General features: G+C 43.8%; 2 protein-coding genes across 2 annotated transcripts in view; both read left to right on the forward strand.

The window, feature by feature from the left end:
- Window positions 1–4,990: 4,990 nt before the first annotated feature.
- On the forward strand, window positions 4,991–38,758 carry LOC124016626 (serine/threonine-protein phosphatase 2A catalytic subunit beta isoform). Its single transcript, XM_046332153.1, has 7 exons — window positions 4,991–5,381; window positions 31,442–31,651; window positions 32,270–32,443; window positions 34,292–34,381; window positions 34,868–35,029; window positions 36,248–36,366; window positions 37,962–38,758. The coding sequence occupies exons 1-7, from the start codon at window positions 5,280–5,282 to the stop codon at window positions 38,032–38,034; spliced, it is 930 nt and encodes a 309-aa protein (XP_046188109.1). The 5' UTR covers window positions 4,991–5,279; the 3' UTR covers window positions 38,035–38,758.
- Window positions 38,759–68,981: 30,223 nt separating this feature from the next.
- LOC124016651 (zinc finger and BTB domain-containing protein 43-like) overlaps window positions 68,982–72,089 on the forward strand; it is a 4,775-nt gene continuing 1,667 nt past the window's right edge. Inside the window, exons 1-2 of the mRNA XM_046332192.1 lie at window positions 68,982–69,063; window positions 70,584–72,089. The exon at window positions 70,584–72,089 is cut by the window's right edge and continues 1,667 nt beyond it. Of these exons, the coding sequence (XP_046188148.1) occupies window positions 70,603–72,018 (1,416 nt within the window). The 5' untranslated portion in view covers window positions 68,982–69,063; window positions 70,584–70,602 and the 3' untranslated portion in view covers window positions 72,019–72,089. The remainder of the gene's footprint in view (window positions 69,064–70,583) is intronic.

Raw genomic sequence — 72,089 nt, forward strand, 5'->3', positions numbered from 1 at the left:
CACCATTGTCCCTGTACCCAAGAAGGCAAAGAAAACTAAATGACTACCGCCCCGTAGCACTCACTTCTGTCATCATGAAGTGCTTTGAGAGACTAGTCAAGGATCATATCACCTCTACCTTACCTGTCACCCTAGACCCACTTCAGTTTGCATACCGCCCCAACAGGTCCACAGATGACACAATCGCCATCACACTGCACACTACCCTATCCCCTCTGGATAAAAATAATACCGATGTAAGAATGCTGTTCATTGACTACAGCTCAGCATTCAACACCATAGTACCCTCCAAGCTCATCATCAAGCTGGAGGTCCTGGGTCTCAACCCCGCCCTGTGCAACTGGGTCCTGGACTTTTTTGACGGGCTGCCCCCAGGTGGTGAAGGTAGGTAACAACATCTCCACTTCGCTGACCTTCAACACTGGGGCCCCACAAGGGTGTGTGCTCAGCCCTCTCCTGTACTCCCTGTTCACCCACGACTGCATTGCCATGCACACCTCCAACTCAATCATCAAGTTTGCAGATGACACAACAGCCTGATCACCAACAATGATGAGACAGCCTACAGGGAGGAGGTGAGGGCACTCGGAGTGAGGTGTCAGGAAAACAATCTTTCACTCAACTTCAACAAAACAAAGGAGATGATCGTGGACTTCAGGAAACAGCAGAGGGAGCACCCCCCTATCCACATCGAAGGGACAGCAGTGGAGAAGTTGGAACGTTTTAATTTCTTGAGCGTACACATCACAGACAAACTGAAATGGTCCACCCATACAGACAGTGTGGTGAAGGCACAAGAACGTCTCTTCAACCTCCACAACACCTCCAGCACCCAATGTCACAGATTGGCTTAAAAGATCATCAAGAAAAATAACCACCCGAGCAACTGCCTGTTCACACCACCGCTATCATCCAGAAGGCGAGGTCAGTACAGGTGCATCAAAGCTAGGACTGAGAGATAGAAGCTGTTTTTCAATCTCAAGGCCATCAGACTGCAAAATAGCAATCACTCACTCAGAGAGGGTGCTGCCTACATTGAGACCCAATCACTGGACACATTAATAAATGGATCACGAGTCACTATAAACAATGCCACTAAATCAAATCAAATGTATTTATAAAGCTCTTCTTACATCAGCTGATATATCAAAGTGCTGTACAGAAACCCAGCCTAAAACCCCAAACAGCAAGCAATGCAGGTGTAGAAGCATGGTGGCTAGGAATATCTCCCTAGAAAGGCGAAAACCTAGGAAGAAACCGAGAGAGGAACCAGGCTATGAGGGGTGGCCAGTCTTCTTCTGGCTGTGCCGGGTGGAGAATATAACAGAACATGGCCAAGATTTTCAAAGGTGACCAGCAGGGTCAAATAATAATAATCACAGTGGATGTCGAGGGTGTAACAGGTCAGCACCTCAGGAGTAAATGTCAGTTGGCTTTTCATAGCCGTTCATTCAGAGTATCTCTGGCCAGATAGTCCTGAGGCATGGTCCTCGGGCTCAGGTCCTCTGAGAGAGAGAAAGACAGAAGGAGAGTTAGAGAGCATACTTAAATGCACACAGGACACCAGATGAGACAGGAGAAATACTCCAGATATAACAGACTGGGCCTAGCCCTCCGACACATAAACTACTGCAGCATAAATACTGGAGGCTGAGACAGGAGTGGTCGGGAGACACTGTGGCCCCATCCGACGATACCCCCAGACAGGGCCAAATAGGCAGGATATAACCCCGGACAGGGCCAAACAGGCAGAATATAACCCCACCCACTATGCCAAAGCACAGCCCCCACACCACGAGAGGGATATCTTCAACCATCAACTTACCATCCTGAGACAAGACCGTGTATAGCCCACAAAGATCTCTGCCACGGCACCACCCAAGGGGGGCTCCAAAATAATGGCACTTTAATATTGTCTTACATTTCTCATAACATATACTGTATTGTTTTACCATCTACTGCACCTTGCCTATGCCGCTCAGCCATCGCTCATCCATATACTTACAGTTGAAGTCGGAAGTTTACATTCTATTAAGTTGGAATCATTAAACCTTGTTTTTCAACCACTCCACACATTTCTTGTTAACAAACTATAGTTTTGGCAAGTCGGTTAGGACATCTACTTTGTGCATGACACAAATAATTTTTACAACAACTGTTTACAGACAGATTATTTCACTTATAATTCACTGCATCACAATTCCAGTTGGTCAGAAGTTTACATACACTAAGTTGACTGAGCCTTTAAACAGCTTGGAAAATTCCAGAAAATGATGTCATGGCTTTAGAAGCTTCTGATAGACTAATTTACATCATTTGAGTTAATTGGAGGTGTAACTGTGGATGTATTTCAAGGCCTACCTTCAAACTCAGTGCCTCTTTGCTTGACATCATTGGAAAATCAAAAGAAATTAGCCAAGACCGCAGAAAAAAATGTAGACCTCCACAAGTCTGGTTGATTCTTGGGAGCAATTTCCAAATGCCTGAAGGTACCGCGTTCATCTGTACAAACAATAGTATGCAAGTATAAACACCATGGGACCGCTCAGGAAGGAGACACGTTCGTTCTGTCTCCTAGAGATGAACATACTTGGTGTGAAAAGTGCAAATCAATCCCAGAACAACAGCAAAGGACCTTGTGAAGATACTGGAGGAAACAGGTAGAAAAGTATCTATATCCACAGTAAAACAAGTCCTATATCGACATAACGTCAAAGGCCGCTCAGCAAGGAAGAAGCCACTGCTCCAAAACCGCCATAAAAAATCTAGACTATGGTTTGCAACCTCACATGGTGACAAAGATCGTACTTTTTGGCGAAATGTCCTTTGGTCTGATGAAACAAAAATATAACTGTTTGGCCATAATGTCCATTGTTATCTTTGGAGAAAAAAAGGGGGAGGTTTGCAAGCTGAAAAACACCATCCCAACTGTGAAGCACGGGTGTGGCAGCATCATATTGTGGGGGTGCTTTGCTGCAGGAGGGACTGGTGCATTTCTCAAAATAGATGGCTTCATGAGGTAGGAAAATTATGTGGATATATTGAAGTAACATCTCAAGACATCAGTCAGGAAGTTAAAGCTTGGCCTGCAATTGCTCGGCCTCCGACCGCAAGGCACTACAGAGGGTAATGCATACTGTCCAATACATCACTGGGACCAAGCTGCCTGCCATCCAGGACTTCTACACCAGGCGATGTCAGAGGAAGGCCCTAATAATGGTCAAAGACCCCAGCCATCCCAGTCATAAACTATTCTCTCTACTACCGCATGGCAAATGTTACGGGAGTGCCAAGTCTAGGACAAAAAGTATTCTCAAAAGTTTTTACCCCCAAGCCATAAGACTCCTGAACAGGTAATCAAATGGCTACCCGGACTATTTGCATTGTGTGCCCTCTCAACCCCTCTTTTACGCTGCTGCTACTCTCTGTTTATCATATATGCACATTTACTTTAACTATACATTCATGTGCATATGTACATACTACCTCAATTTGCCCCGACCAACCAGTGCGCCCACACATTGGCTAACCGGGCTATCTGCATTGTGTCCCACCAACCCCTCTTTACGCTTCTGCTACTCTCTGTTCATCATATATGCATAGTCACTTTAACCATATCTACATGTACATACTACCTCAATCAGCCTGACTAACCGGTGTCTGTATGTAGCCTCGCTACTTTTATAGCTTCGCTACTCTTTTTCACTGTCTTTTTACTGTTGTTTTTATTTCTTTACTTACCTTTCTTTGCACTATTGGTTAGAGCCTGTAAGTAAGCATTTCACTGTAAGGTCTACTACCTGTTGTATTCAGCATTTCACTGTAAGGTCTACTACACCTGTTGTATTCAGCATTTCACTGTAAGGTCTACTACACCTGTTGTATTCAGCATTTCACTGTAAGGTCTACTACCTGTTGTATTCAGCATTTCACTGTAAGGTCTACTACCTGTTGTATTCAGCATTTCACTGTAAGGTCTACTACCTGTTGTATTCAGCATTTCACTGTAAGGTCTACTACACCTGTTGTATTCAGCATTTCACTGTAAGGTCTACTACCTGTTGTATTCAGCATTTCACTGTAAGGTCTACTACACCTGTTGTATTCAGCATTTCACTGTAAGGTCTACTACCTGTTGTATTCAGCATTTCACTGTAAGGTCTACTACACCTGTTGTATTCAGAATTTCACTGTGAGGTCTACTACCTGTTGTATTCAGCATTTCACTGTAAGGTCTACTACCTGTTGTATTCAGCATTTCACTGTAAGGTCTACTACACCTGTTGTATTCAGCATTTCACTGTAAGGTTTACTACCTGTTGTATTCGGCGCATGTGGCAAATCAATTTGAATCAAGGCGCCCTCTCCGAAAAGGTTAATTGACCCACAGTCCCACGCGGTGACATTCTGGAATTTATATTTGTTTTGTGCGGGCACCCCATATCCCTGGCAAGATACCGCCCTGGGTGGCTGCCCATGTCGCCTATGTCTAAATCCGCCACTTCCAACAAGTGATATATGTTTCAGCAAGATTGGATTTTTTTTTGCCATTAGAAGGAAGCGTTATAGTATGTTTAGCAGTGATGTCCCATCCTTTCAGGCTGCTGGCCTGAAGTAGGACTAAATACATTTAAATTGTGGAGTAGGGTATTTATTATTATTATATCATTTCATTTTTTTGTGAGTGTAGTGTTATATGATAGGGTATTTGTTGATTATATATATATTTTTTTAGTGGTTAGAGCGTTGGACTAGTAACTGGAAGGTTGCAAGTTCAAACCCCTGAGCTGACAAGGTACAAATCTGTCGTTCTGCCCCTGAACAGGCAGTTAACCCACTGTTCCCAGGCCATCATTGAAAATAAGAATTTGTTCTTAACTGACTTGCCTAGTTAAATAAAGGTTTAAAAAAGTATAAGGGAGTTATACTCCAGTCTAGTAGATGGCGGTAATGCAACATTATTGGATGCCAACTGCCGTTAAACCTCATCAATGAAGAAAACGTGGATCAGAGTGGCCATTATACAGCGAGTTTTCTTTGTAGGGGGCGACAGGGAAATAACAGTGCCGTCCCACACGGTGTATACGTGGGACATACAAATACCAGGAAGATTAACTAGCTTTGTATTGAGGATATCGGTACCGACGGCTCGTTGATGATAGAGAGCTGCGCATCGTTAAGTTAGCTACAACGCCATCCATAGTTCCGGTTGACGTTATTTCATTACTTCACCATATCCACCAGTTAGCTAAAAACAGCACATCTGATCAGTTTTCAAAATGGACGATAAAGTCTTTACGATGGAATTAGACCAATGGATCGAGCAACTGAATGAATGCAAGCAACTATCGGAGAATCAAGTGAGAACGCTCTGCGAAAAGGTAAGGACATCCAACTGTTTCTTCACCGCTCGCTTCATAGCTCTCCCTGACCGAGGTTGCAGTCCAGACACTAAGACACACCCCTCAGCCTCAAATGAAGCGGACACTTCTGATGACGTTTCATGACGTCTGACGAGCGTACAGTTGCAGGGGGAGGAGTTATTTTTAAATGGACCGCCCTTGCCCGGAAATGTGTCACTAGTTCATCCCGCGATGGTTGTGTTTTCAGCCACCGGTGGTGCTTTATATGCGCTACAGTCAATTATGAGTGCATGTCTACTTATATTAGCTATATAATTATTAATATATGCCTACTGTATGATAGCTAGCAAATTAATTAGCTAACTGACGTTAGCCTGCCTATCTGGAACTTCAGAAAGAACATTTCCAAAAGATAATTAAAATAACATATTTGCTTTTTACGAGATGTTTGTGTAGTCATGTGCATTAGTAGCACAATTTCTAATTATTTTTCATTTGTTTTTACTTACAATTGTATGTAGACTCCTCTATTAATGTTGTTTTTATGTTTTGTCAGGCTTTTCTTAGCAGTTGTGCAATTGTCACAAATTGAATTATGGGGAATTTCAGGCCCAGGAGTGAACATAATTGTACACTCGCAAACTCAACTAAAAACGAGGGCTGCAGAGCTTACGTTGCAAACTTCCCTTGCTTGGCTAATCATTTGTACCGCCCTCCAAAATGGTGATGGGGATTCCCCCAAGGGAATAAGTCAAGGGTAAGTGGAGGAGGGTATGTCTTTTATGAGTTTGAACCGCAGCTCGAGTCTAATACCTACATGTTTCAAGCAAACCACAATAGTCCCTGTATTCAAGAAAGCGAAGGTAACCTGCCTAACCTCTTTCTAAAATTATCAGCTGAAAGTGTTGCAACCTCTGTTACAAGCCTGTTCAACCTCTTTTGTATCGTCTGAGATCCCCAAAGATTGGAATGCTGCCGCGGTCATCACCCTCTTCAAAGGGGGATACGCTCTAGACCAAAACTGCTACAGACCTATATCTATCCTTCCCTGCCTTTCTAAGGTCTTCAAAGGCCAAGTTAACAAACAGATCACTGACCAGTTCGAATCCCTCTGTGCCTTCTCCGCTATGCAATATGGTTTTCGAGCTGGTCATGGGTGCCACACTCAAGGGCTTAAACGACATCATAACCGCCATCAATAAGAGACAATACTGTGCAGCTGTATTCATCAACCTGGCCAAGGCTTTCGACTCTGTCAATCACCACATTCTTATCAGCAGACTCAACATTCTTGGTTTCTCAAATGACTGCCTCGCCTGGTTCACCAACTACTACAGTTCAGTGTGTCAAATCGGAGGGCCTGTTGTCCGGACCTCTGGAGGTCTGCTCGTGCTACAGGGTTCAATTCTTGGGCTGACTCTTTTCTCTGTATACATCAAATGATGTCGCTCTTGCTGCTGGTGATTCTCTGATCCACCTCTACGCAGACGACACCATTCTGTATACTTCTGGCCATTCTTTGGACACTGTGTTAACTAACTTCCAGATGAGCTTCAATGCCATACAACTCTCCTTCCGTGGCCTCCAACTGCTATTAAATGTAAATAAAACTAAATGAATGCTCTTTAACCGATCGCTGCCCGCACCTTCCCACCTGTCCAGCATCACTACTCTGGACGGTTCTGACTTAGAATAGGTTGACAACTACAAATAACTAGGTGTCTGGTTAGAGTGTAAACTCTCCTTCCAGACTCATATTAAGCATCTCCAATCCAAAATTAAATCTAGAATTGGCCTCCTATTTTGCAACAAAGCCTCCTTCACTCATGCTGCCAAACATTCCCTCGTAAAACTGACTATCCTGCTGATCCTTGACTTCGGCGATGCCATTTACAAAATAGCCTCCAACACTCTACTCAGCAAACTGGACGCAGTCTATCACAGTGTCATCCGTTTTGTCACAACTCCATATACTACCCTTCACTGCGACCTGTATGCTCTCGTTGGCTGGCCCTCGCTTTGTATTCGTCGCCAAAACCTGAAGCTGGAGACTCATATCTCCCTCACTAACTTTAAGCACCAGCTGTCAGAGCAGCTCACAGATCACTGCACCTGTACATAGCCCATCTGTAAATAGCCCATCCAACTGTCTCATCCCCATACTGTTATTTTTTTCTTCTTTTCTTCTTTTGCACCCCAGTATCTCTACTTGCACATTCATCACTCCAGTTTTTAAATTGTCATTATTTCGCCACTATGGCCTTTTTATTGTCTTACCTCCCTTATCTTACCTCATTTGCACACTCTGTACATAGACTTATTGACTATTTGTTTGTTTATCCCATGTGTAACTCTGTTTTGTGTTGCACTGCTTTTCTTTATCTTGGCCAGGTCGCAGTTTTATATGAGAACTTGTTCTCAACTAGCTTACCTGCTTCAATAAAGGTGAAATTAAATGTAAAAAAATAAATGACTACCGCCCCTAGCACTCACGTCGTTAGCTAAGAAATTGGCTCACATCAACACCCTCATCCCTCAAACCCTTGCCTAGACCCACTCCAATTGGCAATACCCCCCAGAATGCTGTTCAAATCAAACCAAACTTTGTCATATGTACCAAATACAACATGTGTAGACCTTACTGTGAAATGCTTACTTACAAGCTTTTAACCAACAGTGCAGTTCAAGGAAGAGTTACCAAATAAACTAAAGTAACAATAAAATAACAATAAGGCTATATACAGGTGTACCGGTACCGAGTCAATGTGCAGGGATTCATTGACTACAGCTCAGCGTTCGACGCCATAGTGCCCACAAAGCTCATCACTATGCCCTGGGACTAAATACCTCCCTCTGCAACTGGATCCTGGACTTCCTGACGGGCCGCCCCTAGGTGGTAAGAGTTGGCAACCACATCTGCCATGCTGATCCTCAACGCGGGGGTGTGTGCTTAGTTCCCTCCTGTACTCCCTGTTCACCCAAGACTGCGTGGCCAAGCACGACTCGAACACCATTAAGTTTGCTGACAACACAGGTAGGCCTGATCATCGACAATGATGAGACAGCCTATAGGGAGGAAGTCCGAGACCTGGCATGGGTCCCCAGATCCTAAAAAGTTCCACAGCGGCACCGCTGAGAGCATCCTCACCGGTTGCATCACCGCCTGGTATTGCAACTGCTCGGTATCCGACCTTAAAATGCCACAGAGGGCAGTGCGTACGGCCCAGTACATCGCTGGGGTCAAGCTTCCTGCCATCCAGGACCTATATACTAGGCGGAGTCAGAGGAAGGACCCAAATTATTTAAAAATGTTTACCCTGCTACTACTCGCTGTTTATTATATATGCATAGTCACCTTACCCCTACCTACTAACCTGTACCCCCGCACATTGAATCTGTACCCCTGTATATAGCCTCATTATTATTATTTTGTGTTGCATTAATTTTTTTGTTTATTTTGTAAATATTTTCTTAACCAACAATGCATTTCAAGAATGAGTTAAGGGCTCGAAAGGTCTGTAGACCTTACCTTTTCATGGTATTTGGCACATGTGACATACAATTTGATAACTATGGGTGTGTTCTTAAATTCAATCTGGAGTGCTGGAGTGCTGGAGTGCTGGAGTGCTGGAGTGCTGGAGTGCTGGAGTGCTGGAGTGCTGGAGTGCTGCAGTGCTGGAGTGCTGGAGTGCTGGAGTGCTGGAGTGCTGGAGTGCTGGAGTGCTGGAGTGCTGGAGTGCTGGAGTGCAGTGCTGGAGTGCTGGAGTGCTGGAGTGCTGGAGTGCTGGAGTGCTGGAGTGCTGGAGTGCTGGAGTGCTGGAGTGCTGGAGTGCTGCAGTGCTGGAGTGCTGGAGTGCTGGAGTGCTGGAGTGCTGGAGTGCTGGAGTGCTGGAGTGCTGGAGTGCTGGAGTGCTGGAGTGCTGGAGTGCTGGAGTGCTGGAGTGCTGGAGTGCTGGAGTGCTGGAGTGCTGGAGTGCTGGAGTGCTGGAGTGCTGGAGTGCTGGAGTGCTGGAGTGCTGGAGTGCTGGAGTGCTGGAGTGCTGGAGTGCTGGAGTGCTGGAGTGCTGGAGTGCTGGAGTGCTGGAGTGCTGGAGTGCTGGAGTGCTGGAGTGCTGGAGTGCTGGAGTGCTGGAGTGCTGGAGTGCTGCAGTGCTGGAGTGCTGGAGTGCTGGAGTGCTGGAGTGCTGGAGTGCTGGAGTGCTGGAGTGCTGCAGTGCTGGAGTGCTGGAGTGCTGCAGTGCTGGAGTGCTGGAGTGTGGAGTGGCAGTGTGCTGGAGTGCTGGAGTGCTGGAGTGCTGGAGTGCTGGAGTGCTGCAGTGCTGGAGTGCTGGAGTGCTGGAGTGCTGGAGTGCTGGAGTGCTGGAGTGCAGTGCTGGAGTGCTGGAGTGCTGCAGTGCTGGAGTGCTGGAGTGCTGGAGTGCTGGAGTGCTGGAGTGCTGCAGTGCTGGAGTGCTGGAGTGCTGCAGTGCTGGAGTGCTGGAGTGCTGCAGTGCTGGAGTGCTGGAGTGCTGCAGTGCTGGAGTGCTGGAGTGCTGCAGTGCTGGAGTGCTGGAGTGCTGCAGTGCTGGAGTGCTGGAGTGCTGCAGTGCTGGAGTGCTGGAGTGCTGCAGTGCTGGAGTGCTGGAGTGCTGCAGTGCTGGAGTGCTGCAGTGCTGGAGTGCTGGAGTGCTGGAGTGCTGGTGCTGGAGTGCTGGAGTGCTGCAGTGCTGGAGTGCTGGAGTGCTGGAGTGCTGGAGTGCTGGAGTGCTGCAGTGCTGGAGTGCTGGAGTGCTGGAGTGCTGGAGTGCTGCAGTGCTGGAGTGCTGGAGTGCTGGAGTGCTGCAGTGCTGGAGTGCTGGAGTGCTGGAGTGCTGGAGTGCTGCAGTGCTGGAGTGCTGGAGTGCTGGAGTGCTGGAGTGCTGGAGTGCTGGAGTGCTGGAGTGCTGGAGTGCTGGAGTGCTGGAGTGCTGGAGTGCTGCAGTGCTGGAGTGCTGGAGTGCTGGAGTGCTGGAGTGCTGCAGTGCTGGAGTGCTGGAGTGCTGGAGTGCTGGAGTGCTGGAGTGCTGGAGTGCTGGAGTGCTGGAGTGCTGCAGTGCTGGAGTGCTGGAGTGCTGGAGTGCTGCAGTGCTGGAGTGCTGGAGTGCTGGAGTGCTGAGTGCGCTCTGGTCATTTGTAAATTCATCAGTTATTCTGCGCTCTGGCACACTGAGATGAGAGCGCTCTGAAATCTAAGTATATTTTTACATTTATTTTTTATGGAACCTTTTATTTAACTAGGCAAGTCCGTTAAAAAAAATCTTATTCTTACCCCGGCCAAACCTGGATGACACTGGGCCAATTGTGCGCCGCCATATGGGACCAATCACGACCGAGATACAGCCTACAAGCCAGAGTGACTTTATGAACACACCCTATGTTTCCATTACTGGGCGTTACCGGTTAGTTTAGCTATCCAAAACGCCAACATAGTACCGCCCAGAGCAGGTTAGTTTAGCTATCCAAAACGCCAACAGGTTAGTTTAGCTATCCAAAACGCCAACATAGTACCGCCCAGAGCAGGTTAGTTTAGCTATCCAAAACGCCAACATAGTACCGCCCAGAGCAGGTTAGTTTAGCTATCCAAAACGCCAACATAGTACCGCCCAGAGCAGGCAGCCATCCAAAACGATACCGCCCAGAGCAGGTTAGTTTAGCTATCCAAAACGCCATAGTACCGCCCAGAGCAGGTTAGTTTAGCCATCCAAAACGCCAACATAGTACCGCCCAGAGCAGGTTAGTTTAATAATCTGGCTAAATTCTCAATTTGGGGGGAAAATGTATGTTATAAACGTCCGTGTCCAGTTAAAGGTGATTCTACAGAAAAATCTTCCATGTTGTGCAGGTCTTTGTTTTGGGGGAACTGTGCCACTGTCGTCCACTTCTACACGTGTCTGCGTCACATAAAACGACTAGTTCCTGCAAAGATGCTGTGATATGCTAGATGTGCGGCAGCTAAGATGGCAAGTTGCCCGAGGTGCCTCCTCACGCAATGCAAATAGGGTGACCACATTTAAAATAACCCAATGCGGATAACAGGATGATTTTGTGGGACATTCATGGAACAGTGTATCCAACATGAATACATTTTTTGGGCACAAGTTCTTGAAATTGTCCACGTTGACTGACCTTCATGTCTTAAAGTAATGATGGACTGTCATTTCTCTTTGCTTATTTGAGCTGTTCTTGTCATAATATGGACTTGGTCTTTTACCAAATAGGGCTGTTTTCTGTATACCACCATTAACTTGTCACAAAATAACTGATTTGCTCCAATGCATTAAGAAGGAAATAAATTCCACAAATGAACTTTTAACAAGGCACACCTGTTAATTGAAATGCATTCCAGGTGACTACCTCATGAAGCTGCTTGAGAGAATGCCTTGACAGCTTTGCACAGTATTGGCAAAGGGTGGCTACTTTGAAAAATATTAAATATATTTTGATTTGTTAAACACTTTTTGGGGGGGTTGCATGATTCCATATCAAATCAAATCAAATCAAATTTATTTATATAGCCCTTCGTACATCAGCTGATATCTCAAAGTGCTGTACAGAAGCCCAGCCTAAAACCCCAAACAGCAAACAATGCAGGTGTAAAAGCAGTGTGTGTTATATGTGTTATTTTCATAGGTTTGATATCTTCACTGTTCAACAATGTAGAAAATGTGTGTATATATATATATATCTCTTTTTTTATTTTATTTTTTACCTTGAATGAGTAGGTGTGTCAACTTTAGGCTGGTACTGTACATATTCAAAAATGTATCAAAACGTTGACCAGAGGACGATATTCAGAAATGATTTCATACAGCTCGGTCTACACCCCCTGGTGCCACATTCTTGGCTTCCCGCTTCCTGCCACTATATCCATCACAAAGCGAATGCACAAGTTGCATTTTGAAAGCCTTCAGGGACATGCGCCTGTGGTTTCTGTGAAGGAGCCTTTGCAGGGTCCCCCACACAATGTAAGCATGATAATAGCAATTTTGAGCATACCCCAAAACACTTACTTCCACTATTTCCTGGCTGTCCGTCCAACATTATAGTAGCTCCTGAACAGGTCGATGGTCAACCCCAACAATTTTCTTTCTTGTTGTAATCCAGGACCAGCTCTGGAACACAGAACTGAATGTTGTTCCTGTATTTTGATACTGGTTTTAGGGTGTCATTCTCTGAGCTATTAGAAAGTACACCTCATTTGTCCCTCCCGCAGCACACCATAACATTATCCACAGACCATTTTTGAATCTGACCTCTGTGGAGCTTGCCCTCCATAATGGGGGAATTCGTCCTATTGTGCCTTACTGTGCCACAATAGTATGTGTTAGTGCCAAGAAAATCTCTCACCAGGGGTTTGAGGGAAAATAAGATGTCATCATAGACCTGGTGATCTGACAAGCGAGAGCCCCACATGAGCTCAATGACACCTATAAGGCTAAGCCAACCTCTGTTGCTTCATCCCCCTGATCTGTGTACACACTGAAAGCAAGGCAGTAGCCAGTCAAGGAGTCAGACACCATATTTTTATCCCCCACTTTTTGGGGGCATTTACTGCTTTCACAGTAGCCTACCGTTGGTAGATGACGTAGTAGTTGAAGTAGTTTGGGTTAATTCTCTTGCAGTTTTCTGATAAAAAGCCTGACTTTGTCATTTCTGTCACATTGGCTGAATTTGGATTGAAGAAGTACATGTATTTACTAGGGATGCACCAATATGTCATTTTGGCCGATACCGATATTTAAATAATTGTGGCCTTTTAAGTATTATAGTACAGTTAAATAGTTGAAACACACACTGACCAAAAAGTTATTTTGTTGCCATGTCCCCATTTCCAGTAAAACCTATTTCTTTCACTTACTTGCTGTGTTGTTTTGTTCATTTGTTTCATTCTCAACCAGGATTTCATCATACATGTCAATCAGTGAAGTTTCAGCTCTGTCTGTCCATGGCCTCTATTCCTCTGCACTGTCACTGCTCTGTCTGTCCGTGGCCTCTCTTCCTCTGCACTGTCACTGCTCTGTCTGTCCGTGGCCTCTCTTCCTCTGCACTGTCACTGCTCTGTCTGTCCGTGGCCTCTCTTCCTCTGCACTGTCACTGCTCTGTCTGTCCGTGGCCTCTCTTCCTCTGCACTGTCACTGTGTCCATTTCCATCTTGTCCAGCTCTGTCTGTCCGTGGCCTCTCTTCCTCTGCACTGTCACTGCTCTGTCTGTCCGTGGCCTCTCTTCCTCTGCACTGTCACTGCTCTGTCTGTCCGTGGCCTCTCTTCCTCTGCACTGTCACTGTGTCCATTTCCATCTTGTCCAGCTGTATCTAATATTTCACATAAACCCTGTTTCTTGTCTGCATCGAAGTAGCAGTCCTTGTACCTAGCATCGAGCATGGTGGTGACACAGTGGAGGCTCAGAGAGAATGCCTGTTAAAGAAGTAGCGGTCCTTGTACCTAGCATCGAGCATGGTGGAGACACAGTAAAGAGGCTCAGAGAGAATGCCTGTTAAAGAAGTAGCGGTCCTTGTACCTAGCATCGAGCATGGTGGTGACACAGTGGAGGCTCAGAGAGAATGCCTGTTAAAGAAGTAGCGGTCCTTGTACCTAGCATCGAGCATGGTGGTGACACAGTGGAGGCTCAGAGAGAATGCCTGTTAAAGAAGTAGCGGTCCTTGTACCTAGCATCCAGCATGGTGGTGACACAGTGGAGGCTCAGAGAGAATGCCTGTTAAAGAAGTAGCGGTCCTTGTACCTAGCATCGAGCATGGTGGTGACACAGTGGAGGCTCAGAGAGAATGCCACCTAATCGCTTGTTCAGTACTTTTGTAAGTTTAACCCCACGGTCTGTGTGGGCAGTTTTGTTGAGCATGCGTTTCAATGCCATGACAGGGCATCAAGTCTGCTGCAGGCGCAGTTGATAAGCTTGTATCTCGAGTCAGTTGTTTGAATGGAGCTAGGCGTGTGTTCATGTTCTCAAATGCCATTGAACTGGCAGCAGCGGAATGAGAACCAGCACAGTCTTGTGCTTTCCTCAGTACTAAATCCTTGTCGACCCACTATACTGTCAGACTCGGCATGTTCATGGGGCTGACATCGCTCGTCCAAATGTCAGTTGTGAAGCTAATAGCAGTGACACCCATAACAAGTAGCTCATGGATGTGCTTTTCAATAATAATGTGTAACTCCGCCAGGGCAACATTTCTTTTCAAATGACTGCTTGACTTTAACTTGTTTAGTTGTTGGAAGTGTGCACTTACAGTTAGTCAGCCACCAATTGTGCAAGTTCTCCCACTTAAAAAGATGAGAGGCCTGCAATTTTCATCATAGGTACACTTCAACTATGACAGACAAAATGAGAAAACAAATCCAGAAAATCACATAGGATTTTTTGGGATTTTTTATTAATTAATTTGCAAATAATGGTGGAAAATAAGTATTTGGTCACCTACAAACAAGCAAGATATCTGGCTCTCACAGACCTGTAACGTCTTCTTTAAGAGGCTCCTCTGTCCTCCACTCGTTACCTGTATTAATGGCACTTGTTTGAACTTGTTATCAGTATAAAAGACACCTGTCCACAACCTCAAACAGTCACACTCCAAACTCCACTATGGCCAAGACCAAAGAGCTGTCAAAGGACACCAGAAACAAAATTGTAGACCTGCACTTGGATGGGAAGACTGAATCTGCAATAGGTAAGCAGCTTGGTTTGAAGAAAGCAACTGTGGGAGCAATTATTAGGAATTATTATTAGGAATAAATGGAAGACATACAAGACCACTGATAATCTCCCTCGATCTGGGGCTCCACGCAATATCTCACCCCGTGGGGTCAAAATGATCACAAGAACGGTGAGCAAAAATCCCAGAACCACATGGGGGGACCTAGTGAATGACCTGCAGAGAGCTGGGACAAAAGTAACAAAGCCTACCATCAGTAACATACTACGCCACCAGGGACTCAAATCCTGCAGTGCCAAACGTGTCCCCCTGCTTAAGCCAGTACATGTCCAGGCCCGTCTGAAGTTTGCTAGAGAGCATTTGGATGATACAGAAGAAGATTGGGAGAATGTCATATGGTCAGATGAAACCAAAATATAACTTTTTGGTAAAAATTCAACTCGTCGTGTTTGGAGGACAAAGAATGCTGAGTTGCATCCAAAGAACATCATACCTACTGTGAAGCATGGGGGTGGAAGCATCATGTTTTGGGGCTGTTTTTCTGCAAAGGGACCAGGACGACTGATCCGTGTAAAGGAAAGAATGAATGGGGCCATGTATCGTGAGATTTTGAGGGAAAACCTCCTTCCATCAGCAAGGGCATTGAAGATGAAACGTGGCTGGGTCTTTCAGCATGACAATGATCCCAAACACACCGCCCGGGCAACGAAGGAGTGGCTTCGTAAGAAGCATTTCAAGGTCCTGGAGTGGCCTAGCCAGTCTCCACATCTCAACCCCATAGAAAATCTTTGGAGGGAGTTGAAAGTCCGTGTTGCCCAGCAACACCCCCTAAACATCACTGCTCTAGAGGAGATCTGCATGGAGGAATGGGCTAAAAAACCAGCAACATTGTGTGAAAACCTTGTGAAGACATACAGAAAACGTTTGACCTCTGACATTGCCAACAAAGGGTATATAACAAAGTATTGAGATAAACTTTTGTTATTGACCAAATACTTATTTTCCACCATAATTTGCAAATAAATTAATTAAAAATCCTACAATATGATTTTCTGTATTTTTTTTTTCTCATTTTGCCTCATAGTTGAAGTGTACCTACGATGAGGCCTCTCTCATCGTTTTAAGTGGGAGAACTTGCACAATTGGTGGCTGACTAAATACTTTTTTGCCCCACTGTAGTATTTTTCAGCTTTTGAGCTTCTGTGTAGCGCTGTATTTTTTTTGTGGCATCGTTACGTCATCGACCTACGTTTATATAGGTATGCACGTCAGCTTTGACATCGGTTTTGCACATCGGAGTTAAACTAGACATCGGGCCTATTGGCATTTTTAGCTAATATTGTCCGATTTGGATGCGTCTGCATCCGCCTATGTCACACTTCTATATCTGCGTTTGAAAGGTGACAGAGTTAGAGCGTTGTTTGTCAGACCATGAGACATCTTGAAAATCGGTCTTCTCACAAAATCGTCTGGATCGTCGGAACGGTATGGACTACAAACACATCTATGGAAAGATGAGACTCAAGAAAACGATGGCGCTCTACAACAAGCGTCTTAGGACTTGTCTGAAGTCGGTACAGCTGATCTGCCTACTTCTGTCTGAAGCGTCCAAACAGTTTGGGCTACACACTAGTATGAACCCTCTGTGGAAAGGTGAGACTCTTACGTACATGTTTTTCCCACAGGCCTCACAAGACTGGTCTGAAGGTCCCCTGTACTGGAAGTATAAATGTAGACTGTTTAATGCCAAAAATAAGTGGTTAAATACATGTATTTAAAAAAAATACAAGGAAACAAATGTTTCCTGATCTTGTATCTCTCAAATATAGGACAGACACTTCAGAAGGACCTTCCTATGGAATTCTTTGGTGTGGGCTAATAGCAGTAAGGTCAAATAAAATTTACATGAAGCATCCCTACAAAAAATATTTTAAGGGGTCGTAAAATTCTAAATCAAATAGAAAAATTATCCTTAGTATAACCTTCTGTAAACAATTCCATGTAGCTTAGTAACCCCCTGCTTAGATGGGGCGTAGACTCTTATGGTTAAACACCATATCTGGTGGGAAAAAACAGACTCCTACTACTTTCAAAAACCACTTCAAAACCCCATGCCAATGTCACTTTAGGCCCAGGCTGGGTTGTGCAAGGAATGGTGAGACACAGGGCAGACACAACAGGCTGGGCTGTGCAAGGAATGGTGAGACACAGGGCAGACACAACAGGCTGGGCTGTGCAAGGAATGGTGAGACACAGGGCAGACACAACAGGCTGGGCTGTGCAAGGAATGGTGAGACACAGGGCAGACACAACAGGCTGGGCTGTGCAAGGAATGGTGAGACACAGGGCAGACACAACAGGCTGGGCTGTGCAAGGAATGGTGAGACACAGGGCAGACACAACAGGCTGGGCTGTGCAAGGAATGGTGAGACACAGGGCAGACACAACAGGCTGGGCTGTGCAAGGAATGGTGAGACACAGGGCAGACACAACAGGCTGGGCTGTGCAAGGAATGGTGAGACACAGGGCAGACACAACAGGCTGGGCTGTGCAAGGAATGGTGAGACACAGGGCAGACACAACAGGCTGGGCTGTGCAAGGAATGGTGAGACACAGGGCAGACACAACAGGCTGGGCTGTGCAAGGAATGGTGAGACACAGGGCAGACACAACAGGCTGGGCTGTGCAAGGAATGGTGAGACACAGGGCAGACACAACAGGCTGGGCTGTGCAAGGAATGGTGAGACACAGGGCAGACACAACAGGCTGGGCTGTGCAAGGAATGGTGAGACACAGGGCAGACACAACAGGCTGGGCTGTGCAAGGAATGGTGAGACACAGGGCAGACACAACAGGCTGGGCTGTGCAAGGAATGGTGAGACACAGGGCAGACACAACAGGCTGGGCTGTGCAAGGAATGGTGAGACACAGGGCAGACACAACAGGCTGGGCTGTGCAAGGAATGGTGAGACACAGGGCAGACACAACAGGCTGGGCTGTGCAAGGAATGGTGAGACACAGGGCAGACACAACAGGCTGGGCTGTGCAAGGAATGGTGAGACACAGGGCAGACACAACAGGCTGAGCTGTGCAAGGAATGGTGAGACACAGGGCAGACACAACAGGCTGGGCTGTGCAAGGAATGGTGAGACACAGGGCAGACACAACAGGCTGGGCTGTGCAAGGAATGGTGAGACACAGGGCAGACACAACAGGCTGGGCTGTGCAAGGAATGGTGAGACACAGGGCAGACACAACAGTTGGGTTGTGCAAGGAATGGTGAGACACAGGGCAGACACAACAGGCTGGGCTGTGCAAGTAATGGTGAGACACAGGGCAGACACAACAGGCTGGGCTGTTGCTCCCCATAGATGCTCCTCTACTCTCCTCTCCTTCCACTCCTCCCTCCCTCGTCCTCTCTGACGGATGGATGATCAGACAGGATAGAGCACACAAAGACGTTCATGGATGACCAGCAGGGTCTGATTATAACCGTAAAAGCTGTATAGTCAACACAGGGCTGTTACGGTGACCGTATTACTGTCACACCAGCGTTCACCAATCATGACCGCAGTCAAATTCCACGTGACCGTTTAGTTACGGTAACTAGGTTTCTCCAAGCTCTGATACCTGCTGATGCTCATGAGTAGCCTACCAAACTTGCTAACTACCTGGTACTCAGCACTCTATTGTCCCTCTAGTTACTCTGACACCAATGCAAATATTATCGAAAATCAGAGCCCATATGCTCATGTTGCGCAATATTTCTATAGGCTATGCAATTGTTTGAGAAAACTGAGTGATGACCTCTATATAAAAAGAGGTACCATCAGCTTTCTATAGGCTAGGCCTACTATATTTATTCTTCTGTAGCTCAGTTGGTAGAGCATGGCGCTTGTAACGCCAGGGTAGTGGGTTCAATCCCCGGGACCACCCATACGTAGAATGTATGCACACATGACTGTAAGTCGCTTTGGATAAAAGCGTCTGCTAAATGGCATATATTATTATATTATATATTATTTATCATTTCCTAATATTAAGCACATTGCTTTACAACAGGAGTAAAGCCTACCAGGTTGGTATGAAAATGAACCACAGGAAAACGCATCCTCCGTTTGCTGTTTAAATGCATACGACAAGTGTTTTTTTTCCACCCGGCCACTGTTTCTAGACAGGTGCATGATAATGGTCCATTCTAAATCAAAACACATTTCACACACATTATTTAGTATTAGTGATGCACCGATATCTGGTATTTTCCTTGCCAAAAAAAGGGTACCAATAACCAGGGCTGGGCGATATGGCCAAAATCTCATGTCCCGATATAGGTCATTTCATATCCCGATAACGATACATATCATGATATAGCACATTTTCTGTAAATTGATGAAATGACCATGTGTAAAGGCCTATTTCTTATTACATTGTTAATAATGCTCAACAAATAAAAGGTACTTCTTTTATTTAGAACCTTTGTGAAAATGTTCAATTAAGCATGTAATACAATATGAATGTATAAAAGGGAAATGTAGTTGTAAAGAATATAAATATAGGCCTAAAATATATTAAAATATATATTTAGCGACTTGCCTTTTTTGCATGTTTTTTTGGCATTAATACGTGTCACATCAATTTGCATTTGTTACCTTGGGTCGAGTGTTAGCACCAATTCACGAAACCCCTGTTTCTTGACCCTGTAAATTGGGGCCATGTCTTTGCAGATGTAAGTTGTAACGGCAGCTGTTATCTCTTCCATCTTCGTGATTCTTTGCCATATGGTGTGACGAGGGCAAAAGCCTCTTGCAACGTCTGAGACTGGGGTTTGTTTTGAGCACTCGACCGTAGACTCTCTCCGTACTGTTTCACATGATTCTTCCGTAGGTGGTAAAGGAGGTTAGTGGTGTTTGAGCCTGTTTTCTGGACCGGCCTGTTTCACATGATTCTTCCGTAGGTGGTAAAGGAGGTTAGTGGTGTTTGAGCCTGTTTTCTGGACCGGCCTGCAGTATATTTTGCAGAGGACGGTTTTCTGGTCCGTCAGACTTTTCATACCCAAACCACATCCATGTGACCGAAGTAGCACCTCTTAGGTACGAGCTCTGTGTCACATTCACTCTGCTCCATGTTTGTTTGTGTTGCAAATTTCCTTCCACACGATACGTGTGGAAGAACACAGAGCGTTGTCCAATTGACAAAAAATATTGCCGAACTGGATCAGACAGTGCACAGCAGGGCAGTGCATGGTTAACATTGAGTAAATTGCCAAGACTCCTATTTGATATAGGCCATTTCAATGAATATGTTATATTTACACAAAGAGAGAGAACAATGTAGACAGAGCTAAGAGTCTCACCAAAGCAAAGGAAAATATCCAGTCAGAAAACACTTCTCGCTCTCTCTCTCTCTCTCAGATGATCTGGGCCAATAGCAGAAGTCTATTTTTATAGTGGACACTCCAGTGTGTTATTGTTATACAAGCCAAAATGCTATATTTTCTCTCCATACGATACACAGCATAAACAGTTGAAGTTGGAAGTTTACATAGGTTGGTGTCATTAAAACTCGTTTTTCAACCACTCCACAGATTTCTTGTTAAAAACAATCTAAACATAGAATTGACTGAAATCGTACACCTATGCATTCTCCACATCTCAAATAGTGTGAGCTATACAGCAATTGAAATACCGAATGATTTCATAAATACAGCAATACAAATGTGCATGCAGCCTTGAAAAACATACAGTGCCTTGCAAAAGTATTATTGTATATTTCAAACTTTTTTAACAAATCAAACACTGAAAAATTGGGCCTTTACTTTCAGTGCAGCAAACTCTCTCCAGAAGTTCAGTGAGGATCTCTGAATGATCCAATGTTGACCTAAATGACTAATGATGATAAATACAATCCACCTGTGTGTAATCAAGTCTCCGTATAAATGCACCTGCACTGTGATAGTCTCAGAGGTCCGTTAAAAGCGCAGAGAGCATCATGAAGAACAAGGAACACACCAGGCAGGTCCGAGATACTGTTGTGAAGAAGTTTAAAGCCGGATTTGAATACAAAAAGATTTCCCAAGCTTTAAACATCCCAAGGAGCACTGTGCAAGCGATAATATTGAAATGGAAGGAGTATCAGACCACTGCAAATCTACCAAGACCTGGCCGTCCCTCTAAACTTTCAGCTCATACAAAGAGAAGACTGATCAGAGATGCAGCCAAGAGGCCCATGATCACTCTGGATGAACTGCAGAGATCTACAGCTGAGGTGGGAGACTCTGTCCATAGGACAACAATCAGTCGTATATTGCACAAATCTGGCCTTTATGGAAGAGTGGCAAGAAGAAAGCCATTTCTTAAAGATATCCATAAAAAGTGTTGTTTAAAGTTTGCCACAAGCCACCGGGGAGACACACCAAACATGTGGAAGAAGGTGCTCTGGTCAGATGAAACCAAAATTGAACTTTTTGGCAACAATGCAAAACGTTATGTTTGGCGTAAAAGCAACACAGCTCATCACTCTGAACACATCGTCCCCACTGTCAAACATGGTGGTGGCAGCATCATGGGTTGGGCCTGCCTTTCTTCAGCAGGGACAGGGAAGATGGTTAAAATTGATGGGAAGATGGATGGAGCCAAATACAGGACCATTCTGGAAGAACCTGATGGAGTCTGCAAAAGACCTGAGACTGGGATGGAGATTTGTCTTCCAACAAGACAATGATCGAAAACATAAAGCAAAATCTACAATGGAATGGTTCAAAAATAAACATATCCAGGTGTTAGAATGGCCAAGTCAAAGTCCAGACCTGAATCCAATCGAGAATCTGTGGAAAGAACTGGAAACTGCTGTTCACAAATGCTCTCCATCCAACCTCACTGAGCTCGAGCTGTTTTGCAAGGAGGAATGGGAAAAACTCTGTCTCTCGATGTGCAAAACTGATAGAGACATACCCCAAGCGACTTACAGCTGTAATCGCAGCAAAAGGTGGCGCTACAAAGTATTAACTTAAGGGGGCTGAATAATTTTGCACGCCCAATTTTTCAGTTTTTGATTTATTAAAAAAGTTTGAAATATCCAATAAATGTCGTTCCACTTCATGATTGTGTCCCACTTGTTGTTGATTCTTCACAAAAAAATACAGTTTTATATCTTTATGTTTGAAGCCTGAAATGTGGCAAAAGGTCCCAAAGTTCAAGGGGGCAGAATACTTTCGCAAGGCACTGTATTAGTCATACTGTGACGTTCTCCTTGGGTATAATCAGGAATCGTGGCCAATATCTAACGTTATCAATATACATTGCTGTCATGTGTTGAGATAATGAAGATCACCAAATGCAGTGGTTGAGATATTACCTTCAGATTACGTTGCCTTAATGTTTTAGGAAGGTCATGACATTATCAATCCATTTCGTTGGGGTTGGTCGTGGTTACGTAACGTGTTTGCTAGGTATTTGGCAAAGGAAACATTTCTGGTTGGTCTCGGAATGTAAAACCGTTAGGAAGGGACATTTTTAAAACGGGATTAAGTGAAGTAGCAGCAAATATGTTGAATGAGCAACTAATGAGCAAGTTTGTCAAAATCCTTTAGGCTTATACCTTTCTTGCCTGGCGACTCACCCTGAAATTAATTCTGCTGCTCAATCGATCGCTACATGCATTCATTGTGGAAAGAAACATCACTTGGCCGACGCGATGTGGATGGGTAGCCAGGCAAATATCTTTCAGCCTAATATGTATTTTTACTTAGTTTTGTATTTCTTTTTTTAGAAGCATGCTTTTTGTAATTAATTATCTTCACCAAGTTTACCTGGAATTTAGCCCGAAAGGATTTGACAAATGTGAAATGTCCAAACTACATCTCCATACCAGTCATTTGATTGTTTGACCTCAATCAGTTTCATGGAATTTAGATGCATATATTTAGTTTCATGCATTTAGATCTTGAAATACTGTGTTTGTGAACGAATTAGAGCAGGTGTTAAATATTAGCCTTGTATTTTTTGAGGACTATTCAGCTTCAGCTAACCACCCTAAAATCTTGTTAGAAATGAACAGAAACATTATAGGTCTACTATGATCTGATATTATATTATGTTATGTGAAATACAAATGAATCATTGTGATCTTGCAACTTTACTAAACAAGCACCATTGTGAGAAGTGATGAATTTTATATTTATTCTAATAATAAGTGTTGAGTGACTATTAGGCGTAGGTAACAGATCTTGATGCAATGATGTTTACCCTATCAGTCCTGAGACCCCAGCAAAAATCTGTTTTAATTTATCTGCATGTCCAGCCCTCACATTTAGCCTTACAATGAAGTGTTTTGCCATTTTTCTTTTCAGGACAGTAGAAGAATAGTAGAAACAATTTGACATAAACAGTTACATTCATGAGTTTTATTGACAAATGTCAACAACAAAAAGTCTGCCAAAGCAAAAACCGGATTAAATATAAATGTTTATCAAAGTACAGAAATCGTTTGCTCACTGGGAAATTAATATACTGGTCGGTGACAACTGCGTGGCGTTTGGGACAGCAACTATGTGAGCTTATTACTGTATTATAGACTAGAGGTCGACCGATATTATGATGTTTCAACGCCGAGGACCAAAAAAAGCCGATACCGATTAATCGCCCATTTTTAAAATATTTTTGTAATAATGACAATTACAATAATACTGAATGGACACTTATTTTAACATAATACATCAATAAAATCAATTTAGCCTCAAATAAATAATGAAACATGTTTTTAATTTGGTTTAAATAAAGCAGTTTTGAAGAAGAACGTAAAAGTGCAATATGTGCCATTGTAAGAAAGCTAATGTTTCAGTACCTTGCTCAGAACATGAGAACATATGAAAGCTGGTGGTTCCTTTTAACATGAGTCTTCAATATTCCCCGTTAAGTTTTAAGTTGTAGTTATTATAGGAATTATGACGTGTTAACTATTTCTCTCTATACCATTTGTATTTCATATACCTTTGAATATTGGATGTTCTTATAGGCACTATAGTATTGCCAGTGTAACAGTATAGCTTCCGTCCCTCTCCTCGCCCCTACCTGGGCTCGAACCAGGGACACATCGACAACCGCCACCCTCAAAGCATCGTTACCCATCGCTCGACAAAAGCCGCGGCCCTTGCAGAGCAAGGGGAATAACTACTTCAAGGTCTCTGAGCGAGTGACGTCACCGATGGAAAGCTAGTAGCGCGCACCCCGCTAACTAGCTAGCCATTTCACATCGGTTACACCAGCCTAATCTCGGGAGTTGATAGGCTTGAAGTCAAACAGCTCCATGCTTGAAGCACAGTGAAGAGCTGTTTGAATGAATGCTTATTAGCCTGCTGATGCCCACCACTGCTCAGTTAGACTGCTCTATCAAATAGGTCATTAGGTTTAGGTCATTAATATGGTCAAAACCGGAAACTATAATTTTGAAAACAAAACGTTTATTCTTTCAGTGAAATACGGAACCGTTCCGTATTTTATCTAACGGGTGGCATTCCTAAGTCTAAATATTGCTGGTACATTGCACAACCTTCAATGTTATGTCATAATTATGTACAATTCTGACAAATTAATTACGGTCTTTGTTAGGAAGAAATGGTCTTCACACAATTCACAACGAGCCAGGCGGCCCAAACTGCTGCATATACCCTGACTCTGTTTGCACGGAACACAAGAGAAGTGAAATATATAGCAAGGAAATATTAACTAAATATGCAGATTTACAAATATATACTTGTGTATTGATTTTTCTTTTTTAAAGGCAATTATGTTTATGGTTAGGTACACATTGGTACAACGCCAATGCTTTTTTTGCAAATGCGCTTGTTAAATCACACAGCAAAGTAGGCTGTGATTCAATGATAAATTAACGGGCACCACATCGATTATATGCAACGCAGGACAAGCTAGATAAACTGGTAATATCATCATGTGTAGTTAACTAGTGATTATGTTAAGATTGCTAGTTTTTTATAAGATAAGTTTAATGCTAGCTAGCTAGAGAACTTGAAATTGGCCCTGATTAATCTGTCACCATGTCCTAGGGTTTCCAATGATCTACTTCAATCCAGCCCCCAAATGTATATTTTTTTATGCATTAAATATTATATTTGAGTTACGATTTTGAGAGGGGGTATAGGAAATAGGTATGTTCCTTGATACAGTTGGTAAAGCTGACGACGTCTCCGAGTTGAGACAGACTGGCTGGGCGACTTAGCTTTCTGTGCGAACATATTGGGGCATCTGAACGATCTGAATGTGAAACTGCAGGGAAATGGTGTTTTTGTGCATGAACAGTATTCCAATGAGGAAGCATTCAAGGCCAAACTTATGTTGTTATCCAGACAAATGAACAGTCGGTCTCACTCATTTTCCAACATTGCCTGCACTGAACGCGCCCACATTGCAGTGTGGCACTGAGACATACAGTAGCACTTTAATCGACCTGCATGCTGAGGTCCCCCCCGCTTCACTAAGATAGACCTGAGCTGGATCTTTTATCATGCCCCCTGTCTTTCGACAGTGAGAAAGCACCACCAGCCACACACCACAATTGGAGCTCAACGACGTCCAACGTGACAGTGCTTTGAAGGAGAAGTACAAAACAGCAACAATAGACCAGTTCTATGGCTCACTGACTGAAACAAAGTTTCCAAACACAAAGGATGTTTGTTTTATTCGGGTCCCCATATGTGTGTGAACAAATGTTCTCAGTCATGAATTACAATCCCGTCATTGGTCAAATTTAACAAATGACCACTTGTCAGCTGTTCAAAGAATCTCTACATCAAAGATGACACCAGACTTTGATGCCCTTGCCAAGAGACGTGACCAGACCCATTGTTCACATTAAGACTTGAATAACCGTGACTGGTAGGCAAGAATTATGCCTTATCATGGTGATTGTTTTGCAGTGAGAATTCGGGCTCCAGTTCGGACTCTACAGACGTTTTTGTGTAAAAGTCCCTGTCTCACAAACTGCACTTGCTCAGCCCCCGTTAATCATGCAGTCTAATGGTTGGTATCTACGGATGCAGAAGAAATGGACAAATCCAAGTGTACAACAATTTAAAGTCTGTAGCTCAAACACACTATGTTTAAAGGGGAAGTCCAAAATGCGCCAGCCATACAGTGGGACTCATTGGGTTAAAGACGTTGAACAAGCTTGTGGTGCTGAAGGATAGCTCTGCACATTCCACCAGTTCAGGAACAAACAACAATATGACTACGTGATCTAGCTATTTATAGACTCTAGCCTAGTAGGCATTCCATTGTATTGTGTAGCTTCAAACTTGACCACATAGTGATTAGCTTGACCACATAGTGATTAGCTTGACCACATAGGGATTATCTTGACCACATAGTGATTAGCTTGACCACATAGTGATTAGCTTGACCACATAGTGATTAGCTTGACCACATAGGGATTAGCTTGACCACATAGTGATTAGCTTGACCACATAGGGATTAGCTTGACCACATAGGGATTAGCTTGACCACATAGGGATTAGCTTGACCACATAGTGATTAGCTTGACCACATAGGGATTAGCTTGACCACATAGGGATTAGCTTGACCACATAGGGATTAGCTTGACCACATAGGGATTAGCTTGACCACATAGTGATTAGCTTGACCACATAGTGATTAGCTTGACCACATAGGGATTAGCTTGACCACATAGGGATTAGCTTGACCACATAGGGATTAGCTTGACCACATAGGGATTAGCTTGACCACATAGGGATTATCTTGACCACATAGTGATTATCTTGACCACATAGTGATTAGCTTGACCACATAGTGATTAGCTTGACCACATAGTGATTAGCTTGACCACATAGGGATTAGCTTGACCACATAGTGATTAGCTTGACCACATAGGGATTAGCTTGACCACATAGGGATTAGCTTGACCACATAGTTACAAACCAGTGCATTCGGAAAGTATTCAGACTCCTTGACGTTTTCCACATTTTGTTACATTTACAGCCTTATTCTAAAATGTATTAAATTGTTTGTTTTCATCAATCTACACAAAATACCCCATAATGACAAGACAAAAACAACTTTTTAGATTTCTTTGCAAAAAAAAACATTAATTGACATTTACATGAGGATTCAGAATATTTACTCAGTACTTTGTTTAAGCACATTTGGCAGTGATTACAGCCTCAAGTCTTCTTTGGTATGATGCTACAAGCTTGGCACACCTGTATTTGGGGAGTTTCTCCCATTCTCTGCAGATCCTCTCAAGCTCTGTCAGGTTAGATGGGGAGCATCGCTGCACAGCTATTTTGAGGTCTCTCCAGTGTCTGGCTGGGCCACTCAAGGACATTCAGAGACTTGTCCCGAAGCCACTCCTGTATTGTCTTGGCTGTGTGCTTTAGGGTCATTGTCCTGTTGGAAGGTCAACCTTTTGCGCAGTCTGAGGTTCTGAGCACTCTGAAGCCGGTTTTCATCAAGGATCTCTCTGTACTTTGCTCCATTCATCTTTTCTTCGATCCTGACTCCTCCTCCCGCTGAAAAACATCCCCACAGCATGATTTTGCCACCACCATTCTTCACCGTAGGGATGGTGCCAGATTTCCTCCAGATGTGACTCTTGGCATTCAGGCCAAAGAGTTCAATCTTGGATTCATCAGACCAGAGAATGTTGTTTCTTATGGTCTGAGAGTCTTTAGGTGCCTTTTGGCAAACTCCAAGCGGGCTGTCATGTGCCTTCTACTGAAGATTGGCTTCCGTCTGGCCAATCATAAAGGCCTGATTGGCGGAGTGCTGTGGAGATGGTTGCCCTTCTGGAAGATTCTCCCTTCTCCACAGAGGAACTCAGGAGCTCTGTTAAAGTGACCATTGGGTTCTTGGTCAGCTCACTGACCAAGGCCCTTCTCCCCTGATTGCTCAGTTTGGCCGGGCGGCCAGCTCTAGGAACAGTCTTGGTGGTTCCAAACTTCTTATATTTAAGAATGATGGAGGCCACTGTGTTCTTGGGGACCTTCAATGCTGCAGAATGATGGAGGCCACTGTGTTCTTGGGGACCTTCAATGCTGCAGAATGATGGAGGCCACTGTGTTCTTGGGGACCTTCAATGCTGCAGAATGATGGAGGCCACTGGGGACCTTCAATTCAGAATGATGGGGACTGTGTTCTTGGGGACCTTCAATGCTGCAGAATGATGGAGGCCACTGTGTTCTTGGGGACCTTCAATGCTGCAGAATGATGGAGGCCACTGTGTTCTTGGGGACCTTCAATGCTGCAGAATGATGGAGGCCACTGTGTTCTTGGGGACCTTCAATGCTGCAGAATGATGGAGGCCACTGTGTTCTTGGGGACCTTCAATGCTACAAAAAAAAGATATGGAACAACACATCTGCCACACTGATCCTCAGCACGGGGGCCCTTCAGGGGTGTGTGCTCAGTCCCCTCCTGTGTACTCCCTGGTCACACATGACTGCACGGCCAGGCACGACTCCAACACCATCATTTAAGTTTGCCGATGACACAACGGTGGTAGGCCTGATCAACAATGACAAGACCGCATATAGGTAGGAGGTCAGAGACCTGGCCAACAACAACCTTTCCCTCAACGTAATCAAGAAAAGGAGAACTGAGCCCACCCCCATTCTCATTGACAGGGCTATAGTGGAGCAGGTTGAGAGGTTCAAGTTCCTTGGTGTCCACATTACCAAGAAACTAACATGGTCCAAGCACACCAAGACAGCCATGAGGAGGGCATGACAAAACCTATTCCCCTCAGGAGACTGAAAAGATTTGGCATGGGTCCTCAGATCCTCAAAACGTTCTACAGATGCACCATCGAGAGCATCCTGACTGTTTGCATCACTGCCTGGTATGCTCGGCCTTCGACCACAAGGCGCTACAGAGAGTAGTGCGTACTTCCCAGTACATCACTGGGGACAAGCTTCCTGCCATCCAGGACAACTATACCAGGCGGTGTCAGAGGAAGCCCCTAAAAATTGTCAAAGACCCCAGCCACCCCAGTCCTAGACTGTTCTCTCTACTACCGCACGTCAAGCGGTACCGGAGTTCCAAGTCTAGGTCGAAGAGGCTTCTATAAACAGCTTCTACCCCCAAGCCATAAGACTCCTGAACATCTAATCAAATGGCTTTTTGCATTACCCCTCCTCTTTTATGCTGCTGGTACTGTTATTGTCTATGCATAAGTCACTTTATTAACTCTAACCACGTGTATATTACCTTGACTTACTGGCGCCCCCGCACATTGACTCTACCCCTGTATATAGCCTCACTATTGTTATTTTACTGCTGCTCTTTAATTAGTTGTTACTTTTACTTATTTTATTTATTTTGTATTTTTCTTTACTGCATTGTTGTTTAAGGGCTTGTATATTCCGCTTTAGGCTTAATTTGAGCTTCAAGAGTTATATTATTCCATGTGAAAGCCTACACTATTTTTCTTACAAAGAATGCAAATGTTACAATGATACCTCCATGAGAAATTAAACACAATGTGAATTATAAGTTCTGACAGTTTCATTATTCTTGATAAAACGAAATACAAAAATTCTGATTAAAAATCAAGAACAGCTTCACCAGACACCATAACTAAAGTTGGTCGTGTGCAGTCCTGGGTGTCAACCAACAGGAGCATAAGGCAGAATCTGCGAAGGCCAGCCGCAGTAGGCAGAGGGAGGAAGAGTGTCGAACATCTTCTTCTGGTTAGGGGAAATTCATCTCTGGCTCCCTCTTAAGTAATTTGTGTGTTAATTTTTGGACAAACTCTCATTGATAATGGAGCAGCTTTCATTGCGTTGATCTAGGAAGCTACGGTATCCTTGCAGTCAAAGGAATGAATATAGGACTTGTGCTTTTTTTTCTTTTTTTAGGGGGGGGTCAGCTTAATATTGTGGAAAGATTGTTGATTCCATCAATGTAATTCTCTGCATCATTTCCAATCCCCCATTTTGTTTTTTTGGTAAGTATATATATTTCCATATACAGTGGGGAGAGCAAGTATTTCATAAACTGACGATTTTGCAGGTTTTCCTACTTACAAAGCATGCAGATGTCTGTAATTTCTTATCCTAGGTACACTTCAACTGTGAGAGACGGAATCTAAAACAAAAATTCAGAAAATCACATTGTATGATTTTTAAGTAATTGGTTTGCATTTTATTGCATGACATAAGTATTTGATACATCAGAAAAGCAGAACTTAATATTTGGTACAGAAACCTTTGTTTGCAATTACAGAGATCATATGTTTCCTGTAGTTCTTGACCAGGTTTGCACACACTGCAGCAGGGATTTTGGCCCACTCCTCCATACAGACCTTCTCCAGATCCTTCAGGTTTCAGGGCTGTCGCTGGGCAATACGGACTTTCAGCTCCCTCCAAAGATGTTCTATTGGGTTCAGGTCTGTAGACTGGCTAGGCCACTCCAGGACCTTAAGATGCTTCTTATGGAGCCACTCCTTAGTTGCCCTGGCTGTGTGTTTCAGGTCGTTGTCATGCTGGAAGACCCAGCCACGACCCATCTTCAATGCTCTTACTGAGGGAAGGAGGTTGTTGGCCAAGATCTTGCGATACATGGCCCCATCCATCCTCCCCTCAATACGGTGCAGTCGTCCTGTCCCCTTTGCAGAAAAGCATCCCCAAAGAATGATGTCTCCACCTCCATGCTTCACGGTTGGGATGGTATTCTTGGGGTTGTACTCATCCTTCTTATTCCTCCAAACACGGCGAGTGGAGTTTAGACCAAAAAGCTCTATTTTTGTCTCATCAGACCACATGACCGTCTCCCATTAATGTGCAGGTCTACAATTTTATCCCTGATGTCCTTACACCCTCTCTGGTCTTGGCCATTGTGGAGAGGTTTGAGTCTGTTTGATTGAGTGTGTGGACCGGTGTCTTTTATACAGGTAACGAGTTCAAACAGGTGCAGAGAATACAGGTAATGAGTGGAGAACAGGACGGCTTCTTAAAGAAAAACTAACAGGTTTGTGAGAGCCGGAATTCTTACTGGTCCATGTGGTCCATGTGATTTTCTGCAAAATCGGCAGTGTATCAAATACTTGTTCTCCCCACTGTATAATATATAAAAAGATATGCGAAGAAAATATGTAAATATATATATACGACAAGACGAGGACAAAGGACGTCTGACTGCTATGTCATCTTGGATGTCGTTAGTAATGTAAGAAATAATAATACATTAAATAAATGATACATTAATAAACAAAATACTGCAAAGTTTCCTAAGAGCAAGAAGCGAGGGAACCCTCTGTCGGGTTACTTGTCTTGCAGCCTTTCATTCACCCTCTTGAATAAATGTTTACATTTGTATACACCAGTCACTGATGTTTTCTGTAATCCACTTTTTGTTCCCCTCTTCAGGCTAAAGAGATCCTGACCAAGGAGTCCAACGTGCAGGAGGTGCGCTGTCCCGTCACGGTGTGCGGAGATGTGCACGGCCAGTTCCATGACCTCATGGAGCTTTTCAGAATCGGGGGAAAATCGCCCGACACCAACTACCTATTCATGGGGGACTACGTAGACCGAGGCTACTACTCGGTGGAAACAGTCTCGCTGCTTGTCGCACTAAAGGCAAGTGAACTCTGAACTTGATGAGTGGGCTAAAACCACAGTATTTCAGTTTCTGGTATAAAGTCGGTCTTGCCGTCAGGGGTTGGAGCTGGTTCAGTGAACAGGACCAAAAACCGGAAAATTACGTCATTTTTAGAGGAACCGAAACAACCAGAAGCGAAAGTGCGATTTTTATTTTTTTCCGCATGGGAACCACTTACAAATGCTATTTTACGTTCCAGGTATTTTTTTCAGTCCCACAAAAAAACGCAACAAAGCACCTATACAAAGCCCTCACTCTGTCACTCAAATAAGTTCCTATCTGCCAGTTAAAAATCTTTGCCAGTGCATGTTTTGTCACTGAAGCACCTTATACCACCCACCACTGCGACTTGTATGCTCTAGTCGGCTGGCCCTCGCTACATATTCTTCGCCAAACCCACTGGCTCCAGGTCATCTACAAGTCCATGCTAGGTAAAGCTCCGCCTTATCTCAGTTCACTGGTCACGATGGCAACACCCATCCGATGCAGTTTAGTTTTCACATGGTGGCTGCTGTCACATTCTTTGTAATGAAAAATGCCTAATCAAGTTTTTTAGGCCTAGAGCTTTTGGAGCTAAACTCTCTCTCGCTCCGCAGGTCCGTTACCCAAAGCGCATCACAATACTGCGGGGGAACCACGAGAGCAGACAGATCACCCAGGTGTATGGCTTCTATGACGAGTGCTTGAGGAAATACGGCAATGCCAATGTGTGGAAATACTTCACAGATCTCTTCGACTATCTCCCCCTGACGGCCCTTGTGGACGAACAGGTAACACAAGTGCATAAAGTGGTGTTATTTTATGTCATTGGCTGAATCCCAAATGGCACCCTTTTTCCTTTATAGTGCACTACTTTTGACCAGGGCCTGATTTTCACCAGGGTCCATAGAGCTGTGGTCAAAAGTAGTCAGAAGTTTACATACACTTGTAGCTTGTCATGAAAACTTGTTTTGGCAAGTCGGTTAGGACATCTACTTTGTGCATGACACCAGTAATTATTTCACTTATAATTCACGATCACAATTCCAGTGGGTCAGAAGTTTACATGCACTAAGTTGACTGAACCTTTAAACAGCTTGGAATATTCCAGAAAAGGATGTCATGGCTTTAGAAGCTTCTGATAGGCTAATTGACATCATTTGAGTCAATTGGAGGTGTACCTGTGGATGTATTTCAAGACTTGCGTTCAAACTCAGTGCCTCTTTGCTTGACATCATGGGAAAATCAAAAGAAATCAGCCAAGACCTCAGAAATAAAATAGACCTCCACAAGTCTGGTTCATCCTTGGGAGCAATTTCCAAATGCCTGAAGGTACCACGTTCATCTGTATAGATAATAGTAGGCAAGTATAAACACCATGGGACCACGCAGCCGTCATACCGCTCAGGAAGGAGATGTGTTCTGTCTCGTAGAGATGAATGTACTTTGGTGCGAAAAGTGCAAATCAATCCCAGAACAACAGCAAAAGACCTTGTGAAGATGCTGGAGGAAACGGGTACAAAAGTATCTATATCCACAGTTAAACGAGTCCTATATCGATATAACCTGAAATGCCACTCAGCAAGGAAGAAGCCACTACTCCAAAACCGCCATAAAAAAGCCAGACTATGATTTGCAACTGCACATGGGGACAAAGATCGTACTTTTTGGAGAAATGTCCTCTGGTCTGATGAAACAAAAATGGTTAGCCATAATGACCATTGTTATGTTTGGAGGAAAAAGGGGGACGCTTGCAAGCCGAAGAACACCATCCCAACCGTGAAGCACAGGGGTGGCAGCATCATGTTGTGTGGGTACTTTGCTGCAGGAGGTACTTGTGCACTTAGGAAAATAGATGGCATCATGAGGGTGGAAAATTATGTGAATATATTGAAGCAACAAGTCATCAGTCAGGAAATTAATGCTTGGTTGCAAATTGTTGTTCCAAATGGACAATGACCCCAAGCATACTTCCAAAGTTGTGGCAAACTGGCTTAAGGACAGCAAAGTCAAGGTATTGGAGTGGCCATCACAAAGCCCTGACCTCAATCCTATAGAAAATTTATGGGCAGAACTGACAAACCGTGTGCGAGCAAGGAGGCTTACAAACCTGACCCAGTTACACAAGCTCTGTCATGAGGAATGGGCCAAAATTCACCCAACTTATTGTGGGAAGCTTGTGGAAGGCTCCCTGAAATGTTTGACCCAAGTTAAACCATTTAAATGCAATGCTACCAAATACTAATTGAGTGTATGTAAACTTCTGACCCACTGGGAATGTGATGAAAGAAATAAACCTGAAATGAATCCTTCTCTCTACTATTATTCTGACATTTCACATTCTTAAAATAAAGTGGTGATCCTAACTGACTTACGACGGGGAATTTTTACTAGGATTAAATGTCAGGAATTGTGAAAAACTGAGTTTTAATGTATTTGGCTAAGGTGCATGTAAACTTCCGACTTCAACTGTACATAATAGGGTGCCGTTTGGGATATACATTGAATGTTATGCATAAGTTCAAAGGAAGCCTTCCTAATTATGTTTGTGATTTACATGTAGGCAACAACCCTCTTATCCAAAGTGACTTGTCTCACGTAAAGGTAAATCATGTCTATTCTTTCGTCCTATGCTGTAGATCTTCTGCCTGCACGGTGGCCTCTCCCCCTCCATAGACACACTGGATCACATCCGGGCACTGGATCGCCTGCAGGAGGTTCCACACGAGGTCAGTGTTGCCTGACAGAGGACCTAATTAGCCCTGTCAACCACGCAGACAGTGGGGGTAGCTGTCAGCACCGAGAGGGGCTGTCAGATGGTATGAGGTCGAATGCATGATGGTGTGGTGGTGTTGACCAACCGCAGTGTTCGAGCCAAGCCCCAGGTTGTGTTCAGTAGGCACCAAATGGAGTACAATAGGGAGACCTTAACTGGACTTGTCCACGGTGAAATAATCCTTTTTGTTTTCTGTCTGTTTTGCTACGTCGTGCCATAATGAACATGACCCTGGTCTCTTTCCGAGGCTATTCGGGTTCCAATGCATCACTGTCATTGATGGCTGCAGTCTTATGACAAATATTAGGATTATTTCTCTCCTTTGCAATCCTACTGCCTATTACATATTTAATATGATCTCTGTGTTCAAGCCGTCCTCAATAAGGTCAGAATCCCTATGCGGCAATTTATTGAGGGCTGCTTTTCGTGTGTGTTTCAGGGGCCCATGTGTGACCTGCTGTGGTCAGACCCAGATGACCGTGGGGGCTGGGGCATCTCCCCCCGAGGTGCTGGCTACACCTTTGGGCAGGACATCTCGGAAACCTTCAACCATGCCAACGGTCTTACCCTTGTGTCCCGTGCCCACCAACTTGTCATGGAAGTAACCACAGTTGTGCTTTTAGTTTAGGCAGTTAATGTTTATGCTCAGTGTCTTTATATACTTGGTTGGTGTAGTTTTAGTATCAAAGCATGTTGCAATTACATTTACATTTACATTTCATTTAAGTCATTTAGCAGACGCTCTTATCCAGAGCGACTTACAAATTGGTGCATTCACCTTATGACATCCAGTGGAACAGTCACTTTACAATAGTGCATCTAAATCTTAAGGGGGGTGAGAGGGATTACTTATCCTATCCTAGGTATTCCTTAAAGAGGTGGGGTTTCAGGTGTCTCCGGAAGGTGGTGATTGACTCCGCTGTCCTGGCGTCGTGAGGGAGTTTGTTCCACCATTGGGGGGCCAGAGCAGCGAACAGTTTTGACTGGGCTGAGCGGGAGCTGTACTTCCTCAGTGGTAGGGAGGCGAGCAGGCCAGAGGTGGATGAACGCAGTGCCCTTGTTTGGGTGTAGGGCCTGATCAGAGCCTGGAGGTACTGAGGTGCCGTTCCCCTCACAGCTCCGTAGGCAAGCAATTACAGTGATTCTGGGAGTAAAATGCTTCTGTAGCATGCATTCTGTAGATGCTTTAGAATTTGAATCCTCCCATGGTAGAGAGGACAATTTTTCTAAATGTTTCGAAGTCAAATATTGTAGTACTTCCGTTCTGTACATGGAACCTGAAGGTCTGTTAAGATTGCCCAGAGGGAATTGAATTTGAGATGTCAAAATGAACAGATATGGCGGTAAGAGAGGATGTAGCCTACACACACTTGAGTTAGCTTGCCCTCCATGTCTTTCTAGATGTTTTAGCTGGAAGCTACTGTGCAAATGTTAGCTGTTTAACATGGATAAATAATTCAGGAGTCTTGTGTACACCGTTTTCATTTATAGTATTATCCACTACCGGCTTTGAGGGAGGAGCTGGTGGCTTGTGTCCAAAATGGAACCCTATCCCGCACGTAGTGCACTATTTTTGAACAGGGCTCTCTTTTTAAAATTTACTGAGGGGAATAGATTGCTATTTGGGATGCATCCTTGGAATTCACCTGGCTCAGAATGTAGAGTTGGAAATTAAACCATGTACTGGTTGTAAGGGAAAGGTTTAAGTACCTAAAATACATACATGGCATATGCCCTCAGAAAGATCTAACTAATGATTAGAATAAGCAATTTAAGGTTCACTTAACTTTTTATGGTGATGCTGATTTTTGTTTTCCAGGGCTACAACTGGTGTCATGACCGAAACGTTGTCACCATCTTCAGTGCACCAAACTACTGCTATCGCTGTGGCAACCAAGCTGCCATCATGGAACTGGACGATACTCTTAAATACTCTTTGTAAGTCACATTGAGGTTATCTGAGGCTCTAAGGACAGGTGAACTCAGATTAGTGTTTAACCAGGTTTCCATCCAACCATTTCATACAGATGAATTACCTGATGCATTAGAGTCACTACCAGACTGATGGAAACAGGATATGCTGGTACAATTGTATAAATGTCGACAGACAATTTGTTGGTTCGACACGGGATCTTTTCAAATCAAATTTTATTGGTCACATTCACATGGTTAGCAGATGTTATTGTGAGTGTAGTGAAATGCTTGTGCTTCTAGTAACAACAGTGCCGCAATATCTAACAATTCCACAACAAATACCTAATGCACACAAATCTAGTAAAGGAATGAAATAATATATACATTAATGGATGAGCAACGTCAGGGCGGCATTTTTGTGTCTGTAAAATGTATAAAGTGAGAAATGGCGGTGGAAATGCATTTTATGGTATAATAACCATCATATTGAAGTCAACTTGATATGTTGTGTGGTCCTCCCACTATGACTTTGGAAAGCATGCAGTTTATTAGGCCACAGATTAAATAAATGATGATGAACTTCACCGAGTGGTGAAAGTGAATGGTGGGGAGCTTGATACACCGTACTTATTCTAGTGATGTTTATTTATCAATGCATGGCTGCCATTTGACAAATACATATCGTCTAGTCTACCTGCACTGTATCTGCCAGCTGTTGGCTATAGTGCACGTGTCAAGATCAGAGTGGACACATTTGTTGTATAATGCAACAGTATTTGTGACACTGCATTATTTTTACTTGCAGTACGTCTACACGCATAGTCCTGTATCCACAATAAGTCTGTTTGATTTGTGCTAATTTTCCAAAAATTCTATGCATTTTTCCATGAATGCTGTGTTCTTTTGCTATCAATGCACATAACAATCAATGCACAAACATAACTATCAATGCTGCTGAATTCATAGTTGTTTTTTTCTCATCCGCGTAGCATTTATTTTGGTGATTTTTAGTTCTCAGTGATTATATTATAAATAAAAAATATATACAGTGCCTTCAGAAATGATTCACACCCCTTGACTTTTTCCAGATATTGTTGTTGCAGCCTGAATGTAGAATGGATTCATTTGAGATTTTTTGTCACTGGTATTGTCACACAATACCCCGTAATGTCAAATTGGAATTAGGTGTTTTGAAATTTGTACAAATGTAATTACAAATGAAAGGCTGAAATGTCTTGAGGCAAGTATTCAACCCCTTTTGTTATGGCAAGCCTAAATAAGTTCCAGAGTAAAACAAATGTTGCTTAAGTTGCATGGACTCACTGTGTGCAATAATAGTGTGTAACATGATTTTTGAATGACTACCTCATCTCTGTACCCCACACATACAATTATCTGTAAGGTCCCTTTGTCGAGCATTGAATTTCAAACACAGATTCAACCACAAAGACCAGGAAGGTTTTCCAATGCCTCGCAAAGAAGGGCACCTATTGGTAGATGGGTAAAAATGTCGGCATTATTGTAATCAATTGTAATTGTTCTGAAATGTTCAAATGTCCCAGTTCTGTAATGGTCTTCATTGGAGTCATCCTAATGTTGTATTTCCTGTCCTCCTCCAGCCTTCAGTTTGACCCTGCACCTCGACGCGGGGAGCCCCACGTCACCCGCCGTACCCCCGACTACTTCTTATAAAGGGGAAGAAGACTGCAAGACCGCTTACAGCAAGCAACAAACCCCCAAAACCTGTGTGCATCTGACCTGTTAAAACATGAAAGCACTGACATGGACCAAAATGTGCCATATAAGCATTGAGTACATAATACAAATTGCCCCGTGTCTCAGTAATGCAACACAGTGTTCCGTTTGAGCCTTTACTGTAGTTGCCTGCTGTATAATATTGATGTTATTTTGTTCATGGGCTCTACACACAGAGAGAAAGCATCCCTATATACAGTATTTCCCATTATTGCGTCTGAGCGCACAGGCACTGCCATTGAGGCAATCTCTATTTTGAAGTGGTCCATTTTCTTCACGATTGGCTGATCTCTGATTACCCGGTTGGCCATGATATTTTGGGGGGGGTGCTATAAAATGGCCTTTTGGCCACTAGAGGCATCTCTCTGCAACTGTACATTACTCTGCACAAAACATGTAATAACTTGCTTACTTTCCCAACCCAAATATCACTGGACAATGATACTTTTTCCATTGGCAATGCCTGGAATGTGAATAATGGTATTTTATACAAATGCACAAGCTTACATCCCCAGCCCACTCTTCTTCACCAAACTTCTTCCTCCTCTTCCCCTTGGGCTAATCTACCTGTTTATTTTCCTCTGTATATTTGTCATGAAATGATTGCCTCTTTGGATGCATTTGAACTAATAAAGTACTTTTAATTGTAAATGACACCAAACCACTGACTCCTAGGGATATTTTCAATCAAAATGGTCCACTCATACAGTAAATCTGGGTAGCAAAATGTTTTAATAAAACTTGGGAACCTCTGTTTGAGCATTGGGAAGAGTACACTAGGCAGAGGTGGAAAAAGTACTCAATTGTTATACTTGAGTAAAAGTAAAGATACCTTAATAGAAAAGGACTCAAGTAACCCAGTAAAATACTACTAAATGAGCTTAAGTACAGTGGTGGAAAAAGTACTCAATTTTCATACTTAAGTTAAAAGTAGAAAGTAAATGCTATACATACAATTCCTTATTTAGCAAACCAAATGGCACAATTGACTTTTTAATTACTTTTTTTGACAGCCGAGGGCACACCAACACTCAAACAAAGCATTTATGTTTAGTGAGTCCACCAGATCAGAGGCAGTACGGATGACCATGGATGTTCTCTTGATAAGTGTGAATTGGACCTTTTTCCTGTACTGCTAAGCATTCAAATTGTAACTAGTACTTTTGGGTGTCAGTGAAAATGTATGGAGTAAAAAGTACATTTTATTTTGGAATGTAGTGAGGTTAAAGTTGGCAAAAATATTAAAAGTAAAGTAGCCCCAGAAAATGACTAATACTTTCAAATATTTTTACTTAAGTACTTTACACCATTGACACTAGGGTTGTAGACTGTCCTGACATTGAGCTGTAACATCCAGGCAATATGGATTTATTTAACAGGTTTATATACTGAACAAAAATATAAACTCAACATGTAAAGTGTTGGTCCCATGTTTCATGAGCTGAAATAAAATATGTTATAAAATGTTCCATATGCTCAAATTGTGTCCACAAATGTGTTTACATCCCTGTTAGTGAGCATTTCTCCTTTGTCAAGATAATCCACCCATCTGACAGGTGTGACATATCAAGAAGCTGATTAAACAGCATGATCATTACACAGGTACACCGTGTGATGGGGACAATAAAAGGCCACTCTAAAATGTGCATTTTGTCACACAACATAATGCTACAGATATCTCAAGTTGAGGGAGCATGTAATTGGCATGCAGACTTCATTAATGTGCACCAGAGCTATTGTAAGTTAATCAAATGTTCATTTCTCTACCATGAGCCACCTCGAACGTCGTTTTAGAGAATTTGGCAGTACGTCCAACCGGCCTGATCAACTCTATGCGAAGGAGATGTGTCATGCTTCATGTGGCAAATGGTGGTCACACCAGATACTAACTGGTTTTCTGATCCACAACCCTACCTTTTTTTAAAGTGTCTGTGACCAACAGATGCATATCTGTATTCCCAGTCATCTGATAGCCATGGATTAGGCCCTAATTAATTTTTTTCAATTGACTGATTTCCTTCTAACAATAAAATATTTGAAATTGTTGCATGTTGCATTTATATTTTTGTTCAGTATAGAATCACCTTTGGCAGTGATTACAGTATTTCTGGGTAAGTCTAAGAGGTTTGCACACCTGGATTGTAAAATATTTGCAATTTATTTTTATTTGTAATATTCAGGGATGCAAACTAGTCACCTTTAGGTGAAATTCTCAGTTTCAAATCCAAAATAGGTGACCTATGTGATTCGTGTAGATCCAATGAGAAAAGTTTGGGGGATGGGGCTTTGGATCAAAACTGGCTGTAAGCGAATGAGTGATGTGCATTTGGTGCAATACTAGCTGTATCCAAGGCTCAGTGTAGCTTAGTAGTTAGAGCATTGGACTAGTAACTGCAAAGTTGCAAGATCAAATCCCTGAGCTGACAAGGTACAAATCTGTCGTCCTGCCCCTGAACCACGCAGTTAACCCATTGTTCCTAGGCTGTCATTGAAAATAAGGATTTGTTCTTAACTGAGTTAAATAAAGGTTTAAAAAAAATAATAATAATAATTGACATAACAGGGTGATTCTGCTACTTTAGGCACTTTGCAACAATGGCGGCGGATAATTTTAGAAAGAGAGGGTCCAGATAGTCTAGGCCAGCTGATTTGTACGGGTCCAGGTTTTGCAGCTCTTTCAGAACATCTGCTATCTGGATTTGGGTGAAGGAGAAGCTGGGGAGGTTTGGGCAAGTAGCTGTGACGGGCGCAGAGCTGTTGGCCTGGGTTGGGGTAGCCAGGAGGAAAGCATGGCCAGCCGTAGAGAAATGCTTATTGAAATTCTCGATTATCATGGATTTATTGGTGGTGACCGTGTTTCCTAGCCTCAGTGCAGTGGGCAGCTGGGAGGAGATGCTCTTATTCTCCATGGACTGTACAGTGTCCTGGAACGTTTTGGAGAGAGCTACAGGATTCAAATTTTTGTTTGACAAAGCTAGTTTTCCTAACTGACTGTGTGTGTTGGTTCCTGACTTCCCTGAAAAGTTGCATATCGCGGGGACTATTTGATGCTAGTGCAGTCCGCCACAGGAAGTTTTTGTGCTGGTATTGGAGTGGCCATCACAAAGCACCAGAGGTGGGACTAAGTCATTGTTTTACAAGTAAGTCTCAAGTCTAGCACTCAAGTCCCAAGTCAAGTCCCAAGTCAAGACAGGCAAGTCCGAGTCAAGTCTCAAGTCAAGTCCGTCAAGTATCAAGCCAAGTCTGAAGTACTAAACCTTGAGTTTCAAGACCTAAACAAGTCATAATGTGCTCTTCACGTTGAGTGTGAGGTTATTTTCCTGACACCACACTCCGAGGGCCCTCACCTCCTCCCTGTAGGCCGTCTCGTCATTGTTGGTAATCAAGCCTACCACTGTTGTGTCGTCCGCAAACTTGATGATTGAGTTGGAGGCGTGCGTGACCACGCAGTCGTGGGTGAACAGGGAGTACAGGAGAGGGCTCAGAACGCACCCTTGTGGGGCCCCAGTGTTGAGGATCAGCGGGGTGGAGATGTTGTTGCCTACCCTCACCACCTGGGGGCGGCCCGTCAGGAAGTCCAGTACCCAGTTGCACAGGGCGGGGTCGAGACCCAGGGTCTCGAGCTTGATGACGAGCTTGGAGGGTACTATGGTGTTGAATGCCGAGCTGTAGTCGATGAACAGCATTCTCACATAGGTATTCCTCTTGTCCAGATGGGTTAGGGCAGTGTACAGTGTGGTTGAGATTGCATCGTCTGTGGACCTATTTGGGCGGTAAGCAAATTGGAGTGGGTCTAAGGTGTCAGGTAGGGTGGAGGTGATATGGTCCTTGACTAGTCTCTCAAAGCACTTCATGATGACGGAAGTGAGTGCTACGGGGCGGTAGTCGTTTAGCTCAGTTACCTTAGCTTTCTTGGGAACAGGAACAATGGTGGCCCTCTTGAAGTATGTGTGAACAGCAGACTGGTATAGGGATTGATTGAATATGTCCGTAAACACACCGGCCAGCTGGTCTGCGCATGCTCTGAGGGCACGGCTGGGGATGCCGTCTGGGCCTGCAGCCTTGCGAGGGTTAACACGTTTAAATCTCTTACTCACCTCGGCTGCAGTGAAGGAGAGTCTGCATGTTTTCGTTGCAGGCCGTGTCAGTGGCACTGTATTGTCCTCAAAGCGGGCAAAAAAGTAATTTAGTCTGCCTGGGAGCAAGACATCCTGGTCCGTGACTGGGCTGGTTTTCTTCTTGTAGTCCGTGATTGACTGTAGACCCTGCCACATACCTCGTGTCTGAGCCATTGAATTGAGATTCTACTTTTGTCTCTGTACTGAAGCTTAGCTTGTTTGATAGCCTTGCGGAGGGAATAGTTGCACTGTTTGTATTCGGTCATGTTATCAGTCACCTTACCCTGATTAAAAGCAGTGGTTTGCGCTTTCAGTTTCACGCGAATGCTGCCATCAATCCACGGTTTCTGGTTAGGGAATGTTTTAATCGTTGCTATGGGAACGACATCTTCAACGCACGTTCTAATGAACTCGCACACCGAATCAGCGTATTCGTCAATGTTGTTATCTGACGCAATACGAAACATATCCCAGTCCACGTGATGGAAGCAGTCTTGGAGTGTGGAGTGAGCTTGGTCAGACCAGCGTTGGACAGACCTCAGCGTGGGAGCTTCTTTTTTTAGTTTCTGTCTGTAGGCAGGGATCAACAAAATGGAGTCGTGGTCAGCTTTTCCGAAAGGAGGGCGGGGCAGGGCCTTATATGCGTCGCGGAAGTTAGAGTAACAATGATCCAAGGTTTTTCCACCCCTGGTTGCGCAATCGATATGCTGATAAAATTTAGGGAGTCTTGTTTTCAGATTAGCCTTGTTAAAATCCCCAGCTACAATGAATGCAGCCTCTGGATAAATGGATTCCAGTTTGCAAAGAGTCAAATAAAGTTTGTTCAGAGCCATCGATGTGTCTGCTTGGGGGGGGGATATATACGGCTGTGATTATGATCGAAGAGAATTCTCTTGGTCGACATTTGATTGTGAGGAATTCTAAATCAGGTGAACAGAAGGATTTGAGTTCCTGTATGTTTCTTCCATCACACCATGTCTCGTTAGCCATAAGGCACACACCCTATAGTGAAGACATAAACAAATCAAAATATTTGTTATATTTAAGATTTTTCAAAGTAGCCACCCTTTGCCTTGATAACATCTTTGTACACTCTTCACATTCTCTCAACCAGATTGACCTGGAATGCTTTTCAGAAAATCTTGAAGGAGTTCCCACATATGTTGAGCACTTGTTGGCTGCTTTTTCTTCACTCTGCGGTCCAACTCTCAACTGGGTTGAGGTCGGGTGATTGTGGAGGCCAGGTCATCTGATGCAGCGGTCCATCACTATCCTTCTTTGTCAAATATCCCTTACACAGACTGGAGGTGTGTTGGGTCATTGTCCTGTTGAAAAATCAAAATAATAGTCCCACTAAGTGCAAACCTGAAGGGATTGCGTATGGGTGCATAATGATGTGGTAGCCATGCTGGTTAAGTGTGCCTTGAATTCTAAATAAATCACAGACAGTGACACCAGCAAAGCACCATCACACCTCCTTCATGCTTCACGGTGGGAACCACAAATGCGGAGATCATCCATTCACCTACTCTGCGTCTTACAAAGGCAGGGTGGTTGGAACCAAAAATCTCACATTTTGACTCAACAGACAAAAGGACAGATTTCCACCGGTCTAATGTCCATTGCTTGTGTTTCTTGGACCAAGCAAGTCTCTTCTTATTATTGGTGTCCTTTAGTAGTGGTGTCTTTGCAGCTATTCAACCATGAAGGCCTGATTCACAGAGTCCATTCTGAACAGCTGATGTTGATATATGTCTGTTACTTTGCATTTCTTTGGGCTGCAATTTCTGAGGCTGGTAACTCTAATGAACTTATCCTCTGCAGCAGAGGTAACGCTGGGTCTTCCTTTCCTGTGGCGGTCCTCATGAGAGCCAGTTTCATTATAGCGCTTGATGGTTTTTGCGACTGCTCGACTGCACAAAGTTCTTGAAATTTTCCAGATTCACTGGAAAACAAAGGAAATGATTGTGGACTTCAGGAAACAGCAGAGGGTGCACCCCCCATCCACATCAAAGGGACCACAGTGGAGAACGTGGAAAGTTTACACCTACAGCACCCGATGTCACAGGAAGTCCAAAAAGCTAATCAAGGACATAAACCATCCGAGCCACTGCCTGTTCACCACGCTATCATCCAGAAGGCGAGGTCAGTACAGGTGCATCAAAGCTGGGACCGAGAGATTGAAAAAAGCTTCTATCTCAAGGCCATCAGACTGTTAAACAGTCACCAAATAATAATAATAATAATAATAATAATAATAATAATCACCACTAGCACGTTAAAGGCTTGAGCCTATAGACATAGACTAGAAATCACTGGCCACTTTAATTAATGGAACACTAGTCACTTTGATCATGTTTACATATCTTGCATTACTCATCTCATATGTATATACTGTATTCTATATTATTCTACTGTATCTTAGTCTATGCATTACTCATCTCATATGTATATACTGTATTCTATATTATTCTACTGTATCTTAGTCTATGTATTACTCATCTCATATGTATATACTGTATTCTATATTATTCTACTGTATCTTAGTCTATGTATTACTCATCTCATATGTATATACTGTATTCTATATTATTCTACTGTATCTTAGTCTATGTATTACTCATCTCATATGTATATACTGTATTCTATATTATTCTATAGTATCTTAGTCTATGCATTACTCATCTCATATGTATATACTGTATTCTATATTATTCTACTGTATCTTAGTCTATGTATTACTCATCTCATATGTATATACTGTATTCTATATTATTCTATAGTATCTTAGTCTATGTATTACTCATCTCATATGTATATACTGTATTCTATATTATTCTATAGTATCTTAGTCTATGTATTACTCATCTCATATGTATATACTGTATTCTATATTATTCTATAGTATCTTAGTCTATGTATTACTCATCTCATATGTATATACTGTATTCTATATTATTCTATAGTATCTTAGTCTATGCATTACTCATCTCATATGTATATACTGTATTCTATATTATTCTACTGTATCTTGTCTATGTATTACTCATCTCATATGTATATACTGTATTCTATATTATTCTATAGTATCTTAGTCTATGTATTACTCATCTCATATGTATATACTGTATTCTATATTATTCTATAGTATCTTAGTCTATGTATTATCATCTCATATGTATATACTGTATTCTATATTATTCTATAGTATCTTAGTCTATGTATTACTCATCTCATATGTATATACTGTATTCTATATTATTCTATAGTATCTTAGTCTATGTATTACTCATCTCATATGTATATACTGTATTCTATATTATTCTATCTCAGTCTTACTCATCCCATATGTATATACTGTATTCTATCTATCTTAGTCTATGTATTACTCATCTCATGTGTATATACTGTATTCTATACTATTCTATAGTATCTCAGTCTATGTATTACTCATCCCATATGTATATACTGTATTCTATACTATCTTAGTCTATGTATTACTCATCTCTTATGTATATACTGTATTCTATACTATTCTATAGTATCTCAGTCTATGTATTACTCATCCCATATGTATATACTGTATTCTATACTATTCTATAGTATCTTAGTCTATGTATTACTCATCTCATATGTATATACTGTATTCTATACTATTCTATAGTATCTCAGTCTATGTATTACTCATCTCATGTGTATATACTGTATTCTATACTATTCTATAGTATCTCAGTCTATGTATTACTCATCCCATATGTATATACTGTATTCTATATTATTCTATAGTATCTTAGTCTATGTATTACTCATCTCATATGTATATACTGTATTCTATACTATTCTATAGTATCTCAGTCTATGTATTACTCATCCCATATGTATATACTGTATTCTATACTATCTATAGTATCTTAGTCTATGTATTACTCATCTCATATGTATATACTGTATTCTATACTATTCTTAGTATCTCAGTTATGTATTACTCATCTCATGTGTATATACTGTATTCTATACTATTCTATAGTATCTCAGTCTATGTATTACTCATCCCATATGTATATACTGTATTCTATACTATTCTATAGTATCTTAGTCTATGTATTACTCATCTCATATGTATATACTGTATTCTATACTATTCTACTGTATCTTAGTCTATGTATTACTCATCTCATATGTATCTACTGTATTCTATACTATTATACTCTTAGTCCATGCTGCTCTGACATTGCTCGTCCATATATGTACACTACCGTTCAATAGTTTGGGGTCACTTAGAAATGTCATTGTTTTTGAAAGAAAAGCAATTATTTTGTCCATTAAAATAACATCAAATTGATCATAAATACAGTGTCGACATTGTTAATGTTGTAAATGACTATTGTAGCTACTATTGTAGCTGGAAACAGATTTTTAATGAAATGTATACATAGATGTACAGAGGACCATTATCTGCAACCATCACTCCAGTGTTCCAATGGCATGTTGTGTTAGCTAATCCAAGTTTATCATTTTAAAAGGCTAATTAATCATTAGAAAACCCTTTTGCAATTATGTTATCACAGCTGAAAACTGTTGTCCTGATTAAAGAAGCAATAAAACTATCCTTCTTTAGACTTGTTGAGTATCTAAAGCATCAGCAGTTGTGGGTTCGATTACAAGCTCAACATGGCTAGAAACAGACCTTTCTTCTAACACTCGTCAGTCTATTCTTGTTCTGAGAAATGAAGGCTCTTCCATGAGAGAAATGGCCAAGAAACTGAAGATCTCGTACATGCTGTGTACTACTCCCTTCACAGAACAGCACACACTGGCTCTAACCAGAATAGAAAGAGTGGGAGGCCCCGGTGCACAACTGAGCAGGAGGACAAGTACATTAGAGTGTCTAGTTTGAGAAACAGACGCCTCACAAGTCCTCAACTGGCAGCTTCTTTAAATAGTACCCGCAAAACACCAGTCTCAACGTCAACAGTGAAGAGGTGAATCCGGGATGCTGGCCTTCTAGGCAGAGTTCCTCTATCCAGTGTCTGTGTTCTTTGCCCATCTTAATCATACATTTTTATAGGCCAGTTTGATAAATGGCTTTTTCTTTGCAACTCTGCCTAGAAGGCCAGCATCCCGGAGTCGCCTCTTCAGTGTTGGTGTTGAGACTGGTGTTTTGCGGGAACAATTTAATGAATCTGCCAGTTGAGGACTCATCCATCTGCACATTACCAGCAGCAATGATGTATCCTAGGAAGGAGATGTCGGATGTGGAGAACGTGTTCTTGAGCTGAGCGGGAAAGGACGAGGATGTCGTCGAAGTAGACGAACACGAACCGGTCAACATGTCACGGAAAAAGCAGTTAATCAGCAGGAGCGTTGGTCAGACCGAATGGCATCACCAGGTATTTGTAGTGTCCACTAGTCGTGTTGAATACTGTCTTCCACTCGTCACCTTCCCGTATCCACACCAGATGGTAGGCGTTCCACAGGTCCAACTTAGCCAAGGTAATGAGTGGTAGCAGGTAGCGGTTCTTAACCGTGATGTCATTAAGGCCCCGGTAGTCAATGCATGGGGTGCAGGGATTTGTCCCTCTTCGCCACGCCAATGGAGGTAGAAGGACGGATACATAGCCTTGGTCTCTGGACCCGACAGTGAATACAGCCGTCCTGGGGTGGTGTAGTGCCCGGGAGAAGGTCGATCCTGCAGTCATAGGGTCGATACGGAGTATGCGCAGTGGCCAGGCCTTGCTGAAAACCTCCTGGGGGTCCTGGTACTCCGCGGTAATGGAGGAGAGGTCCGACTTCCGGCAATGAGCGTGGCAGACCGGGCTAAAGCCCACCAGCAGTCCAGTCCATAAGGGGATTGTGTCGCTGGAGCCATGAAAACACCAATACTACGGGTACCTGAGGAGACTTGATGAGCATGAACTGCATAGACTCACTGTGGTTCCGTGACACTTATAGGTTCATAGGAGTAGTATTGTCCCATTGAGAGCCAAACGTCATTGACAGAAACAACTTGAATTGTTGCATCTCGTTGTGTTGTTGTCCTCTGGTGGCTAGCTAGCCAGCTAGCTAAAATTGTCCCTTTCCTAAATTAGCCATTGATAGAAATAGGGATGTGGACTTGTGGTTTTACTTAATTCTCTATACTGGCCAACGATTATAATCGTGATTCTGATCCAACTATTAATTCATCCATTGTTGTGCCCCTGGCCTGAGAGGATGGAAGTTCAATATGTAGCTAGATGTATAAGGCTAATGTTAACTAGCTAACGTTGCCCATGAATGGAAGTTAGGCTAGTGAGCAAGCATATTTGCTAGGTAGCCTAGGTCGACAAAAACTAAAAGCGTGTACTGGATGACAGAGTGATAGACTGTTTCGTCATTTTATTTATTTCACCTTTATTTAACCAGGTAGGCTAGTTGAGAACAAGTTTTCATTTGCAACTGCGACCTGGCCAAAATAAAGCATAGCAGTGTGAACAGACAACACAGAGTTACACATGGAGTAAACAATTAACAAGTCAATAACACAGTAGAAAAAAATGGGAGTCTATATACAATGTGTGCAAAAGGCATGAGGAGGGTTGGCGAATAATACAATTTTGCAGATTAACACTGGAGTGATAAATGATCAGATGGTCATGTACAGGTAGAGATATTGGTGTGCAAAAGAGCAGAAAAGTAAATAAATAAAAAACAGTATAAAAACAGTATGGGAATGAGGTAGGTGAAAATGGGTGGGCTATTTACCAATAGACTGTACAGCTGTACAGCTGCAGCGATCGGTTAGCTGATGTTTGAAGTTGGTGAGGGAGATAAAAGTCTCCAACTTCAGCGATTTTTGCAGTTCGTTCCAGTCACAGGCAGCAGAGTACTGGAACGAAAGGCGGCCGAATGAGGTGTTGGCTTTAGGGATGATCAGTAAGATACACCTGCTGGAGTGCGTGCTACGGATGGGTGTTGCCATCGTGAGCAGTGAACTGAGATAAGGCGGAGCTTTACCTAGCATGGACTTGTAGATGACCTGGAGCCAGTGGGTCTGGCGACGAATATGTAGTGAGGGCCAGCCGACTAGAGCATAGAAGTCGCAGTGGTGGGTGGTATAAGGTGCTTTAGTGACAAAACGGATGGCACTGTGATAAACTGCATCCAGTTTGCTGAGTAGAGTGTTGGAAGCCATTTTGTAGATGACATTGCCGAAGTCGAGGATCGGTAGGATAGTCAGTTTTACTAGGGTAAGCTTGGCGGCGTGAGTGAAGGAGGCTTTGTTGCGGAATAGAAAGCCGACTCTTGATTTGATTTTCGATTGGAGATGTTTGATGTGAGCCTGGAAGGAGAGTTTGCAGTCTAGCCAGACACCTAGGTACTTATAGATGTCCACATATTCAAGGTCGGAACCATCCAGGGTGGTGATGCTAGTCGGGCATGCGGGTGCAGGCAGCGATCGGTTGAAAATCATGCATTTGGTTTTACTCGCGTTTAAGAGCAGTTGGAGGCCACGGAAGGAGTGCTGTATGGCAAGCTCGTCATCATGAAAGAGAGGGGGATGGCATAGGCGTTTCACTGCAAGTAGGGTGAGTCAACAACTTGCACGAACGCACACACACAGAAAAGTCTATTGAAACCAAGATTGAACACTTTGGCCTGAATTTCAAGAGTCAGGTCTGGAGGAAACCTGGCACCATCCCTACGGTGAAGCATGGTGGTGGCAGCATCATGCTGTGGGGATGTTTTTCAGCAGCAGGGACTGGGAGACTAGTCAGGATCGAGGGAAAGATAAACGGAGCAAAGTGCAGAGAGATATTTGATGAAAACCTGCTCCAGAGAGCTCAAGACCTTAGACAGGGGCAAAGGTTCACCTTCCAACCTGACAATGACCCTACGCACACAGCCAAGACAAGGCAGGAGTGGATTTGGGACAAGTCTCGGAATGTCCTTGAGTGGTCCAGCCAGAGCGCGGAATAGAACCTGATCGAACATCACTGGAAAGACCTGAAAATGGCTGTGCAGCGACGCTCCCCATCCAACCTGACAGAACTTGAGAGGATCTGGAGAGAAGAATGGGAGAAACTACCCAAATACAGGTGTGCCAAACTTGTAGCGTCATACCCAAGAAGTCTCAATGCTGAAGGTGCTTCAACAAAGTACTGAGTAAAAGGTCTGAAAATGTATGTAAATGTGATATTTCCAATTGTAGGGATTATCTGAGCAGGGCTTTGGGTCACTGATAAATTATTGTCTTAACGTGGCCTTGAATTACGTGGACAGTGTCCAGGCACCAAGATTATTTGGATGGATTTATGTAATTCCTGTAGAGCATCTTCTGTTTCCAAAAGGTGTCGAAGTTATGCATTCGATTAGCACTGCTAGTGCTGCTGAGAGTGATAGCGCTGTCCGTGGTGCTGAATTTAGTGCATTAATCAGAAATGCTTATCAAGCAGAAACACACTTGCAGCCTACTGCCAGACCATTTTTCAGAAAGGGGAATTAATGTAATCATAACACTGACACAATTTATTGATTTCAATCAGCCACTACTTATTGTAAACGTTAATTGCTGTTCATTTTTTTATATTGTCACCGTTTTCATTTGGTGAAGGAGAGTCGGACCAAACTGCAGCGTGTCGATTGCGATCCATGTTTATTTAAACACCGTAAACACGAATAAACACAAACACTACAAAAACAATAAACGAAACGAAAACCGAAAACAGCCTATACTTGTGTCAACTAACACAGCACAAGACATCAAGACACTCAGGACAATCACCCACAATACAACCAAAGAATATGGCTGCCTAAATATGGTTCCCAATCAGAGACAATGATAAACACCTGCCTCTGATTGAGAACCACTTCAGACAGCCATAGACTCTCCTAGAACACCCCACTAAGCTACAATCCCACTAAGCTACAATCCCACTAAGCTACAATCCCACTAAGCTACACACCACATACAAAAACCCATGTCACACCCTGGCCTGACCAAATACATGAAGAAAAACACAAAATACTTCGACCAGGGCGTGACAGAACCTCCCCCCTAAGGTGCGGACTCCCGAACGCACCTCAAATCAATAGGGAGGGTCCGGGTGGGCGTCTGTCCATGGTGGCGGCTCCGGCGCGGGACGTGGACCCCACTCAGTAAATGTCTTAGTCCCCTCTCCTTGCGTCCCTAGATAGTCCACACTCGCCGCCAACCATGGCCTAGTATACCTCACCCAGAACCCCACTCGATTGAGGTGCAGACGGGACTGAGGTGAAGCTCTGGACAGAGGGGCAGAAGCTCTGGACAGAAGGGCAGAAGCTCTGGACAGAAGGGCAGAAGCTCTGGACAGAAGGGCAGAGGCTCGGGACAGAAGGGCAGAGGCTCGGGACAGAAGGGCAGAGGCTCGGGACAGAAGGGCAGAGGCTCGGGACAGAAGGGCTGAGGGGCTCCGGCAGCAGCGCCGGACAGGCGGGAGACTCCAGCAGCAGCGCCGGACCGGATGGGACCACCTGCAGGGAGGAGACAGAGAGACAGCCTGGTGCGTGGTGCTGCCACAGGAACCACCAGGCTGGGGAGACCTTCAGGAGGCTTGGTGTTAGGAGGAGCCTGAAGGACCGGGCTGTGGGGGAGCACTGGAGCTCTGGTGCGCAACCTTGGCACCACTTCCCCAGGCTGGACAACTACTCTAGCCCGGACCCTCCAGAGCGCAGGCACAGGTTGAACCGGGCTGTGGGTAAGCACGGGAGATCTAGTGCTTACTACACGCACCTCTCCCTTAGGCTCCACTCCCACATTTGCCCAGCACGAGCGGAGCGCAGGCAGAGGACGCACTGCACCCTCCCAGCGCCCCGGGGACACAGCACGCAGAGCCGGCGCAGGATAACCTGGACCAAAACTGCGTACCGGCGACCAGACCCACTGAGCAGGCACCATACGCCCTGGCTCAATGCCCACACTCGCATGGCACTCTCGGGGGGCTGCCCTATAGCGCACCGGGCTATGGACACGCACTGGCGACACCGTGCGCTTAACCGCATAACACGGTGCCTGACCAGTAATACGCTGCTTATAATAAGCACAAGGCGTGAGCTCAGGTCTGCTACCTGGCTTAGTACCACACCTCGTCTGACCCCCCCCCAAATTTTGGGGGGCTGCCTCTCGTACCTGTCGCACTGCCGTGCTCCCTCCTCATATCGCCGGCTCCTCTCTCCGGCTGCCTCTGCTCTCCTCGCTGCCTCCACCTGTTCCACCTTTGGGTGGCTACACTCCCCTGGTTTAGCCCAGGGTCCTCTCCCGTCGAGGATTTCCTCCCATGTCCAGAAATCCTTAATACGCATCTCCTCTTTGGGCTGCTCCTGCCTGTTGACACGCTGCTTGGTCCGTTTACGGTGGGTGATTCTGTCACGGTTTTCATATGGTGAAGGAGAGTCGGACCAAACTGCAGCGTGTCGATTGCGATCCATGTTTATGTAAACAACGTAAACACGAATAAACACAAACACTACAAAAACAATAAACGAAAACCGCAAACAGCCTATACTTGTGTCAACTAACACAGCACAAGACATCAAGACACTCAGGACAATCACCCACAATACAACCAAAGAATATGGCTGCCTAAATATGGTTCCCAATCAGAGACAACGATAAACACCTGCCTCTGATTGAGAACCACTTGAGACAGCCATAGACTCTCCTAGAACACCCCACTAAGCTACAATCCCACTAAACTACAATCCCACTAAGCTACAATCCCACTAAGCTACACACCACATACAAAAACCCATGTCACACCCTGGCCTGACCAAATACATGAAGAAAAACACAAAATACTTCGACCAGGGCGTGACAGTTAGTTAGATTACTTGTTGGTTATTACTGAATTGTCGGAACTAGAAGCACAAGCATTTCACTACACTCACATTAACATCTGCTAAGCATGTGTATGTGACAAATACATTTGATTTGATTTGATTATGTTACAATATAGAAAATAGTAAAAAACAAAGAAAAACCATGCAATGAGTAGGTGTGTCCAAACTTTTGACTGGTGTATATATATATATATATATATATATATATATATATATATGAAGTCAGAAGTTTACATACACCTTAGCCAAATACATTAAAACTCAGTTTTCACAATTCCTGACATTTAATCCTAGTAAAAATTCCCTGTCTTAGGTCAGTTAGGATCACCACTTTATTTTAAGAATGTGAAATGCCAGAATAATAGTAGAGAGAATGATTTATTTCAGCTTTTATTCCTTTCATCACATTCCCAGTAGGTCAGAAGTTTACATACACTCAATTAGTATTTGGTAGCATTGCCTTTAAATGGTTTAACTTGGGTCAAACGTTTCAGGCAGCCTTCCACAAGCTTCCCACAATAAGTTGGGTGAATTTTGACCCATTCCTCCTGACATTCATTCTTCCTTTCTCACACACACTTTTCCAGTTCTCCCCACAACTTGTCTATAGGATTGAGGTCAGGGCTTTGAGATGGCCACTCCAATACCTTGACTTTGTTGTCCTTAAGCCATTTTGCCACAACTTTGGAAGTATTCTTGGCGTCATTGTCCATTTGGAAGACCCATTTGCGACCAAGCTTTAACTTCCTGACTGATGTCTTGAGATGTTGTTTCAATATATCCACCAAATGTTCCTACCTCATGATGCCATCTATTTTGTGAAGTGCACCAGGCCCTTGTGCAGCAAAGCACCCCCACAACATGATGCTACCACCCCCATGCTTCACGGTTGGGATGGCGTTCTTCGGCTTGCAAGCGTCCCCTTTTTCCTCCAAACATAACGATGGTCATTATAGCCAAACAGTTCCATTTTGGTTTCATCAGACCAGAGGACATTTCTCCAAAAAATACGATCTTTGTCCCCATGTTCAGTTGAAAACCGTAAACTGGCTTTTTTATGGCGGTTTTATAGCAGTGGCTTCTTCCTTGCTGGGCGGCCTTTCAGGTTCTGTCAATATAGGACTCGTTTTACTGTGGATATAGATACTTTTGTACCTGTTTCCTCCAGCATCTTCACAAGGTCCTTTGCTGTTGTTCTGGGATTGATTTGTACTTTTCACACCAAAGTACGTTCATCTCTAGGAGACAGAATGCGTCTCCTTCCTGAGCAGTATGACAGCAGCATGGTCCCATGGTGTTTATACTTGCGTACTATTGTTTGTACAGATGAACGTGGTACCTTCAGGCGTTTGGAAATTGCTCCCAAGGATGAACCAGACTATTTTTTGAGGTCTTGGCTGATTTCTTTTGATTTTCCCATGATGTCAAGCAAAGAGTCACTGAGTTTGAAGGTAGGCCTTGAAATACATCCACAGGTACACCTCAATTGACTCAAATGATGTCAATTAGCCTATCAGAAGCTTCTAAAGTCATGACATCATTTCCGGGAATTTTCCAAGTTGTTTAAAGACACAGTCAACTTAGTGTATGTACATTTCTGACCCACTGGATTGTGATATAGTGAAGTATAAATTAAATAATCTGTCTGTAAACAATTGTTGGAAAAATGACTTGTGTCATGCACAAAGTAGATGTCCTAACAGACTTGACAAAACTGTAGTTTGTTAACAAGAAATTTGTGGAGTTGTTGAAAAGCGAGTTTTAATGACTCCAACCTACAGTGGGGCAAAAAAGTATTTAGTCAGCCACCAATTGTGCAAGTTCTCCCACTTAAAAAGATGAGAGAGGCCTGTAATTTTCATCATAGGTACACTTCAACTATGACAGGCAAAATGAGAAAAAAAAATCCAGAGAATCACATTGTAGGATTTTTTATGAATTTATTTGCAAATTATGGAGGAAAATAAGTATTTGGTCAATAACAAAAGTTTATCTCAATACTCTGTTAAATACCCTTTGTTGGCAATGACAGAGCTTCAAACATTTTCTGTAAGTCTTCACAAGGTTTTCACACACTGTTGCTGGTATTTTGATCCATTCCTCCATGCAGATCTCCTCTAGAGCAGTGATGTTTTGGGGCTGTTGCTGGTCAACATGGACTTTCAACTCTGTGTGTGTGTGTGTGTGTGTGTGTGTGTGTGTGTGTGTGTGTGTGTGTGTGTGTGTGTGTGTGTGTGTGTGTGTGTGTGTGTGTGTGTGTGTGTGTGTGTGTGTGTGTGTGTGTGTGTGTGTGTGTGTGTGTGTGTGTGTGTGTGTGTGTGTGTGTGTGTGTCAGTTTTGTGTGTGTGTCAGTTTTGTGTGTGCGTACTTGTCTTGTCAAGGAATCTTGGATTTCCATTAATTGTCTGGAGCTAATTGCGCAAGGAAAAATGATGTTTTTCTCTTATTTATAAAATTAGTTGACTGTAATGGTGGAGCAAAGGTGTAAGGTGTCGAGTGTTCAAACCATATTATAATGCATAATAACTGTCATCAGAGAAATATGACATTTCGTCTTTCTTTACTTTTAACGGGTGAAAACATTTGTACAGTTCAAGTTCACTAGTTAGGCCTGCCGTGTGAAAGATCCCAAATGGACATGCAGTCATCTGAAAGATCTCTTGGTTCAGTCAATAGTTAGGCCTGCCGTGTGAAAGATCCCAAATGGACATGCAGTCATCTGAAAGATCTCTTGGTTCAGTCAATAGTTAGGCCTGCCGTGTGAAAGATCCCAAATGGACATGCAGTCATCTGAAAGATCTCTTGGTTCAGTCAATAGTTAGGCCTGCCGTGTGAAAGATCCCAAATGGACATGCAGTCATCTTAAAGATCTCTTGGTTCAGTCAATAGTTAGGCCTGCCGTGTGAAAGATCCCAAATGGACATGCAGTCATCTGAAAGATCTCTTGGTTCAGTCAATAGTTAGGCCTGCCGTGTGAAAGATCCCAAATGGACATGCAGTCATCTGAAAGATCTCTTGGTTCAGTCAATAGTTAGGCCTGCCGTGTGAAAGATCCCAAATGGACATGCAGTCATCTGAAAGATCTCTTGGTTCAGTCAATAGTTAGGCCTGCAGTGTGAAAGATCCCAAATGGACATGCAGTCATCTGAAAGATCTCTTGGTTCAGTCAATAGTTAGGCCTGCCGTGTGAAAGATCCCAAATGGACATGCAGTCATCTGAAAGATCTCTTGGTTCAGTCAATAGTTAGGCCTGCCGTGTGAAAGATCCCAAATGGACATGCAGTCATCTGAAAGATCTCTTGGTTCAGTCAATAGTTAGGCCTGCCGTGTGAAAGATCCCAAATGGACATGCAGTCATCTGAAAGATCTCTTGGTTCAGTCAATAGTTAGGCCTGCCGTGTGAAAGATCCCAAATGGACATGCAGTCATCTGAAAGATCTCTTGGTTCAGTCAATAGTTAGGCCTGCCGTGTGAAAGATCCCAAATGGACATGCAGTCATCTGAAAGATCTCTTGGTTCAGTCAATAGTTAGGCCTGCCGTGTGAAAGATCCCAAATGGACATGCAGTCATCTGAAAGATCTCTTGGTTCAGTCAATAGTTAGGCCTGCCGTGTGAAAGATCCCAAATGGACATGCAGTCATCTGAAAGATCTCTTGGTTCAGTCAATAGTTAGGCCTGCCGTGTGAAAGATCCCAAATGGACATGCAGTCATCTGAAAGATCTCTTGGTTCAGTCAATAGTTAGGCCTGCCGTGTGAAAGATCTCTTGGTTCAGTCAATAGTTAGGCCTGCCGTGTGAAAGATCCCAAATGGACATGCAGTCATCTGAAAGATCTCTTGGTTCAGTCAATAGTTAGGCCTGCCGTGTGAAAGATCCCAAATGGACATGCAGTCATCTGAAAGATCTCTTGGTTCAGTCAATAGTTAGGCCTGCCGTGTGAAAGATCCCAAATGGACATGCAGTCATCTGAAAGATCTCTTGGTTCAGTCAATAGTTAGGCCTGCCGTGTGAAAGATCCCAAATGGACATGCAGTCATCTGAAAGATCTCTTGGTTCAGTCAATAGTTAGGCCTGCCGTGTGAAAGATCCCAAATGGACATGCAGTCATCTGAAAGATCTCTTGGTTCAGTCAATAGTTAGGCCTGCCGTGTGAAAGATCTCTTGGTTCAGTCAATAGTTAGGCCTGCCGTGTGAAAGATCCCAAATGGACATGCAGTCATCTGAAAGATCTCTTGGTTCAGTCAATAGTTAGGCCTGCCGTGTGAAAGATCCCAAATGGACATGCAGTCATCTGAAAGATCTCTTGGTTCAGTCAATAGTTAGGCCTGCCGTGTGAAAGATCCCAAATGGACATGCAGTCATCTGAAAGATCTCTTGGTTCAGTCAATAGTTAGGCCTGCCGTGTGAAAGATCTCTTGGTTCAGTCAATAGTTAGGCCTGCCGTGTGAAAGATCCCAAATGGACATGCAGTCATCTGAAAGATCTCTTGGTTCAGTCAATAGTTAGGCCTGCCGTGTGAAAGATCTCTTGGTTCAGTCAATAGTTAGGCCTGCCGTGTGAAAGATCTCTTGGTTCAGTCAATAGTTAGGCCTGCCGTGTGAAAGATCTCTTGGTTCAGTCAATAGTTAGGCCTGCCGTGTGAAAGATCTCTTGGTTCAGTCAATAGTTAGGCCTGCCGTGTGAAAGATCCCAAATGGACATGCAGTCATCTGAAAGATCTCTTGGTTCAGTCAATAGTTAGGCCTGCCGTGTGAAAGATCCCAAATGGACATGCAGTCATCTGAAAGATCTCTTGGTTCAGTCAATAGTTAGGCCTGCCGTGTGAAAGATCCCAAATGGACATGCAGTCATCTGAAAGATCTCTTGGTTCAGTCAATAGTTAGGCCTGCCGTGTGAAAGATCCCAAATGGACATGCAGTCATCTGAAAGATCTCTTGGTTCAGTCAATAGTTAGGCCTGCCGTGTGAAAGATCTCTTGGTTCAGTCAATAGTTAGGCCTGCCGTGTGAAAGATCCCAAATGGACATGCAGTCATCTGAAAGATCTCTTGGTTCAGTCAATAGTTAGGCCTGCCGTGTGAAAGATCCCAAATGGACATGCAGTCATCTGAAAGATCTCTTGGTTCAGTCAATAGTTAGGCCTGCCGTGTGAAAGATCCCAAATGGACATGCAGTCATCTGAAAGATATCTTGGTTCAGTCAATAGTTAGGCCTGCCGTGTGAAAGATCTCTTGGTTCAGTCAATAGTTAGGCCTGCCGTGTGAAAGATCCCAAATGGACATGCAGTCATCTGAAAGATCTCTTGGTTCAGTATAGTTAGGCCTGCCGTGTGAAAGATCTCTTGGTTCAGTCAATAGTTAGGCCTGCCGTGTGAAAGATCTCTTGGTTCAGTCAATAGTTAGGCCTGCCGTGTGAAAGATCTCTTGGTTCAGTCAATAGTTAGGCCTGCCGTGTGAAAGATCTCTTGGTTCAGTCAATAGTTAGGCCTGCCGTGTGAAAGATCCCAAATGGACATGCAGTCATCTGAAAGATCTCTTGGTTCAGTCAATAGTTAGGCCTGCCGTGTGAAAGATCCCAAATGGACATGCAGTCATCTGAAAGATCTCTTGGTTCAGTCAATAGTTAGGCCTGCCGTGTGAAAGATCCCAAATGGACATGCAGTCATCTGAAAGATCTCTTGGTTCAGTCAATAGTTAGGCCTGCCGTGTGAAAGATCTCTTGGTTCAGTCAATAGTTAGGCCTGCCGTGTGAAAGATCCCAAATGGACATGCAGTCATCTGAAAGATCTCTTGGTTCAGTCAATAGTTAGGCCTGCCGTGTGAAAGATCCCAAATGGACATGCAGTCATCTGAAAGATCTCTTGGTTCAGTCAATAGTTAGGCCTGCCGTGTGAAAGATCCCAAATGGACATGCAGTCATCTTAAAGATCTCTTGGTTCAGTCAATAGTTAGGCCTGCCGTGTGAAAGATCTCTTGGTTCAGTCAATAGTTAGGCCTGCCGTGTGAAAGATCCCAAATGGACATGCAGTCATCTGAAAGATCTCTTGGTTCAGTCAATAGTTAGGCCTGCCGTGTGAAAGATCTCTTGGTTCAGTCAATAGTTAGGCCTGCCGTGTGAAAGATCTCTTGGTTCAGTCAATAGTTAGGCCTGCCGTGTGAAAGATCTCTTGGTTCAGTCAATAGTTAGGCCTGCCGTGTGAAAGATCTCTTGGTTCAGTCAATAGTTAGGCCTGCCGTGTGAAAGATCCCAAATGGACATGCAGTCATCTGAAAGATCTCTTGGTTCAGTCAATAGTTAGGCCTGCCGTGTGAAAGATCCCAAATGGACATGCAGTCATCTGAAAGATCTCTTGGTTCAGTCAATAGTTAGGCCTGCCGTGTGAAAGATCCCAAATGGACATGCAGTCATCTGAAAGATCTCTTGGTTCAGTCAATAGTTAGGCCTGCCGTGTGAAAGATCTCTTGGTTCAGTCAATAGTTAGGCCTGCCGTGTGAAAGATCCCAAATGGACATGCAGTCATCTGAAAGATCTCTTGGTTCAGTCAATAGTTAGGCCTGCCGTGTGAAAGATCCCAAATGGACATGCAGTCATCTGAAAGATCTCTTGGTTCAGTCAATAGTTAGGCCTGCCGTGTGAAAGATCCCAAATGGACATGCAGTCATCTGAAAGATCTCTTGGTTCAGTCAATAGTTAGGCCTGCCGTGTGAAAGATCTCTTGGTTCAGTCAATAGTTAGGCCTGCCGTGTGAAAGATCTCTTGGTTCAGTCAATAGTTAGGCCTGCCGTGTGAAAGATCTCTTGGTTCAGTCAATAGTTAGGCCTGCCGTGTGAAAGATCTCTTGGTTCAGTCAATAGTTAGGCCTGCCGTGTGAAAGATCCCAAATGGACATGCAGTCATCTGAAAGATCTCTTGGTTCAGTCAATAGTTAGGCCTGCCGTGTGAAAGATCCCAAATGGACATGCAGTCATCTGAAAGATCTCTTGGTTCAGTCAATAGTTAGGCCTGCCGTGTGAAAGATCCCAAATGGACATGCAGTCATCTGAAAGATCTCTTGGTTCAGTCAATAGTTAGGCCTGCCGTGTGAAAGATCCCAAATGGACATGCAGTCATCTGAAAGATCTCTTGGTTCAGTCAATAGTTAGGCCTGCCGTGTGAAAGATCTCTTGGTTCAGTCAATAGTTAGGCCTGCCGTGTGAAAGATCCCAAATGGACATGCAGTCATCTGAAAGATCTCTTGGTTCAGTCAATAGTTAGGCCTGCCGTGTGAAAGATCCCAAATGGACATGCAGTCATCTGAAAGATCTCTTGGTTCCGTCAATAGTTAGGCCTGCCGTGTGAAAGATCCCAAATGGACATGCAGTCATCTGAAAGATCTCTTGGTTCAGTCAATAGTTAGGCCTGCCGTGTGAAAGATCTCTTGGTTCAGTCAATAGTTAGGCCTGCCGTGTGAAAGATCCCAAATGGACATGCAGTCATCTGAAAGATCTCTTGGTTCAGTCAATAGTTAGGCCTGCCGTGTGAAAGATCTCTTGGTTCGGTCAATAGTTAGGCCTGCCGTGTGAAAGATCTCTTGGTTCAGTCAATAGTTAGGCCTGCCGTGTGAAAGATCTCTTGGTTCAGTCAATAGTTAGGCCTGCCGTGTGAAAGATCTCTTGGTTCAGTCAATAGTTAGGCCTGCCGTGTGAAAGATCCCAAATGGACATGCAGTCATCTGAAAGATCTCTTGGTTCAGTCAATAGTTAGGCCTGCCATGTGAAAGATCCCAAATGGACATGCAGTCATCTGAAAGATCTCTTGGTTCAGTCAATAGTTAGGCCTGCCGTGTGAAAGATCCCAAATGGACATGCAGTCATCTGAAAGATCTCTTGGTTCAGTCAATAGTTAGGCCTGCCATGTGAAAGATCTCTTGGTTCAGTCAATAGTTAGGCCTGCCGTGTGAAAGATCCCAAATGGACATGCAGTCATCTGAAAGATCTCTTGGTTCAGTCAATAGTTAGGCCTGCCGTGTGAAAGATCTCTTGGTTCAGTCAATAGTTAGGCCTGCCGTGTGAAAGATCTCTTGGTTCAGTCAATAGTTAGGCCTGCCGTGTGAAAGATCTCTTGGTTCAGTCAATAGTTAGGCCTGCCGTGTGAAAGATCTCTTGGTTCAGTCAATAGTTAGGCCTGCCGTGTGAAAGATCTCTTGGTTCAGTCAATAGTTAGGCCTGCCGTGTGAAAGATCTCTTGGTTCAGTCAATAGTTAGGCCTGCCGTGTGAAAGATCTCTTGGTTCAGTCAATAGTTAGGCCTGCCGTGTGAAAGATCCCAAATGGACATGCAGTCATCTGAAAGATCTCTTGGTTCAGTCAATAGTTAGGCCTGCCGTGTGAAAGATCCCAAATGGACATGCAGTCATCTGAAAGATCTCTTGGTTCAGTCAATAGTTAGGCCTGCCGTGTGAAAGATCCCAAATGGACATGCAGTCATCTGAAAGATCTCTTGGTTCAGTCAATAGTTAGGCCTGCCGTGTGAAAGATCCCAAATGGACATGCAGTCATCTGAAAGATCTCTTGGTTCAGTCAATAGTTAGGCCTGCCGTGTGAAAGATCCCAAATGGACATGCAGTCATCTGAAAGATCTCTTGGTTCCGTCAATAGTTAGGCCTGCCGTGTGAAAGATCCCAAATGGACATGCAGTCATCTGAAAGATCTCTTGGTTCAGTCAATAGTTAGGCCTGCCGTGTGAAAGATCTCTTGGTTCAGTCAATAGTTAGGCCTGCCGTGTGAAAGATCCCAAATGGACATGCAGTCATCTGAAAGATCTCTTGGTTCAGTCAATAGTTAGGCCTGCCGTGTGAAAGATCTCTTGGTTCGGTCAATAGTTAGGCCTGCCGTGTGAAAGATCTCTTGGTTCAGTCAATAGTTAGGCCTGCCGTGTGAAAGATCTCTTGGTTCAGTCAATAGTTAGGCCTGCCGTGTGAAAGATCTCTTGGTTCAGTCAATAGTTAGGCCTGCCGTGTGAAAGATCCCAAATGGACATGCAGTCATCTGAAAGATCTCTTGGTTCAGTCAATAGTTAGGCCTGCCATGTGAAAGATCCCAAATGGACATGCAGTCATCTGAAAGATCTCTTGGTTCAGTCAATAGTTAGGCCTGCCGTGTGAAAGATCCCAAATGGACATGCAGTCATCTGAAAGATCTCTTGGTTCAGTCAATAGTTAGGCCTGCCATGTGAAAGATCTCTTGGTTCAGTCAATAGTTAGGCCTGCCGTGTGAAAGATCCCAAATGGACATGCAGTCATCTGAAAGATCTCTTGGTTCAGTCAATAGTTAGGCCTGCCGTGTGAAAGATCTCTTGGTTCAGTCAATAGTTAGGCCTGCCGTGTGAAAGATCTCTTGGTTCAGTCAATAGTTAGGCCTGCCGTGTGAAAGATCTCTTGGTTCAGTCAATAGTTAGGCCTGCCGTGTGAAAGATCTCTTGGTTCAGTCAATAGTTAGGCCTGCCGTGTGAAAGATCTCTTGGTTCAGTCAATAGTTAGGCCTGCCGTGTGAAAGATCTCTTGGTTCAGTCAATAGTTAGGCCTGCCGTGTGAAAGATCTCTTGGTTCAGTCAATAGTTAGGCCTGCCGTGTGAAAGATCCCAAATGGACATGCAGTCATCTGAAAGATCTCTTGGTTCAGTCAATAGTTAGGCCTGCCGTGTGAAAGATCCCAAATGGACATGCAGTCATCTGAAAGATCTCTTGGTTCAGTCAATAGTTAGGCCTGCCGTGTGAAAGATCCCAAATGGACATGCAGTCATCTGAAAGATCTCTTGGTTCAGTCAATAGTTAGGCCTGCCGTGTGAAAGATCCCAAATGGACATGCAGTCATCTGAAAGATCTCTTGGTTCAGTCAATAGTTAGGCCTGCCGTGTGAAAGATCCCAAATGGACATGCAGTCATCTGAAAGATCTCTTGGTTCAGTCAATAGTTAGGCCTGCCGTGTGAAAGATCTCTTGGTTCAGTCAATAGTTAGGCCTGCCGTGTGAAAGATCCCAAATGGACATGCAGTCATCTGAAAGATCTCTTGGTTCAGTCAATAGTTAGGCCTGCCGTGTGAAAGATCTCTTGGTTCAGTCAATAGTTAGGCCTGCCGTGTGAAAGATCCCAAATGGACATGCAGTCATCTGAAAGATCTCTTGGTTCAGTCAATAGTTAGGCCTGCCGTGTGAAAGATCTCTTGGTTCAGTCAATAGTTAGGCCTGCCGTGTGAAAGATCTCTTGGTTCAGTCAATAGTTAGGCCTGCCGTGTGAAAGATCTCTTGGTTCAGTCAATAGTTAGGCCTGCCGTGTGAAAGATCCCAAATGGACATGCAGTCATCTGAAAGATCTCTTGGTTCAGTCAATAGTTAGGCCTGCCGTGTGAAAGATCTCTTGGTTCAGTCAATAGTTAGGCCTGCCGTGTGAAAGATCCCAAATGGACTGAAAGATGCAGTCATCTGAAAGATCTCTTGGTTCAGTCAATAGTTAGGCCTGCCGTGTGAAAGATCTCTTGGTTCAGTCAATAGTTAGGCCTGCCGTGTGAAAGATCTCTTGGTTCAGTCAATAGTTAGGCCTGCCGTGTGAAAGATCTCTTGGTTCAGTCAATAGTTAGGCCTGCCGTGTGAAAGATCCCAAATGGATCTCTCTTGGTTCAGTCAATAGTTAGGCCTGCCGTGTGAAAGATCCCAAATGGACATGCAGTCATCTGAAAGATCTCTTGGTTCAGTCAATAGTTAGGCCTGCCGTGTGAAAGATCCCAAATGGACATGCAGTCATCTGAAAGATCTCTTGGTTCAGTCAATAGTTAGGCCTGCCGTGTGAAAGATCCCAAATGGACATGCAGTCATCTGAAAGATCTCTTGGTTCAGTCAATAGTTAGGCCTGCCGTGTGAAAGATCTCTTGGTTCAGTCAATAGTTAGGCCTGCCGTGAAAGATCCCAAATGGACAAGTCATCTCTTGGTTCAGTCAATAGTTAGGCCTGCCGTGTGAAAGATCTCTTGGTTCAGTCAATAGTTAGGCCTGCCGTGTGAAAGATCTCTTGGTTCAGTCAATAGTTAGGCCTGCCGTGTGAAAGATCTCAAATGGTTCAGTCAGTCAGTTCTGAAAGATCTCTTGGTTCAGTCAATAGTTAGGCCTGCCGTGTGAAAGATCCCAAATGGACATGCAGTCATCTGAAAGATCTCTTGGTTCAGTCAATAGTTAGGCCTGCCTGAAAGATCCCAAATGGACATGCAGTCATCTGAAAGATCTCTTGGTTCAGTCAATAGTTAGGCCTGCCGTGTGAAAGATCTCTTGGTTCAGTCAATGTGAAAGATCTCTTGGTTTCAAGTTAGGCCTGCCGTGTGAAAGATCTCTTGGTTCAGTCAATAGTTAGGCCTGCCGTGTGAAAGATCTCTTGGTTCAGTCAATAGTTAGGCCTGCCGTGTGAAAGATCCCAAATGGACATGCAGTCATCTGAAAGATCTCTTGGTTCAGTCAATAGTTAGGCCTGCCGTGTGAAAGATCCCAAATGGACATGCAGTCATCTGAAAGATCTCTTGGTTCAGTCAATAGTTAGGCCTGCCGTGTGAAAGATCCCAAATGGACATGCAGTCATCTGAAAGATCTCTTGGTTCAGTCAATAGTTAGGCCTGCCGTGTGAAAGATCCCAAATGGACATGCAGTCATCTGAAAGATCTCTTGGTTCAGTCAATAGTTAGGCCTGCCGTGTGAAAGATCTCTTGGTTCAGTCAATAGTTAGGCCTGCCGTGTGAAAGATCCCAAATGGACATGCAGTCATCTGAAAGATCTCTTGGTTCAGTCAATAGTTAGGCCTGCCGTGTGAAAGATCTCTTGGTTCAGTCAATAGTTAGGCCTGCCGTGTGAAAGATCTCTTGGTTCAGTCAATAGTTAGGCCTGCCGTGTGAAAGATCTCTTGGTTCAGTCAATAGTTAGGCCTGCCGTGTGAAAGATCTCTTGGTTCAGTCAATAGTTAGGCCTGCCGTGTGAAAGATCTCTTGGTTCAGTCAATAGTTAGGCCTGCCGTGTGAAAGATCTCTTGGTTCAGTCAATAGTTAGGCCTGCCGTGTGAAAGATCCCAAATGGACATGCAGTCATCTGAAAGATCTCTTGGTTCAGTCAATAGTTAGGCCTGCCGTGTGAAAGATCCCAAATGGACATGCAGTCATCTGAAAGATCTCTTGGTTCAGTCAATAGTTAGGCCTGCCGTGTGAAAGATCTCTTGGTTCAGTCAATAGTTAGGCCTGCCGTGTGAAAGATCTCTTGGTTCAGTCAATAGTTAGGCCTGCCGTGTGAAAGATCTCTTGGTTCAGTCAATAGTTAGGCATGCCGTGTGAAAGATCTCTTGGTTCAGTCAATAGTTAGGCCTGCCGTGTGAAAGATCCCAAATGGAATGCAGTCATCTGAAAGATCTCTTGGTTCAGTCAATAGTTAGGCCTGCCGTGTGAAAGATCTCTTGGTTCAGTCAATGGTTCAGTCAATAGTTAGGCCTGCCGTGTGAAAGATCTCTTGGTTCAGTCAATAGTTAGGCCTCTGAAAGATCTCTTGGTTCAGTCAATAGTTAGGCCTGCCGTGTGAAAGATCTCTTGGTTCAGTCAATAGTTAGGCCTGCCGTGTGAAAGATCCCAAATGGACATGCAGTCATCTGAAAGATCTCTTGGTTCAGTCAATAGTTAGGCCTGCCGTGTGAAAGATCTCTTGGTTCAGTCAATAGTTAGGCCTGCCGTGTGAAAGATCTCTTGGTTCAGTCAATAGTTAGGCCTGCCGTGTGAAAGATCTCTTGGTTCAGTCAATAGTTAGGCCTGCCGTGTGAAAGATCCCAAATGGACATGCAGTCATCTGAAAGATCTCTTGGTTCAGTCAATAGTTAGGCCTGCCGTGTGAAAGATCTCTTGGTTCAGTCAATAGTTAGGCCTGCCGTGTGAAAGATCTCTTGGTTCAGTCAATAGTGCCACCTGCTGTTGATCACACCTTATTTCATAAATAACCCAATTATATTTTCTTGCAAAGATGTATGAATGTGGTTGGAAGAATAGTCCTACCAAATAACTGTTTCCCTCTTATTTGTCTGTCAAATATCAGCTCATCGTCTCACTACATTGCACAAACAAGGGAGTATTTCATTTTTATTTTGTTGATATAGGATGAGATGAACAGAAACGTGTCATTTGAAAGTCATATCTTTCATTATTTCAACTTTTACAATGAACAATAAAGACATTGCTGTAGGTCAACATTAGGAATCTACAGGAGTAAGAATATGTCAGATAATCCTTCCGGAACCCTCACCTGCCATTCTAACTGATATGGCAACTCAGACAGTTGGGTCGTCACTAGTTAAGACCTGATTTAAAATCTAAACTTAACCTTAACCGCAATGCTAACCTTATGCCTAACCTTAAATTAAGACCTAAAAGCACATTTTTGTAGCAAAAGTTGACTCCCCCTCAGGAGACTGAAAAGATTTGGCATGGGTCCCCAGATCCTCAAACAGCTCTACAGCTGCACCATCGAGAGCATCCTGACCGGTTGCATCACCGCCTGGTATGGGAACTGCTCGGCATCCAGCTGTAAGACACTACAGATTGTAGTGCATACAGCCCAGTATATCACTGGGGCCAAGCTTCCTACCATCCAGGACCTATATACTAACGTGGCGGTGTCAGAGGAAGGCCCCAAAAATGGTCAAAGACTTCAGTCCCCCAAGTCATAGCCTTTCTCTCTGCTACCGGAGCACCAAGTCTAGGTCCAAAAGGCTCCGTAACAGCTTCTACCCCCAAGCCATAAGACTGCTGAACGATGAATGAAACCTGGACTATTTACATTTGATTTAGCATTTCTGTTACTATCTGTTTATTATCTATACATAGTCACTTTACCCCTACCTACATGTACACTGCTGCTACTCACTGTTTATTATCTATGCATAGTCACTTTACCCCTACCTACATGTACACTGCTGCTACTCACTGTTTATTATCTATGCATAGTCACTTTACCCCTACCTACATGTACACTGCTGCTACTCACTGTTTATTATCTATGCATAGTCACTTTACCCCTACCTACATGTACACTGCTGCTACTCACTGTTTAATATCTATGTGTAGTCACTTTACCCCTACCTACATGTACACTGCTGCTACTCACTGTTTAATATCTATGAGTAGTCACTTTACCCCTACCTACATGTACACTGCTGCTACTCTGTGTTTATTATCTATGCACAGTCACTTTACCCCTACCTACATGTACACTGCTGCTACTCACTGTTTATTATCTATGCATAGTCACTTTACCCCTACCTACATGTACACTGCTGCTACTCACTGTTTATTAACTATGCACAGTAACTTCACCCTACCTACATGTACACTGCTGCTACTCACTGTTTATTAACTATGCACAGTCACTTTACCCCTACCTACATGTACACTGCTGCTACTCACTGTTTATTATCTATGCATAGTCACTTTACTCCTACCTACATGTACACTGCTGCTACTCTCTGTTTATTATCTATGCATAGTCACTTTACCCCTACCTACATGTACTCACTGTTTATTATCTATTCATAGTCACTTTACCCCTACCTACATGTACACTGCTGCTACTCACTGTTTATTATCTATGCATAGTCACTTTACCCCTACCTACATGTACACTGCTGCTACTCTCTGTTTAGTATCTATGCATAGTCACTTTACCCCTACCTACATGTACTCACTGTTTATTATCTATGCATAGTCACTTTACCCCTACCTACATGTACTCACTGTTTATTATCTATGCATAGTCACTTTACCCCTACCTACATGTACACTGCTGCTACTCACTGTTTATTATCTATGCATAGTCACTTTACCCCTACCTACATGTACACTGCTGCTACTCACTGTTTATTATCTATGCATAGTCACTTTACCCCTACCTACATGTACACTGTTGCTACTCACTGTTTATTATCTATGCATAGTCACTTTACCCCTACCTACATGTACACTGCTGCTACTCACTGTTTAGTATCTATGCATAGTCACTTTACCCCTACCTACATGTACACTGCTGCTACTCACTGTTTATTATCTATGCATAGTCACTTTACCCCTACCTACATGTACACTGCTGCTACTCACTGTTTATTATCTATGCATAGTCACTTTACCCTACCTACATGTGGTCCTTCTGTAGCTCAGTTGGTAGAGCATGGCGCTTGTAACGCCAGGGTAGTGGGTTCGATACCCCCGGGACCACCCATACGTAGAATGTATGCACACATGACTGTAAGTCACTGTTTAAAATTATCTAAATGGCATATATTATTATTATTATTATATTACATGTACACTGCTGCTACTCACTGTTTATTATCTATGCATAGTCACTTTACCCCTACCTACATGTACACTGCTGCTACTCACTGTTTATTATCTATGCATAGGCACTTTACCCCTACCTACATGTACACTGCTGCTACTCACTGTTTATTATCTATGCATAGTCACTTTACCCCTTATTATTAAGGGGTACTCACTGTTTATTATCTATGCATAGTCACTTTACCCCTACCTACATGTACAAATGACCTCGACTAACACATTTACTCGGTACCGGAACCCCTTTTATATAGCCTCGGTATTTTATTTCATTTTTTACTTTATTTTATTCAGTACATTTTTTCTTAACTCTATTTCTTGAACTGCGTTGTTGGTTAAGGGCTTGCAAATAAGCATTTCACGGTAAGGTGTTGGGTGTTGTCTTGGGCACATGTGAGAAATTACATTCGATTTGATTTGTGACTGTGACTTTGTTGCTGTGTTGTCTTGTGGAAACCAGATAGTGGGGGCGGGCTACCGGTGAGTTTGTTTACATTGCTCATAACGCGCCATGCGATTCCTGGCTACGTGATGACGTAACCTGAAAGAAATCCGGTGGAACTCGGAAGAGAGGTGACTCTTGTATTCTAAATCAAAAGATCAAAATGAAATCAAAGGTGAGACAACTCTATTTTTCATGCATGTACGAAACCTAGATGTACGTATGGCCAGTCATTCTTGAAAACCTAGGAATTCATCATGATCGTTAGAATTTGATGTATTCCGTGCATTCTACTTGGGTTAGCGCCATAGCTCAGCTAGCCAGCTTCTGCAACATGGTTTTTTATAGCATCTTGTGAATCACACGGGAAATGGACATGTTTACACTTGCACGTAGTGTTCTGAATGCAAATCTGCACATAACAGTTTGCAGATGTTGAAATCCAAACCTATATGGCTTACCTACGTTTTTTCTTCATTGTGAGTATTCAATTGTATTTGCTTGGTGACAGCTTCTATCATTGAGTATCATTAGCTAGTTGACGATAGATTTAGTTGGCGACAGATTTCATGCGAATATTTTAAAATCTGCATAAAGAAAATATTTGCATTTTCCGTCAAGTGGAGTGTTTCCACCAAAACTGACTTGTTGCGGAGAAAAAACAGTGCGTGATGACGTAGACACACATCATTACATTTTTATTACGTTTTCATGTACATAATACAAATCTAAATGTGTTTCCATCGCATTTTCAACTCAACCAATAGTTTTGTCACAACTGTTGCCTAAATAGCCTGCGTCCTCTGGTCTTGACACATGCGTTCTAACCAACAGTTCACAGTGCGCGAGGCTAGTCTACATTATGAGATTATTATGGATATTTGTTTTTGTCAAGCATCGATCATTAATGTCACCAGAATGAGTCCCCCGATATTTATTGGAAAAGACAAAGAAGCTCATAGCGTGCACTTTCATCACCCTGTGAAGTTCCTCATAACTAACTTCATCTGTACCTAATAAACTGTATAGTTTCCCGAGTCGTAGTGCGAGGACCACACACCATATCATCGCCCGACTCCCAAGTTTGCTTCAATATGATGGTTTTTAAATCAGTATTTGCGCATGAAGGCGTTTCCACCGCCACTTCTAGCATAATACATGTTACCGACACAGAAAGGTCCCACCATGTGGAATGAACACGTTATCTCTAGGCATTTATAGAATTGTACCGAACCTTCCTGTTTCCATCACAGCTGTCATTCATTTTCGTAATAATAATTTAAAAAAAGGTTTTGTACGGTATTACTTTGCTCACATGAACACTGGATCGAAGGTGGTCAGTGAGTACACCCCACTTATGTACATTTTATGGCCATCTTTAGCAAGTTCTAGCTACTCCATGTGATCTCATGATTAATAGAATTATGAAATATTTGTCTAACTTCTTTTAAACTGACATGAATAATTAATCACAAGTATTGTTTTTATCACATCTAGCTAAGTGGGAGTGAAAGTGCATTTTTCTGTTTTGTCGGTGATATAAGGAATATCACAAACTGTGCTTGCAAAGTTAAAACATGAGTGGATTGCAAAGTACTAGGCCTATGTACAGTGATACCTTTATGCTCTAGATCTAGAACCCACATATTTAACTTCAACATGATGATTGACTTGTTGATGTTCTACATGTTCTAGATCTAGAACCCTGGCTGCCATGGAGTCCGAGGGTAACGTGCTCCGCGTGGACTTCCCAAACTTCTCCGGATCCCTGCTTCAGAAGCTCAATCAGCAACGGCAGAGGGGCCAGCTTTGTGACATCATCGTGGTCATCCAGGGCCACCAGTACCGCGCTCACCGGGCCGTACTGGCCGCCAGTTCGCCCTACTTCTGCGACCAGGTCCTCCTCAAAAACAGCGCCCGTTGTGTTTTACCCGACGTCATGCACCCATGTGTGTTCGAACGCCTCCTCCTCTCTTGCTACACAGGCACCCTGCACCTACCGGCCGGCGAAGTGGTAGCCTTCCTCACTGCAGCAAGCTTCCTCCAGATGTGGCACGTGGTGGACAAGTGCACTGAGCTGTTAGAGGTGGTAGGAAGCAGAGCAAGAACATTAGTGCACAAGTCTTCTGGTGGGCTTGGGGACAGGCCTTCCCCTGGGGACAGCAGCTACCACAGCCCTGGGGATGGCTCCATGGGCCTGGAGGCCGGCGGAGTAGCAGTGGAGGGCTTTGCCAAGATGGAAATGGATCAGCTCCTGGAGAACAGCTTCTCCCCATCCTCTCTGGAGAACAACAGCACCCAGGCCGGCGGCAGCTGCTCTCCGCCGGTCGACCACGACGGCTCAGGTAGCGAGGCCACCAGCCAGGACGGGGATGACGAGGAGGTTGGTGAGGGGGACTACCAGTACTCCAGACCAGCGTACGTCCCACCCAGCATCATGGGCCACAGGAAATGGGTCCATGTGAAGTCAGAGAGGCGTGAAGATTGCGGGGGCGGCGGGGCTCTGTTTAGCGGGGACCCTGCGGTTACTGACCCCGAGCAGATGAACTTTAACCTCTCCCAAGCCTCGGCCAGCAAGAGCTCCCTGGGCCACAGCATCGACGAGAAGCTGGCAGCTCAGCTGGAGGATCGCCTGGAGGAGGACCCGCTGGACTTTTATGGCACATCCATGGAGGGCTTCTCCGCCGACAAGGTCGAAGGGACCCCGCTTGGGCTGAAAAACGACCTGCTAGGAGGTGCAACCGGGGGTGAGGAGAGTGGTGGTGGTTTGGAAGGAAACCCCAGTGGCCTCCAGGAAGAGACTTCCCACTCGGGCTTTGCCTCAGTGGTCTACAAATTGTACCCCTGCCAGTGTGGCAAGAGCTTCACCCACAAGAGCCAACGGGACCGGCACATGAGCATGCACCTTGGCTTGCGGCCATACGGCTGCGCCGTGTGCGGTAAGAGCTTCAAGATGAAGCACCACCTGGTGGGCCACATGAAGATTCACACGGGTGTAAAGCCCTATGAGTGCAGCCTGTGTGCCAAGCGCTTCATGTGGCGGGACAGCTTCAACAGACACACGTCCTCCTGCACCAGGGCCCACCAGGCCCGGACTGCCGTCAACGAGCAGGCTGCCCAGATCTGCTGACCCCAGATCAGATTTCCAACTACAGTTCACCTCGTCATCTCCCACAGTCCCTTATCAGTTTCACTGAGCAG

The sequence above is a fragment of the Oncorhynchus gorbuscha genome, linkage group LGY (assembly GCF_021184085.1).
Source record: "Oncorhynchus gorbuscha isolate QuinsamMale2020 ecotype Even-year linkage group LGY, OgorEven_v1.0, whole genome shotgun sequence".
Taxonomy (NCBI): Eukaryota; Metazoa; Chordata; class Actinopteri; order Salmoniformes; family Salmonidae; genus Oncorhynchus; species Oncorhynchus gorbuscha.

Excerpts from the sequence above, each read along its gene's own strand:
- LOC124016626 (XM_046332153.1), top strand. The coding sequence starts at position 5,280 with ATGGACGATAAAGTCTTTACGATGGAATTAGACCAATGGATCGAGCAA. Across the intron at positions 32,444-34,291 it reads CGGCCCTTGTGGACGAACAG|ATCTTCTGCCTGCACGGTGG; the intron begins GTAACACAAGTG and ends CCTATGCTGTAG. Across the intron at positions 36,367-37,961 it reads GATACTCTTAAATACTCTTT|CCTTCAGTTTGACCCTGCAC; the intron begins GTAAGTCACATT and ends GTCCTCCTCCAG.